Source organism: Alexandromys fortis, unplaced genomic scaffold (genome assembly GCF_014885135.2).
Source record: "Alexandromys fortis isolate MF-2015 unplaced genomic scaffold, M_Fortis_MF-2015_v1.1 scaffold_119, whole genome shotgun sequence".
NCBI lineage: Eukaryota > Metazoa > Chordata > Mammalia > Rodentia > Cricetidae > Alexandromys > Alexandromys fortis.
In genome coordinates, this window is record NW_026067991.1 from 578947 (window position 1) to 648451 (window position 69505).

Consider the following 69505-nt stretch of genomic DNA (forward strand, 5'->3'; position numbering starts at 1 on the left):
TGGCTAACACAGACAAGAATTATGAGCTAATTTAAGATGTAAGAATGAGTTAATAAGAAGTCTGCACTAATAGGCCAACCGGCTTATGATTAATGTAGACCTCCGTGTGTTTCTTTGGGACTGAATGGCTGTGGGACTGGGTGGGACAGAAACTTCAGCCAACTGTTCTAGATCACCCTGAGTGCAGGACCAAGGTGGAACATAAGGGAAGTTGGTTTAGCACAATAAAATATTTTTTCCAAAGAGCATGTCAACTGGAGACTGCCCCAAACGGTAAAGCTAAAAGAGAAGATGTAGGTGAACTTTCTCGTAGGGACCGCCAGCTCACAAATAATGACATGGAGACTTGCTATGAATAATAAATGCTTGGCCTTAGTAGCTTATGCTTGTTCCTAACTAGTTCTTATAGCTTAATCCATATTTTTTAATTTTTTTTTTCAAGACAGGGTTTCTCTGTGGCTTTGGAGCCATATTTTTTAATTTATGTGCTGGCATGTGGCTAGTTACCTCCTCTCTCATACTGTTCATGCTGCTTCCTCCTGGTCTGATTGGTGACTCTGCCTCCTTCCCAGAATTCTCTCTCTTCCCTGAAGTCCTGCCTGTAGACTACTGGCTGTTGAGCTTTTTATTACACCAATCACAGCAACACATTTTTACACAGAGTACAGGAATATCCCACAACAAGATGACACATGGTTAGCTTCTAGAAAACTTCAGTTAATCTGTTGCAAAGCCTTTTTCTAACTAAGGCCAAGGGTGAGCAAAACTTTTCATAAAGAAAGAATTATGGAGCCCTGCGGTTTAATCACACGCCTTTAATCCCAGCACTCGGGAGACAGAGGCAGGTGGATCTCTGTGAGTTCGAGACCAGCCTGGTCTACAAGAGCTAGTTCCAGGACAGGCTCCAAAGCTACATAGAAACCCTGTTTCAAAAATCTAAAAGAAAAAAAAGAAAGAAATCAAAAGATAAAGAAAGAAAAGAAAGAATTGTGAGAGACGGCTGTGTAAGCAACCCCTGCATAGAGCAACACTACAAAAGCCATTAGGTAAGAGAATTTTCACTCAGCGTGGTCAAAAGCATAGGCATGACCAGCTTGGCTCCTCAATCCTGGGAAAAGCTCCTCAAGTATTTTCAAATTCCTCAAACATCCCTCAGGTCACATCTAAATCACCAGCCAGGACCACCTACAGAAACCTTGAGCTTGGGAAGGCTGCAAAGTGTTCTGTAGAGTCTTTCCAATGCCTAACTCCTGAAAAGAAATAAGCAAACAAACAAAAAAAGAGACATAATCATTGTTGGAACTAAATTATGGTTGCAAGTCTTCCCAGTCTCTCAGGCTGGTGTCCAAGACAACAGTGGGACCCACACAAGTGCTCCAGGTCTGGAGTATGGTACTGTTTAGCCAATGCAGGCTCTTTGCCAGGGACTGTGTTCCCCAGCCTTCCTTGCGTCTAAGTGAGAAGGCAGACTGATCTCCGATACGAGAACCACTTCGTTTCCCTGATGGCGCATGTCTTCACTGAGAAGTACATCTCGTCCATGTGCTGCTCCGGCATTCAGCTGCTGAGTGAAGAGGATGCTTCAGTCCTAGCAGAGGGGCTGGTTCCAGAGATAGTGCCAGCAGAGAGGATTTTGAAGACTCTCAGTGCCAAAAAGAATGATAACTGGCTGAGGCGAAAGACTCTCCAGTTGCTCCTAGCTAATCGCTACCCATCGTGTATACAGACTGCAATGCCACACACACGCTAGAAATAAGTACTAGTACAGCAGGCCTACTCAAATCTGGATCATGGGAGATGGCCTGGGAACTCCTGCAGTTAACTGTGGCATTGTTATAGCGTGGCTATGATGTCCTCAAGGTTTGTGTGCAGCATGCTTAATTCCCTGGTGCTAAAGTCTTATGGGATGTGATGGGACCTTTAGGGGCGTGGCCTCACTGGAGGAGAAGGTCACTGGGGCTGTGTCTTGGACAATTGCAGCTGAACCCAGTCTTTTCCTTCTGTGTGTGTTAGTTTTTTTTTTTCTTTTTCTGTCACCAGCGAAGGCCATCTGGGAAGAGAGGACATTAACGGAGGAAATCCTCCATAGGATTGGCCTGTAGGTGGGTCTTCGGGGCTTTTTCTTGATTAGCGATTGATGTGCTAGTGCCTGCTCATTGCAGGTGGTACCGCCCTGGGCAGATGGTCCTGGGCTGTAGAAGAAAACAGGTTGGACAAGCCAGTGAGCAGCGCTCCTCATGGTCTCTGTTCCAGTCCTTGCCTCCAGGTTTTCTGCCTTGACTTTCTGCTTTGGCTTCCCTCAGTGACAGAGTATGATTGAGACGGGTAAGCCAAAAACAAAACAACAACAACAACAAAAAAAAAAAACCAAAATATTCCTCCCCAAGTTGCTTTTGGTCATGGCCTTTATCACAGCAGTAGAAACCAAGCGAAGACCCTGCTTTCTGCCTACTACACGCCGGGAGCTGAGCTCTGCCTTATGCGTGTGCCCCCACGAGTTTGGCTGGCCCAGACTCAACAGAGCCAAGGACTAGTGACTGAAACACCTGAAGCCATTACTCCTTTTTCTTTGAATGGCTTCCACTGGCCACTGTGCCGCAACGAAGAAACATTTAGCACAGAAGTGCGCGAATGGAAAATACATTCGTGACCGGAACGACAGTTTGAAGTTCTCTCTAACACGGGACATGGATCACTCCCATTCACACCGAGACAAGACGGTCTTCTTTAGAGAGCAGACTCAGGAACAAGGAGCACCCAGGAGTCACTGGCACAGAGAATCTCAGTGGACACTTGTGGAGACAGTGGAGGAAGCCCTGGGTGAGTTCATTCAGAAATCCCACCTTCCAGAAGAAGAGTGTGCTGGAGGAATCAGATGGTACCAAATGGAATGAGGACATGGGCCTCCCACTCCTCTCCAGGGTCAGCGAAGGGGGCAACAAGGGAGCTTTGACAAGGACTGCCTAGCGAGGCTCTGAAGCCTAATCAAGCCAACACTGAAAACCTGAAAGTCTGCACAACCGCCCCCCAAACAGACCAGATCTCCCAGCCATATCTTCCACCAGGACACTGAGTTAGCAGAAGCTTAACCACAGAGAAAATTAATTTTAAATAGTGGCCAGAGAGTTCTTTCTGTTTTTTTTTTAATTGAGTTTACTTATCTGTATGTATAGGTGCCTTGCCTGCACATATGTCTGTGTACCGTGTACACACCCCGTGTCCATGGAGACCAGAAGAGGGCATTGGATCCCTTGGGACAGGATTTACAGATAGTTGTGAGCTGTCATGTGGGTGCTGGGAATTGAACTCGGGCCCTCTGGAGAAACAGATAGTACTCTTAACTGCTGAGCGATCCCTTCCGTCCTTTCTGTTTTTCTAAATAAGATCGTGCTAATTTCTTCTCCTGCTGAGAATTTTAAAAAGATTTTTTTTTCTTTCTGGCACACTGTACAGCTCCAGCTTCTCATGATCTCACTGATCATATGAATTGGGAAATAGAACAAACTGCTCTCCTGATGAGGATAGCAGGTGCCTTCCAGGCCTGCTGTAAGCACACACAAAGCTGCTTGGGGGAACAGTTGAACACACTGGATTGCAGTTGAACCCGTAGCCATCCCTGAAGATCCGTTTTATTTGCACAAAATCACCCTCAGAATTTTACATGGGTTCAGAGCTTATTGTACACCTAAATGCCAAGCGAATTCTTTTTTAAAGGTTTTAAAAATTATATTTATTTTCTTTCTCACTTTCTGTGTATATGTGTGTGTGCATGTGTACGTGTATGCATTCGTGTGTGTGCATGTGTATGTGTGTGTGCATGTGTGTGTATGTGTGTGTGCATGTGTGTATGCGTTCGTGTGTGCATGTGTGTGTGTTGTGTGTATGTGTACTACATTGCATATTGCATGTGTGAAGGTCGGGGGGCAACTCGAGAGTGTATTCTCTCTTTCCACTCAGGAAGGAACTTGGGTCATCAGTTTTGGCAGCAAGCGCCTTTAGCTGCCAAGCCATCTGGCTGGCTCTCGGTCAATCTCTTCCACCAGGAAAACACAACACTTGTACCTTCTCTGAAGCCAGACAGAGTACTTTAAAGGTTAGCGGTGTCCCTGAAAAGACCACGTTCTGGTGCGCTCTCTGTTCTGTGATGAACACATGATCAAAAGCAGTTTGCTGGAGAGAGGCTTTGTTTGCCCTTCGGTTTACAGTTCGGCATCCAGGGAACCTGCTGGCAGGAACTAAAGCAAAACTGCTGCTTCCTGGTTTGCTGAGCCTGCTTTTCTACACAACCCAGGACCACCTACCCAGGGGGGCACCACCCACAGTGGGCTGGACCCTCCCACATCAATCATTAATCAGAAAACTGCCAGGGCTGTGGAGATGGCTCCACACGGTTAAGAGCACTGGCTGCTCTTCCAGAGGACCCAGGTTCAATCGCCAGCACCCACGTGGTGGCTCACAGCCATCTGCAACTCCAGTCCAGGGTGTGTGGAGGGGGAATCCCACACAACCTCTTCAGGCCTTTGAGAGCACTGCATGTGCATGGTACATGGATATGCCTGCAGGGCAAACACTCGTACACATAAAAATAAGTAGCTTTTTAAAAATGCCCACAGACTTGCCTACACGGCAGTCTGGTGGAGGCATTTCCTCAACTTGGCTTTTTGTTTGTTTGTTTTGTTTTGTTTTTCTCTTCTAGGTGGCACTAGCTTATTTCAATTTAAAACAAAACAAGACAAAACACAAACTAACCAGCACAGATGGATTCAAATGGAAGCTGGGTGCAAATCTGGTTCCGTCGTTAATCAGCTGCTGTGACTTTGACCCATTGTCTCACTCTTGGGGCCTCAGTCCCATGTGTTAAATGAGTAAGTAGTGCCTGTCACACAAATGCATAAGAGTGGATGGAGTAGTACACCAGTTATTGGAGTTCCTGGAGTAGAAGAGCTTGTCAATGTTAGCTATCAAGGTCATTAGGAACATTTCCTGCCTCACCCCATGATCTAATCCTAGAAGAGATGCTTCCTGTAAAGCAAGCAGCAGGAGCCCAAGATTTATTGCTGAGTCCCTGGCTCCCTGGCTGGCTAGCCTAGGCAAATGGTCATGGTTGTCCAGTTCTGATTTCCTAGGGAGTCTGTTATGGAATAATCCTTTTGTAAGCTGTGAAGATGTGTCTCTGCCAAGGCGCCTTCTAATTGGTTTAATAAGAGCTGACAACCAGTAGGAAGGCAGGAGGTATAGGTGGGGCAGCCAGACACAGGAAGGACACTGGGAGGAAGAAGGGCAGAGTCTTGGGGGTTGTGGGAGAGGTAGAAAGAAACAAGATGAATGTATCATGTTGAAAGAAGGTACAGCCACACGGCAGAGGGTAGATAAGAAATATGGGTTGATGTAAAATATAAGAGTTACCTATTAACCAGCCTGAGCTATTAGCCAAGCATTTATAATTAACAGTAAGTTTCTGAATGATTATTTGGGAGTGACTGCAGAGACAGAGAAACGCCACCTACAGGACTCATTGCTGCATCAGTTAAGGTCCTGCTGTGGAAACACAAGGAAACTGCCCTCTCTGTCCTGGAGTGGAATGAGTTCTCTACCCATGAAGGGAGGCAGGGGCGGGGGGGGGGGGGAGGAGCTCAACAGCCATTCGCTTGGGGATAGAGCAGGGAAGATTCCATGGTCAACAAACAGCAAAGCACACGTTGCTTGGGGGTCACCTCCAGACTAAATCTGCCTCCCATACAGATAGGCTGAACCTTCCAGGAACTGGTCTTCATTGCTCCACCAAACAGCTACACAGAGAGAATATCAGCCTGTTCCTGTTGGTCCACCCAGACTGGAACACAGTAAAAGCCCAAACAAAACAAGCGTGGCTCTCACAAGCAGGAGGACGATAAGGGATGCGGTTAAAGGCTTTGCCCAGTGACCCACTGGCTGTTCATTCTGTGAATTCTGCCCAGGAATTTACAAGGAATCCAAGGTCTGTGACTGGAAAACTGGGAAGAGAGCCATCAGGTCAGGTTGGCAGCGAGAAGCTGGGCAAAACAGCAGATATCTGGTAAGAACTCAGTGGGCAAGGTTTATCCACAGTTCCTCCCTCCCCTCGGAAGTGCTAAGGAAGACAATGCTGCCTTATCCCATAGCCTAATCTCCTTTCTAACATGGAACTGAACACTGAGTCCTGGAGACAAGGAGGTGGACCAATTGCCAGAGATGACATCATTGAGTAGAACAAGCCAAGCAAAGGCCCTGTGACTCCAACAATGACTTTCCCGTCCAACATCACTACATCAACACAGTCCTCAGGAAGGTCTCGGCCCCTGCAGGTCTAGTGCCTGTCTGTTCCCACAATGCTTTTCTGCAGACATTTGCCACTCTCTCCAGTCAAAGGCGGTTAAGCACTTGTCAAGATGTCCCAAGACAGATTCTTGAAGGGTGACTGCCTCACAGCCTCATTTGTGCGTCCCTGGCTGTTTGCGGGATGGTTCTGAGTTTAGGAAGCCCGGCTTTTTGAAATGGATAATCCTGAATTCAAGTCATACTTTTTAACCTGTGCAACCCTAGACAATTTACTTAATATCTCTTTGCCCCAGATCCTCCAAGTTTTAAATGAGAATGAAAACAGAAGCTGTTTCCCAACGCAGTCAGAAAGATGAATGGATCATTGGCATCCAGTGTCCGGCACAGTGCCTGGATGTGGTAGGGACAGAAAAGAGCTGTGACGGTCACGGGTACCCCCATTATTCACCAGCCCCGGATTGCCTCAGGAAAGTGTAGTTTTGTAAGTGGAGAAAAACTCTGCTCCCCTGAAGGAAGTATGGCTCCCAGAGCAGCTTTCTCCCCTGCCGTGGGCCACCTACAGTCCCCTATCCTTGATGTCATCATTAAACTGTTCCCCCATTACTCTAGAAGAGAGATTGGAGGGCCAGATGTTCCCAGAGTGGGAACATCCCAAGGCAACACAGTAAGCAAAGGAAGCTGAAGGAGGCGGCTTAGATGTCTCTTAGGGAAAGCAGCCTTAAAAGAGCTCTGGCCTCTTCCTCCCTCTTGATAAATGCCCTTCGCTTCTCCAGCCAGAGCGGCTGCCAAGATTCAGTCTTGGTTGAGGTTATATGTTTTCCCTGAACAGTGGCCTCAGTGCGGTCTTTCTAGGGATTTGTAAGCTCTGAGAATGCTCACGGCCCCGAAGTCACTGCTTCCTCCCAACTCACTCTCCTGGAGGCAAGGAGGCCTCCACCTCCTATGCGGGATAAAAACTCCTGGATTGGAGAGATGGCATCTCTGCCACTGTACAGATGCACCAGGCCACTGGGCACCCAGGGCTGAGCCTTTGCTGCTCACCCTGGTGTTCGTGGGTTCTCAGAACAGGGGAAGAAAGGACTGGTGGGAACCCACCTGCTCCAGGGGGGCGGGGCCCACTAGTAAACAGGTAGCCACAAGCCTGGCAAGGGGGTGAAGTGTGCGTCCCCAGCCATGTGATTGTGTCACTTCTGTCTCAGCAAGGCCCCAAGGTCCTATGGAGAACTGGGACTTGGCAAGTGCTGGGAGGGAGCAGAAACTCCAGGGCGCATGAACGGAGTCCGGAATGTTCTAAGAAGGAGGCCGGGACCAGAGTGCCTAGCATAAGTGCCTGAGGGAGTTTGCAGTTGCTGCATCTTTGAGGATAACTTGAGGTTCTCTGGGAAGCAGTCAGAGAAAACAGGAGATTTGGGGTTACCCTTCACTAGCTGCATGCAGGCCATCCATTGGGCTCCCCATGAATTCAAGCCCTCCAACCCCGTCTTAGCTGGAAGCCTGGTTATTGGCTACCAGTCAGGGGACAGGGGAAGAGCACATTGAAATTTTGGGGGATACACCTGTAAAGTCTGCAAGGCATGCATCACATCCTAATACTCGCCTTGCAGAATGAGGAGCCCTGACTCCCCTCCCCCAAGTATCAGGCTTTAGGTTTTAGGATAAGTGTAACTAGTGCTAACTCTGGAATAAGAAGAGCCAGCTCCAACCCACCTCCTTCCTTCCACACTAGGATACATGTAAGTGGTGTGCTTACTCGAGCCCCCCAAATGCCCTCAAGCATGCCTTTTGAGCAGACAATCATCATGTCAAATACAAAGCCTAAATGCCCATGATCTGGATGGTTCTGACTTGAATCAGGGCCTTAGTGCCTCCCTGGTGCCTGGGACTCTGAGTTCTTTGACGCTGTAGCCCTGAGGTGAGGATTTTGCCTGTCGGGGTCAGAGGACTTCTCAAATTGAAGCTGATCGGATGTGTGGATAGCCAGAGTAGATGGCATCCTCTGGTTACTGTTTGCAAGGACAATGTCTAGAAAGGACTCTCTGGTCACTTCCTTCAGCCCTTCTTGTAAGACCCTGGCAGTTATTGTTATGAGTCTTCGATGACACCTGCAGTGGCCCCGAGGGACTGAGTCTGCACATGGCACTTGAGACCTGAGTGTGGCTTGTGATGGAGACGGCTAGTGAAAAGGTCCCTGTGCCCTGTGCCCTGTGCCCTGTGCCCTGTGCCCTGTAAGCTCAGAAGGGCAATGAAGGCTTAGCTGGCTGCCCGTGTCCTGACCAGAGACTGAGGATTCAGTATAACTCAGCTTAAGGGTTTCTTGAGTTCCTACAGGAACAGTCTCTAGGCTGAGTTTAGATAAAACCGAAAGCAGATGGCCTCAAGGAGATCACAATGGAAGGCTGAGGCAGAAAACAGCAGGGGTGTAGACAGGAGGCTTTGCTGCTGTGACACATCCTTCTTTCACCTCTTCCCCAGATTAACTTTCCCGGCTCCTCCCTTGGCTTTCAGCTCAAAGACATTTCCTTGAAGGAGTTTTTGCTGCCTCGGGTGACTCAGGTAATTTCTGGTTATATACTCTCTCTGGGCTACAGGTTCCACTCCCCAGCAGCGCTTGTCCCTGATAATATGTACAGTTCTCTGTGTAGCTATTGGATTACCTCATGTCCCCTGGCTAGGCTGATTAGAGGAGGGCAGGACCATTTCCTTCTGCACACCATGCTGGGTGCCAGGCAATGCTGTGAAGACCCAGTGGAAAGTACATGGGAAGGAAGTGGATACAGGACTGGGTCACTGTCAGAGTTCTGCCAGTGCACAGCTGGCGGCCACTACAAGGACGGGACCTGGCAGAAAGGGAATGGGAGGGAAAGGCTTCCTGAAGGAGCTGGTGGGTTAGGAGAAGCTAGGAGGTGTTGGCAAGTGGAGATGCACCAGTTATTCCTAGTGGAGTAAGTACAGATGGCACTAATGGCGGGGACCAAGATACAGACCTACTGCCAGCTGCTGCAGCCTGAGAAGTTCCTTTCATCTTTTAGGGACCTCAGCTCAGGTAAAACTGGACGCTCAGTTTCAAAGCAGAAGAGAATTTCAGGACCAGCCGGTATGAAGCAAAGTTGGAGTTTATTAAAATGAGAAAGGTAGATGTGGTGGTCCAGCCTTTACTCTTGGCTCTGGGGAGGCAGAAGCAAGAGGATCTCCGTGAGCTGAAGCTCAGCCTGGTATATATCCAGGTTAGCCATGGGTACACAGTGAGACTGTCTCAAAGAAAATAAACAAACAGAAAGAAAGAAAGAAAGAAAGAAAGAAAGAAAGAAAGAAAGAAAGAAAATAGAAAGGCGCTCAGAGAGAAAGAAAAGAGTTCACATCATGGTTGTCAACTTCTCAAAGAAAACTTGTAGTTTATTAGAAGATATGTTAATACAGTAGGTTTTATTCTTTGACAGTTTCGATATAAACAATGCATCTTTGTGCATCCCTGACTCCCCTTTCCCACTCCCCTAAGAATACCCAGCATATCCCCCTTCCCTCTTTATGTCTTTTCCTTTCTTTTTAGTAGCCCCCTGAGTCCCATTAGCACTGCTAGCTGGAATGGCGACTGGCCTTGTTGGCCTAATCTTGTTCAGGTCCTGTGCAGCTTACTGTATCTGCAATGAATTCATGGGTGTAATGGCCACATTGTGTCCTACAGACAGCATTTCATAGCCCTCCTCCTCATCCTCTGGCTCTTACCTTCTTTCTGCCCATCTCCAGTGTTCCCTAAGCCTCAAGGTGGTGGGAAGGAGTTGCCCATTTAGAGATAAGCCTTCTCAGCACTTAACTGCTGACCACTACAGAGAGAAGCTTCTTGAACTAAGGTTGAGGGCAGCACTGTGTGTATAAACATAAACATTTAGAAAGCTCTCAACAGTGTGTCCATTTAGCAAAACAACAGTAATGGGCTCCTTCCTAGGGCCTGTAATTTCTTGAGTCACAGGCTTTGGGCCAGGTTAATGGTACCAGGCTTGAATTCCTTCCTAGAAAGCAGGCCTTAAATCCAACTCAGAGGCAGTGGTTACCTCCACAGCATTCACGCCACTATTGCCCCGGTTGGAAGATCTTGTCTGGCAGGTCAGTATTGTATGTAACAAGCAGTGTCGGCTGCAGGATGCCCTGATGTCTTCTCTCCCATGGCAGTTTTCTCATTCATCACTAGGAACGCTAGTCAACAGGGAGGAAGCTTTCAGGCCCGTTCCAGCTTAACTTCTCCATGTTAAAAGATTTCTAACATAGATTTAAGCACGGACGATAACAGAGAGAGGTGTCCTAGAAAAGAATAAGACAGACCCAAGTGCACTCACTGTGGGCTCCTCGACAGAGACACAACTAAGTGTGTTAGCACTAGCCATGCACACCATTTTGCTGGCTCTCGAGTTACATCTCAAAATGTTGTTCTTTTCCTTCTCTTGTTGGTAAGTGCGATGACAGGGTGGCTCTGATGCTTGCATGGGACTGTAATCTGATCAAGTAAACCCAGGAGCCACTCGGGTTGTGTGGAAGGCTGGGTCACATCTCTTTCTGTAAATAGGGTTTCTCGGGAGATTCCTGGAAAAACTGTTGGCCTAGAGCTGGTTTCTGAAGGGAGAAAGGCCTTGTGATGAGAATTCCTGGAAAGAAGTTGTCTACATTGGCAGATTAACTCATTAGGCCTTCAAATAGGTGGAGGGGTTGGAACTGTGCAGTTTCAAGCCAAATTGCAGTTTATGTGATCATCGGCCCTAATAAGCAGCCATCCCTCTCCCTGGCTGCGCCAGACCTGACGTCCTGCCATTTGCAGGCCTGATAGCCTAAGAATAGTGGAAATCTTTGCAATGCAATAATGTGGAAGAACTCTGTTGTCCGCCACACCAGGGCTAAGACTGCTATAACAGCTAATGCCCACAACCGAGGGTTCTCCACCATGCTCTGCCTACTTAACCTTTCCACAGATGATTTTAAAACCACTTTGATTTATACGTTTCTCTGTGCTGTTGCCATTAAAAACCCCATGAACTGTTTCCACGTTAGAGCATGGAACCTGTGGTCTCTCCCACCCAGCTCCGTGGTCACCTGTGGTCAACCAGCTCCATGTTCCTGGCCATGGTCACTCATACTTTTACTCCAGAACGGATTCTCTCATTACCTTTGAGTTGGGAACTGTTGTTTTTGCCTGGACAGTCTAAACAAGTGTTAACTGTGTGGACATTCTTGATTCTCACCTGGCGAGAGGCTTCAATCAGACTGTGAGGTAATGACTACTTTCCCTTCCCAGGTCCCCATAATTTTCCCTTTCTATCCCATCTCAGTGGAAGCTGCAATTCTCTGTAACACAGGTTAGGAGCAGATTGGGAAACGAGATAATGGCAGCAAGATGACTCCCAGGATTGTGACCTTGGGATGCTCCTGGGGGATTGTGACATTGGGATGCTCCGGCAAAAGGGGCTGGTCCCAGAAGGGTTACAGCAATTAGGACAAAACCAGAGCAGAACAGGGACATCCAGTTAAGGACACAGCACAGGCCCACCCCTCAGCTACATGGGAAGAGGGCTGGCACCAGAGTCCCCCCTAAGCAGCTGTGCGGCCTCCATGGCATGCAGGCTGGGCAATAGGACAATGCCCCGCTGAAGTGCCTGAGGTGTGGTTCTCACCCAGTCTGCTGCAGTGATCTCTGCCTCTCCTCCTTCATCTGGTCTCTGGAAGGTGGAGACATCCAGATGTCCCGCACGGCAGGTGTGTGTGATACAAGGTGTCCTGGACATTCTCTGCTTGGTCCTCAGGTCCTCCCTCCACCCTTCTCCGCCCTTCCCTGTGCCTTGGGAGGAGATTCTTCGGGGCTGTCAGCCTAGCTGACTCACCTTTGGCTTCCACTGGGTTTAGCTGTACGCACAATAAAAACCTTATCAGGTCTCTGTGCCCATGTTGCTGGCACCTTGGAATTTCCTGTGTGATAAGGAATGCTTTGTTATGCATAATGACTTTTTTTTTTTTTTAAAAAGTCACCAGAGTTCATGCTAATGAGATGACTCAATATTGGGCCGGTTAGCTTCCCAGAAGGACTGGTCACCAGAACAGACTGAATGAATCCTTAAAGGCCCAGAGACTTTAGCTCCACCCTAATCTCCACAGAGGGAGAGGGCTAGGGAGAGGGTTATAGAAGAGATCTGGGGAGATGGTGTGCCCATTGAAGGTGTGAAAGCCATGGAAGTTCTGTACCACCTGCACACACACACACACACACACACACACACACACACCACCTGCCAGGCAAGCCTGTTCTGGGTTCTTTCACTGGGTAGTTTCCTGCTAAGGACTACACTTCCCAGCTTCCCTTGCAGCCAGGCCAAGATGCTCTGGAAAGAAAGAAATATGGTATGGTAGTCATTTCCTCCCCTATAAGGGATCCCACCTTCTTCTGTGGGCATTTTGCATCCACACATGGGGTGTGACCAGATGCGTCTTACCCTGTACATGGTCCCGCCTACCTGAGGTCAGAGACTTCCTTCTTCCTGCCCTTTCTGTCCCTCTTTAAGCACACATGTCCCTTGTAATCTAGCCGTAAACTGCTGACCATGGGTGTCTCCTGAGCGCCATAACTCCTTCTAGTGAATTACTGAACCTATGAAGAGATTATGTGAACTCCAGGTATGTAGGAAGGCTGCCTGGACCTTGTGCCTGCCGTCTGAAGTGAGGGCACTCTTGGGACTCTGGACTAACTCTGGAACATAATATTGTGGCAGGATAGAAAGGGAAATCATGGGGACATAGCATGGGGGAGCCCCTCACCGCAAGCTAGCTAATGTTTGTTGTCAGCTAAGACTCAACAATTCTCACTTAACATATACTGTGAAGGTTCTTGGACATTGAAGCAATATTTCATTTATAAAGAAGTATTTTCAAATAAGAGTGCTAAGATAACAAAGAACCAAGATGAAGGTCTTAGTAGATATAACTTCAGGTATGGCCTCACTACTCTCCTAGACATTTTCTGGGAATCTCACAAATAAGACTGAGGCAGGAGAATTGGGAGAAGGCACGGAAGAAATGAGTCCCTGACCCAAGTATACCAGGAGAAAAGCAAGAATTCTAGCATCAACTGCTTAACACCTTGTTCCCTTCTGAGTTGTAAACCTGCAAATTCTAGGCATCTCACCAGAAACCCCCGTTATAGGAAGAAGATGGGTACTAACCCCATTGTGCAACCAAAATTCACCTCTTTGAATTGTGGTTCCTTTCAAGGCATCTCTGGAGCTCCCACACTATCAAAAGATAGAAAAAGAGTTTCTTAGAAATCTTTTGAGATATAACTTGAGAGCCAAACAAAATGGTATACAGGGCTGATGCAGAGACAGTTAATCATGCCTCTCCTTTCTCCGGAGCTACACGTGGTATGCCTGACTCTCTCCCACTCTCTTAGGGGGCACAGACCTACCCTCAGAAGTCTATGTTGTTTTTTTCTGAGCACTTTTCTCAGAAGGGAACAAGGTGTTTAATTCTTAAGATTTTTTTGACATTTAAACAATTTGTGTGTGTGTGTGCTCACACACACGTGTAATGCTTTGTAAGTGTGTGTGTGCATGTGTGTACTGTGTGCATGCACAAGCGTGTGTATGTATGTGTGTGTGCCACAGCATGCATGTGGAGGTGAGAGGACAGGAGAGCTTGGTTGTGAGTGGGGGCAGCGCTCACACTGATGAATCAGCCGCCGTGGAGTGACCACACACGTGCCGAGTCCCACCCAGGGCAATCATCCTGGCAAGCCGGCTGTTTGCCACCTGACGGCTCTGGGAACAACATATTGACTAGACCTTTTTTCTGAAAAACAAGGAAGCTACAGTGGGGGAGGGAACCAGCTATTCAAGGTGACTTCTGTTGGGGAAATGGGGTCCCCTTATTTGACTCCTGTCTCCCTCCCATTTCATCAGAAAAGGCACTTAGCAAACTCTCGTTAAATTGTGTTTACATTATCTAAGGTCTCAGGTCAATTAATTTTAAGCTTTTGTGCTCATTTCTCTCTGAAGAATACCTGCCTCGTTTTATTTTTCTCATTTTACTGTGTTATTTTGAGAGTAACCAGGGAACAAATTTCCAGCCCCGGGAGGACATCTTATCTTACGGTTTTGCTATTTTTTTTTTTCTCATTTAAAGAGTTCTGTTTGCTGCCTTCTGTCCCTTTCCCTATACTCTACCTTGAATTTCACTCCAGCCAAGCAAGATGACATTGGTCCCCGTTTGCAGGAGAGATAGGAATGGGTTGAGCTCCATGATTCACCAGTGGGTAGTCCAGGGTTGTCAGATGTGGGGTAGCACAGGGTGGGGTGGTAGAGGAAGGAAGGCAGAAATGAAGAGTCAGGTAGAACAGAGTACAGCAGCCTTCTCAGAGTGGTCCCTACTCCCCACACATCTTCCCCCTTGCCAGAGAGACACTGCTACTGAAGGGCTCCTGGGAGGCCCCAGATGGACCTGGGCTGTGTGGAGGGAGGAGGCTCTGAGGCCCAAGGACTGGCAGCTTCGGGAACTCAAAATGAAACTAGGAGATAAACGAAGGAGATATGATGATCTGAACATACAGAAGACCTACTCCGGTGTGTACCCAGAGGTCTCTCCTATACGCCCCTCTTTCTCCTCTGCTCCCTGCTCCCTTCCCTCCCTCTAACCTATCCTGCCTCCCTCCCCCCTTTATGGAATTTCTCCTATTGATTTTCTCATGTCTTCTGGTTTTCTAGACTCGCTGTCGTCCATCACCTATGATATTATTTCTTTTTATTTCTTCTTTTAAACACTGCCTGGCCCATTAGTTCCAGCCACTTATTGGCTAGCTCTTACATATTAATCTAACCCATTTCTAATAATCTGTGTAGCCCACGAGCTGGCTTACCAGGAAAGATCTTAACCTGCGTCTGCCTCCGGTGGGAGTAGCTATGATATTATTTCTAACCCATCTGAAGCCTTTCTTCATCTCCTTCTCTCTTCATATCCATCTCTGTGTGTCTGCAATGGAGGACACCAAATGGATGACAGGTGACTCTGCCTTGCAGCTGAGGCCTTCTGTCGAGTTCCTTTTTAGCCCCAGAGGCCACTTACAATAGCAATTGTATCATATGTATTTGTTTGGTCTCCCAGCCTGTTCCAAGTGTTTAATTTTTCATGATGAATTTGTTTTGTCTCCTCTGCTTTCCCATGAGCATGGCAGGGAGTCCATTCTCCTCGGCAGCATCTCTCCCCAGGCCTTCCTGCCAGGCCCCACCACCAGGGGTGCTCAGGAAACAGGTTGAAGCAGTGATGTCGCCTCTCAGCCACCCCACAGGCTTCGAACTTTCTCTGCCCAGTAGAAATCATTGAATTCGGGAGAGCAACACAGAAGAGGACATGGTGGCTAGAGCAGACGTTGTTCCTCAATGGCCAACCCCAATGAAAATATTCTAAATGAAGAGTACATATTTAGCTCAAGGAAGTCACTCGGTGCTTCTCCCTCAATGCTACCAGGATCTTCCCTCCCCCATGGCAATATTGGCCTGGCCTGTGGGCTAAGAAGATCTTTCTCACTATTCTTCAAGTATTTGCACATTCGCCCAAATGCAGAGTAACAGGGCAAGTAGTTCCAAAGCTACAGAGAAACCCTGTCTTGAAAACCAAAGGAAAAAGAGAAAAGAGAAAAGAGAAAAGAAAGGCTCTTACCATCAGAAAAGCCCTAGCAAGGAGAAAGCATGCCTTAAAATCTTACAGCTTCCTTCTGATCTTTCTTCCTTAACCTGCCAACTAAATGCCCAAACCATAAGGAGTCCAGCGCTTTATCCAGTTCTGCATGCACCCAATGGGAGGAGCCTGGGCCCTTGAGTGACAGCGTGGAACATAGCTCTTGCTTCTTCTTCCATCTTGACCCCTGAGCCAATCAGTCGCACACTATGACATGAGGAAGAAGGACAGTTGATTTTGTATTCACTGAGTTTTGACAGCTGTCTGTTTCAGCATTTCCCTTCCTTGAGTAATACAAGAATTTTTTTCTTTCTTTGAGTAAAAAAGTTCCTTTAAAACAGTGGTTTTCAACCTTCCTAATACTGCGACCCCTTAATAAATATACAGTTCCTCATGTTGTGGTGATAACCCCCCAAATAATTTCATTGTAATTCATAACTGTAACGTTTCCACTGTTATGAACTGTAACATAAATATCTGATATTCGGGCTATCTGATATACAACTCCTATAAAAGGGTCTTTCAACCCCCCAGAAGGGTCGTGATCCACAGGTTGAGAACCTCTGCTGTAACACAATGACCATATGAAGCTGGATAGAGAGGAGCAGCGACAAGCTGTGTGACCACGATGTGTGCTATGCTTGGGTACTAGACCCCAGCGCTGCCTGGGATAACCTGTGATAAACTGTGTGACCAGGGTCTGTGCTATGCTTGGGTACCAGATCCCAGTGCTGCCTGGGATAACCTGGAAGTCATCCATGCCTAGGGGAAGAGGATGCAAGCCGGAAACAAGAATGCTAGTCCCGGTACTGCCTGTGCACTGCATGCAGCAAGAGGCCAAAAGAAAACCTTGAATGCCATGAAGAATGAATGGTCAGTCTGTGAGAAGGAAACAGAACAGAATCAGGAACAGAGGGCCTCTCTTAGGACATACTTCCCCTTTGGTCTCAGTTTTTACTCCTCCATAAAAAAGGAAGCCCTGTGTAAGTAAGGATTTACGAGCTATTGGAATAATCTCCAAATTGCAGAGGCTCATAACAATGAAGGTTTCTTTCCAAGACACTATTTTTTTTTAGAAAGAGAGAGAGAGAAATAGAGAAATTATGTGCAATAAGACCCAATGAATCTTTCTTCTCAGATAAGCTTAGTGAGTTAGTCCTGAGACAAAACAACCATTTCAGGGACTATACCCTGCCTACAAAGCCAGGGAGTCTCAAGGCAGCCACTGCTAGGTTGAGAAAGAATGACATCAGCAAGCTGACCCAGAAGAGCATTCTATGTGTAGTTACTACATGGAAATGGTTAGAATAAAAGCTATTGGAAGCCCAAGTTTTTGAAGGAATCACATTGCCAAAGAAGCCAGGAGCCTGTGTTTATATCTGTGGATCATCCAACATACCCAATGATCCTAAATGTTCAGCTGGATGCAGGGGCTTGGGAGCTATGCTTAGCCTCACTGGCGAGGGAAGGGGCAAGAGGAAGGAAACTCGGGGGCGGACTGTTGGGGCCTGTGGACCCCCAGATCCTGAATTTCCTGTGACCCCTGCCTGCTGGAGAAAACAGCTTGTTTTCCTGTGTTTGCAGCTGTTCTGAGCACGAGACCCGGATGGGAGGGGAGTGGTTTCTGGTGACTTGCAGCTGAAGGATCCGGAGAGCTAGGGTGTGGCCATTGGTCAGGGAAGGCACTATATAAACTGCCCTGGAACACAATAAAGTTGGCATTCTTGATTCGAGGGGGCATTCTTGGCATTCTTGTTTCAAGGATGACTCCTCTCTCTCTCTCTCTCTCTCTCTCTCTCTCTCTCTCTCTCTCTCTCTCTCTCTCTCTCTGTGTATGTGTGTGTGTTTCAATCTCTAGCCCCTTGCCTGACTCATGAGTCGTACTGTAGTGCAGGCATAGCGCATGAGGCGTTGCGTTACAGTGGACTACAGCACCAACAGCTAATCTCACCTACTCTGAGTTCCCACTGCAAATACTGTATTAGTTAGTGCAGGCTGCTGAAACAAAACATTACAGCCTGGGTGTGCTAAATCATAGATATTTGTTTCCTTAGTTTAGGAGGTCAAAAGTCTAAGGTGGAAAGGGTCACAAAAAGTTTGGTTTGTTTTAAGGTATTGGTTTGTAGATTGCCACTGTGGAAATCAGGTATGCCTTGATCTTGGCAACTCCACAGTGTGTAGAACAGTGGCCTTCAGCCTATGCCGTGCCCTGGGGTGACTCCATTTTACAAGGGGCAGCTGGCTCCTTTTTGAGTATAAATCCAGAGGCTGGGTGATTGTGTGTCATTGTGCATGCAGTTGCTACCACTTGTCCAGCACCAGCCATGAACCACAAACACCCAGGATTCTGACAAATAGCTTGTTCTTGAAAGTAAGAAGATCGCACACAGAAACTTCTCCAGCATACTGGACTCATGTCAGCACGAGTGTAATTAAAACCATGGTGCATGGGTTTAATTAAAACCACAGCATCAAAATCATGCCCAAGAACTTACCAAATACACCGTACCGATGGAAGGTAGGACACCCCCACCTGGACCCCATGAACAGGGGGTTCTTAATACCTGGTCCCACTGCCCTGTCATCTACCTGCTTCAGTGTACATCAAGGCATTGACGGGTGGAGAACTGTCAAGTGTCCCTCGGGTATCGGCTCAGTTGCATCTCACTGCTTGACAGTGCCCATCTGAACTGCTGTTTCTTCATCCATATGTTCTTGGGTTTGGTCTTGCCCCTCCCTTCCACAGTCCTCCAGTCCTATACCTTGATCTTATGACCTCCATAGTCTTGTACTTCTGTGGTTTGACTTAATCCTGCAGTTGGCCTTAATCCTGCAATCCCGTTGCTTGGTTCTGAGTCCCCAACAGCTCTCTAAGAGGGCTGGCTCCTCAGTATCTCTCTTGTCTAATCCCCTGCCTCTATACCAACTCTCTGCCTGTCTCCACATTCGTGAACTCTCTGAATCATGATGCCTTCTTCAACCCTCTTGTAACTATTTTGTAATGGTTACAAAGAGAATTCTAATGATTGTGAGATGCATAATGTGTGATATAAGAATTAATTTTACTATTTAAGATTAGGATAAAAGAGCCTATGATTGCCCATGGCCAGTTCTCAAGGGGAACCAGAACTACTTGGCAAATTGCAGCCAATGACACCAACATGACTCATGAATTTACTGTTACTCGATAAATTGTGACAGTGTGAAATGACACAAAACGCATCCATCTGTGTTTCTGATATAGAGTGTTCATGACAGCTGTCTTCATATTATGCTCAAATGACTGTTCCTCTCTGTGTATAAGGCCCTAGCATCTCTTGGCTGTTCAAATCTATTCTTGTTAGGGTACCAGTCATACTGGATTAGGGCCTGCCCCAACAATCCCATTCAAATTTAATCAGCTGTTCTGATGCCTTGAGTCCACATACGGTCACATTCTGAGGTTCTGGAGTCAATGGTGTCAGAGTGTGGGTTGTGATAGGCAGTGGAGGGTGGCATACAATTTATCATATAATAGGAATACCTCAGCCCCCTCACACCTAGGCAGCCAGGAAACTAGTTCAGTGGATCGTGAATGGTTGTAGCATTTTCAAGCTGGCCCCTAAGACCCCATGATCCCTTTCATAGTCTTCACGAGACCCTAGGAAAAGGAGAAGCCATATGATAGCAGGAGCCCATGGATGTGCCTGGAAGAGTCCTCCAAGTCCTACCTGTCCCGCTGTGACTAAGAAACTGTCACTATGTTAAGCACCTAAAACCTCTGGTCTTGCTTACAGCAGTTAGCACATCCCCAAGAGATCATTCATCTTGAGGAGCCCGCATGAGGCAAAACAAGGAATGATTGCATCAACACCTGGTACGTGCTTAATAAGTTATGGCTGGAGTCATATGGCTGAGATAAGCTTTCCCAACAGAGTGAGAAAACTGTTCCTCGTGGTGTCTAGCTGCACACTCCAGGCCGCAGTGAGAGAGCACAGTGAGCCGGTTCCCATCTTGCTGGCTGTGGAAGGACAGATCAGATTCCGCACATGGTCCTCAGTGCCATCCCACCACTGCTGCTTGCCAAGAGGAAAACGTCTGCGGACTTCTAGAACTGTGTAATACATATGCAGGGATCCATTCTGGGGACCCAGGGGATTTGCTGAATGTCATTGGTTTGATTTCAGTGGTTGGTTCTGGGCAGAGTCGTCCTCTGGATTGAGGCCACTCCCTCGATTTTGGCAGCAGAGGTCAGGGGTAAACAACTCTCAGATAAGTCTAGTCATATTTGTTCCTACAAATGGAAACTATTTTAGGATGCAGAAGACAGTAAATACACATACCCAGGGTCCCCAACCACCCACTGAAAGGAAAACAAAAATTAAACCCTTCACCTTTATGAAGGACATAGTGAGGAGCCATACTGAAGAAAAGCTTTCATGCTGACCCAGGACCTCGCACAGCCTAGTCACGTGGGCTGCAGAGTCTGGAGGCCAGGCATAAACTGCCTGACCATTAGGCAGCGACCTACAGGTTGGTCAATTATTTTAGCTTTCTTTTACCTTTTTTTTAAAATGTGTTTGTGTGAGTGTGTATGTGTGCGCACACATGTGCACACACGCACACGCATGTGCATGTGCACATATAGCAGAGTACATATGTAGAGGTCAGAGGACAACTTGTAGGAGTCAGTTCTCTCCTTTCATCGGATGGGTCCCAGGGACAGACTCAGGAGCCAGGTTCGGTGACAAGTGCCTTGACCTACTGAGCCAATGTGCTGACTCTATTTCCGTTTTCTGAGCACCACTTCTTGATCTGTAAGTAGGAGTGGTCACAGTAGCCACGTCACCTCCCTGAAAGGTTTGTACGAGATTACACAAAATAACGGACAGGACATGGTCAGCAGAGAGCTAGCACCTAGCAACCGTTCAGTTCACGTTAACCATTAGCACCTCTGTCTGCTAGCATGGCCTCCAGCTCCCGCCCTCCCTGGCACCTCAGTTGCGGGTGAACTGGTTTACAGTACCCTGCGACTGACTCCAGGGTCAACTCTGCAGCCCACACGTCATCAACAACTGGCCTGCTGATCCCAGCCCGAGAGCACTTCATGTTTTCTGTCTGGACTCCAGTCAGTTTCCACCCTGCAGATTTCCTCTTCTCCCTGGACTTTCATTTTCAATGCACTGTTGTTTTGTTTGTTTAGAAAACGTTTAGTATGTGTGCAATCAATTTTACATATCTGGCATAATCATTATCGTAAGCCATCTCTTAACCTCCCTGTGCACTGTTCACTGCTTTTGTATTGGCTCTATGTATAATTCATCAATGCATTTTTGTGCTGCTAGTTTTCAATAGTCTCTGTATTAGCCCTTGGGGGAATAGAGAAGAAACGATGCTGTTTTACATAATATGCAAACTATATGTAAATAGATGCACTACAGCAAAGGGAAAGCTACCTGAGCTGCCCCTGATTCTTCCGTATTATGGCAAGAGCTCAGCCTGACTCCCAACATTTGTAGATGCTAGAAGTGTCATGGTCCAGCATGGGAGATTTAGGGGTGCTCCACGCAGGCCCGGGGCATGTGAGATGACTCCCACCTCCACCCCACTTCCCGCTGTCATCACTAATACTTCTGGTTTTGACAGTAGCCTAGAATCCATGTCCAAGCGGCCTTTGGAGAGAGCCTCAGGTCAGGCCCTGTAGCGCGGGTCTCCCCCACCTTCTTACAATCACAGCAACTTTGGGAAGAGGTTGAGGACCCCTGAGCAAGACTTGCTGCGAGCACGTGGAGGGTAGGCAGCACCCGGATGTGGCCGATGAGTGTTAAAGCCACTTCAGAAATCTAGACAGAGTCTGGGGAAGGAGTAATAATGGTCCCCATTAGGTTTTCTTTTGTCCTTATTTTTTTTTTCAAATTTTGTCTCCCCCACCCCATTTTTACCGATGTATTGGGGCCTTAGGAATCTTGGGTCTCATCTGGGTTCAACTTCCGGAGCTCATGTAACAGTTCATATACAGTCTGTAACTCCGGTGCCAGGGATCCCCCCTTCTGGCTTCCAAGGGCACTCACTGCGTGCATAGGGTGCACAGACATACCTGCAGGCAAAACTTTATACATGTAGCATACAAATACAAGCTAGAAAAAGGATCTTGGTTCTCCATCTTTGGCCTTGTTGTCCTGCTCAACTGACAAACACAAAAAGCGAAGGGGAGTCCTGTAGACTCGAGGCCTAGCTTCAGATAGGGAGTAAAAGGGAGGGAGGAAAAGAGAGTCCTTTGGAGAGGACGAAGAATGGGAGGCACTGTCTTCTCCAGGGGCTGCAGAAATCTGTTCTCTCCCTCCACCGTGTAGGTCCTGGGGATTGGCAGGACATGAGGATTGGAGGCAAGTGTCTTGACTCACTGAGACATCTCTAGCCCAGGTCAGTGATCGTTTTCTATGAGTAGACTTCCTGCGGTGTTTTATTCATTTCAGTGTGCTTAAACTCAGTGAGTGGGGCAGGAATGAAGGAATGAGGGTCTTTGGGCAGAGCCCCATTAGTCCAGATTTTCGTGTTTCTCTTTTGTGATCTGGGCATCTGTTGCAGTGGATGTCTCTGCAGTTTTATTTGAAGATCTTCTTATGGCGCAGCCTGTTTTTTGAAGACTCAATCCGAGGGCATTCCACCAAGAGAAAATAAACTTGTTTTGGAATTGGCCTTTACCTCCCCTCCTGTGGTCAGGGAGCTGCGTGGCTGGCACCATATCCAGCTTACTTCTTATCAGGGGATCACCACCCTTGGTTGGTCTTAGGTATCTCTTCTCTCCCTGTGTGGCTTCCCAAAGCCTTTCCTAGGAAGAGACTACTTTTCTCATCCCAGCTCTCCGCCACTGACTCACCTGGAAGCTGCTTTTACCCACTATCTTATTTGGACACAGAACAAATGACCTTAAACAATTGCACTCCAGAAAAGTCCAACCCCAGCATGGATGACGACCTCCTCCGAACCACACAGATGAGGACTTCTCACCATACACTCTTGAGTTTAGCTCAAAGAAGCCTATGGACCAGGGAGCCTCAACAAGCTGGAAAAAGCTTAACTGATAATTGACATCATCCTGCATTAGATGAGCCATGGCGCAGGGCACAGGAGGTTATGACAAACCTGGGATCTCGTAGGCTTTGTTTACTCGTGATTGAGTCCCAGGCTTTGCCCTGCGTACTGTACCGTATCATGGCCTCAGATTCTCCCAGAAACCCATTTCTGATGTGCAATCAAGGTCTGGAGAGGTCAGCTACTTGCCAAAGTTAAAATGTGGCAGAACGTGGATTTGGTCTTGGTTATTCTAATGCAAAGGCATTGACATTTTTCTTTTAGTCACAATTCACTTGCAAGGGCTCAGCATCATGCTCCATACAAGTAATAAAGATGAATCCAGAGATAGGATAAGACTAAAGTACAGCTTTAGACAAAGGCCCTCATGTTAATTGGGGGGGGGTGTGACTATAGATGACCCAGGGCTGGTCTCCAGGCTAGTCCCAAACTCTGTCATCAGGAGGGAACAAGGTTAAGTCTTCAGAGGGACCAACAGAATGAATGACTAGGAAGGAAGAGGCAAGAAAGAAGCGACAGCCGCTAGGTTAAGCAAACAAAACCCACACCTCTAGTGGTGGGCCATCCCATCCTCAGCCAAAGTACTTGATACTAAGCTTAGATTCTACCTCAGTAAGCCACAGAATTCACCCCACAGGGCAAATAGGGGTATTAAATACAATGGAAAAGCAAAAGCCATCATCAGTGTGAGTGTGTGTGTGTGTGTGTGTGTGTGTGTGTATGTGTGTGTATGCTTGCATGTGTGTGTTATTTTGTTTTTTAGATATTATAGAAATAACTATTAACCATTAGGAAGACAAAAATAATGAAGAGTTAGGTCAGCAGGAAAGAAAACAAGCCAGTCTCAATGCCTAATATCTAATAGCCCCTGAGCTTCTTATCCCTTGCCTTGCAGGGCAATGGGGAAAACACATTCATGCATTTGTTCGTTCTTAATCCTAACTTGGTGAACTGTATGTTAGCTATTAGGTTAGTTCTTGGGATGGGAGCACCCAGTGATCGGCCAAAATCTCTACCTCCAGGAACCTCCCAAGCTTACAGAGACTGTAAAGCATAAACACCCCCTCATTACTACCTGTGCAAGGACACTAGGTACAACCCAGACAAGGAGCAGATCACGGGACATGGATGTTAGATCACTGCCTACTGCCATTGATGAGAGGAGTCATGGGTGGTCACCTCTAGAAGACAAGTCCCCAATTTCATTTACTTAGTCACGCATAGTAAACATGTGGCTATTGGTAAACCGATAGAATTAAACAATGCTATGAGGTTCAATTATGCTTCTTAGATTTTTTTGTTTTGGTTTGGTTTGGTTTGGTTTGTTTGTTTTTTGTCAAATTGGCATGAGCTAGGATCATCTGGGAAGAAGGAATTTCATTTGGGAAGAAGGAATTTCAATAGAGAAAATGACTTCATCAGATTGGCCTGTAGGTGAGTCTGTTTTATTATATGTAATTTTTCTGTGTTAAAGTTAAAACCTTCCTTTTATTTAAACAGAAAAGGAAAGTGATGTGGAATTCCCCTCTGTATGCTCTGAATACCATTGGTTAATAAAGAAACTGTCTTGGCCTGTGATAGGGCAGAAGAGTAGAGCTAGGCAGGGAAAACTAAACTGAATGCTGGGAGAAGGAAGGTGAAGTCAGAAGAAGCTATGGAGCAGCCACCAGGAACAAACATGCCGAAACTTTGCTGGTAAGCCACAGCCACATGGTGATACACAGATTAATGGAGATGGGTTAGTTTAGGATATAAGAGTTAGATAGAAATATGCTTAAGTTATTGGCCAAATAGTATTGCAAATAATATAGTTTCTGTGTGGTTATTTTGGGAGTCTGGGTAGCTGGGAACACACAAGCAAACTCCTACAATAGGTTATATTTCTCAGTGCCACCAAACCACTTCTGATTCACAGGAAGGAATAGCAGGTTAAAGACACTCAGTCACTACCAGCGGCATCTGACCAATGATTGTTGAAATAGGAGCGGCAGGGCTGCGTCCCCAGCACCCCGGCTGCCTACTAGCTTATGCCCCGAAATAACAACACACAAATAGTATTCATTTAAACACTGCTTGGCCCATTATATCTAGCCTCTTCTCAGCTAACTCTCGCACCTGGACTAGCCCATTTCTAATAAGGTGTGTAAGCACCCCAAGGTGCACTTACCGGGAAGATTCTAGTCTACGTCCATCCTGGGTCAGAGCTTCATCGCGTGTGTCTCTGAGAGGAGCTATGGAGTCTGTCTGAGGAGTCTTACCTCACTTCCTCTTCCTCCCAGCATTCTGTTCTGTTTACTCCTCCCACCTATGTTTTAACCTATGAGCCCAAGCAGTTTCTTTATTACTTAACCAATGAACTTCCTCCAGCAAATGATGTCACTTTAAAGAACCGATCTTGACTTGTGAGTTGACAAGCTACAGCAGTATATTTGTATGAGTTGGGTCCCTTAAGTCTCTGTGGGCCTGCCCTTGAGGACAGTGACTAAGCTCAGAGCTCCTGACAAAGCAGTGAGCTCGCCCTTGGGTCCTGGCATCACAGGCCTTGCTGTTTGCCACAAAGAGTTCTGTTAGGACATAGAGCTCTGGTGACCATGTTCACCAGGGTTCACGTGTTGAGAAGGCGCTCCTGATGTTACAATGTTACAGTGTTGTGAGGCAGACCTTTAAAGGTAACAAGACACTTGCCCTTCCTGAGGGGAATAGTGCCATTATCCCTGAGGGGGAGTGGGTTTACTGTTGTTGCTCGAATAGTTTTGTTTTGGCAAGGGCTCACTCTATAGCCCAAACTAGCTGTGTTCTCTGGGTGATCCTCTTGCTTAAGTCTCCCAAGTGCAGGGATAGTAGAGCTCTGAGCACCCACACTGTGAAGAATAGGTTTGTTATGAGATGTCAGCCCCTTCTTGCTCTCTGGCTCTCCCAACTCTAATTCTCTTGACCTCTTATCTTCCACCTTCTGCCACAAGATGACACATCAAGAAGGCACCAGAGGCACCAACCTCATAGTCTTGTTCTTTCCAGCCCCCAGCAGCATGAAAAGCATTTCTCTGTGAAGTGTAAATTACTCAACTTCAGGTAGCATAAAATGGGCTAAGACTCCTGGCCACTCAGAGTCGACTGCTTTAAAAGAAAAACAAAATTCATCTCTTCCAGTGTGGTGTTTGCTGAGGCTAAGGGTGTGGAGTGCAGGTTTCCGGTTATGCAGCAGGTCATGTCCTTGCATAGAGAGTGGCGTGATTTTGTGGAAGCTGCCTTTATAAATGGCTCATGGTCGTTGCCCTGGGAGGGCAGTGTCTGCCTGAATGTCTGGGCTGGAGAATCCATCAGAGATGTGGCATGACGCCTGCGGCTGAGAATGTGCATAGCTGGAAGAGATTTAGCATCTGAACTGGTAGACAAAGCAGAGCTCACCCTCACTAGTGTGAGTGGCATCATCCTCTCTGGAGAAGACCAGACAGAACAAACGGAAGCATGAGAGCAAACTAACTCCCTCCTCGTGAGCTGAGACACCCATCCCCTTCTCACATCCCACACCAGTGCTTCAGGGTCTCCAGATTTGCAGTCCAGGATTTGCACGGGCAGCTCGGCCTCTCCTGTGGCCCTGTAGCTTCACACTGGAAGTCACACCATCAGCTCCCCTGGGACCTAGGTCTTCAGATTCGGCATTCTCGGGACTCCTGCTTGCAGACGGCATTTCATGCGACTTTATGGATGATGTAATCTATAAGCCCATTACCACATTGAATCCCCTTTGTACATCTCCACATGTCCCAGGGATTGACTAGATGTGAAGATACTGCATCCTTTCAGCTTTCTCCACATCTGGAGCAGCTGTAGCTGCCCTCTGTCTTATCTCCCACCCTTTAGATTTGTTAAAACAATTCTCCAAATTCTATTTTCATTTGGGGCATAGGAATAGGCTAAAAACTGGTCTTGCAAAAGATATTCGTATCCTTACTTATGGACTCTGTGAATATCAGCTCGTATGGCAAGGGGCAAAGGATTCCTACAAGAGTGATTAAGGTGGTGGTCCTCAACCTTCCTAATGCTGTGACCCTTTAGTACCTCATGCTGTGGTGACCCCAACCATAACATTATTTTCATTGCTACTTTATAACTGAAATATTGCTACTGTTATGGAATCATAATATAAATATCTGATATGAAAGATATCTGATATGGAACCCCCATGGGGGGGTCTCAACCCACAGGCTGAGAACCAGTGGATTATGATAAGGATTTTTGAGATGAAAGAGTATCCTCAATGCATTCACAGTTTTCCTTGTAAGAGAGAAGCGAATGGGGATTTCTTACTGGAACATAGAGAAGAGGATGGTATGACGTGGCTAAGGGAAAGATTGGAAAGATAAGAGCAATGTGGCCATGATTCAACAAACACTGGCACAGAATGGTGGCGCATGCCTATAGCCACAGCACTTGGAGGTGGAGGCAGGAAGACCAGTGTTCAAGGACAGTCTTGACAACCTAGTGAGTTAGAGGTCACTAAATACACACCATATAAATGCATGAATAAAGCAAAGCAAAACAAGCAAATGAAAAACAAGCCTGGAAGGGAGTTTAGACAGAAGTAGCTCTAGAGAGAGCATGGCCCTGCCGGTGCCTTCATTTTGGCAGATGATACCAATTTTAATCTTCTGTCTTCCAGAATGCAATAAAGATAGTTTCAGAAGAAAAAGCCTCTAAAGACTGTACAGTGTGGGACCTGGTGGGACAGGAAACCTCAGTCAACAGGGGTGGGCCTTGAGTATCAGATGCTCAAGACAGGTCCAGTGACTCATCAGTTCTCTTCCTGCTGCCTGCAGATCAAGATGTAGAACCCTCAGCTCCTCCTCCAGTGCCATGTCTGCTGCACGCTGCCATGGTTTCCCACCATGACTCTAATGGACTAAACCTCTGAGCTGTGAACAAGCCCTAACTACACGTTTTCCTTTATAAGAGTTGCCATGGTATCTTCTCACAGCGATAGAAACCCTAAGACACCCTCCGTGATCCCATTCGGAGCTTGGCGGAACATAGTGAAGTCTGTCTGTTCTACAAAGAAGAAGCCAATACAAAGCTCTCTTTAAGTCTTTTTAAGTAGTTCATATCTCAAGAAAACAATAGGTAATCTACCTTCCACATATGCTAAGCAGCAGGCATGGAGATAGTTCATCTGACAGCTTCCCTTCCTCCATGATCCGGGTACTTTGGAGGTCACCATCTACCATCGGTCACAGTCAGCATACACACTGTCCTCTTGGTTCCTCTCTGCTCTCCTCCACGTACTAACTCATGGCAACGCCCTTTCCAAAGCCAAGAGAGTTTGGCTCACAAAAGTGCCGATCCTGTAGTAATCGCTCAGAGATCCCCAAGGGCTCGTTCACATGTGTGAACCCCAGACCTCTTCACTCTTAGCCTTGGTCTTATGTGCATGTACACACAGGAGCACCCCTGGGATATTTTTAAATATCTGTTGGGAAGGTTAGAGAGCTGTCCTGTTGGCAGGGTAAGCTCACCCAGCACTAAGCAAGAATGTTATTGGGAGCATGAATCTATTTGGGAAGGAAAGGGTGCTACCTTAGTTAAGATTTCTGTGAAGAAACACTATGACCATGGCAACTCTTCTAAAGGAAAACATTTAATCGGGGCTGATTTACATTTTGGAAGTTTAGTTTATTATCATCATGGTGGGAAGCATGGTGGCACACAGGCAGACATGGTGTTGGAGAGGTAGCTAAAAGTTCCACGTCTGGATCCACAGGCAACAGCAAGAGGAGACAGGCTAGCCTGGGTTGAGCTTTGGAGACCTCAAAACCTCAAAGTCCTCAATGAAAGTGATACACTTTCCCCAACAAGGGCACGCCTCCCAGTAGCCCCAGTCCCTGAGAGCCTATGGGGCCGTTTTCATTCAAGTGACCACAGGTGTTTTGTCCAGTGACAGACTGTGATTCACCAGGTCTGAAGGCGTCAGAGAGTCTGCACTTCTAATAAGCTCCCTGGTGAGTCTAAAGCTGCTAGTCCAGGGTCCACATTTTGACTGAAAAGAGATAAGAATGACCTCCCTATCCCAGGGGAGCCTGCGGGGACTGCAGGGGTAAAGCTGGAGAGGGAGGGTGTACTGGGATGCTGTCTAATGGGGAAAGATCTCAGAAAGCCTGTGTTTTCTCATGATCTCACTACCTCTAATCAACCCACTTAAAAAATGGGCACTGGAGGTATTTTTTTCAGCCTAATGCATTGGCGGGAGGGAGTAGAATATTCCTTTCATACAATAAAAATCCCCCCGAACCAACTTCAGACACACAGAGCAATCTTTTGAAAGCCAAGGACTGGCAAGAATGCTGCTCAGTCCCCTAGGAATTCACACTCTCCTGAAATGTGGGCCCAAAGCAGAAAACCAAAAGAAAGACTGTAAAAAAGGAAGAGGGGATGCAGTGGTCATAAGCTGCAAGTTGTATTGACCTGAAAAATTTTAGAAGGGATAAAAAAATCTGGATGGAGTAGCGGAAAGTATAACGGGAAAAAAAAATGCAATAACTTTCACTCAGACATATCCAGTTATCAGCTAGGAAACACAGGCAGGGAGGTATCCCTTCAGCTACAACAGCAAAAATAAAGCAAAAGGGGAAATTAGCTTGGAAATTAATGTGCACTCGTAAAGGGGCAAGGTTCCTAGCAGGGCGTGAACAGTCCTCGCCGTCTGACCCTGTGTCAGGGTGTGGCACAAACCCGCTCACTGGTATCACAGTGCTTGTGGCTTGAGGGCTGTGGGTGTCGTGTTTAGGTCACTGGACTCTGTCCCTTCTGATGTCAGCATCTTTGGGGTCTTCTCGTCCTGGGTCCTGGATATGATTCACCGTCCTCCCATCTGGAGCACCAGGTACCATGTGTCCTGGAGAGGAAGATGGGGAAGGAGGCTGTAGAGTCTCCCCGCCATCGCCACCTTCACAGACCCTCCCATTTCCTGATGACACCACCACTGTCACTTGGGCCTGTAGCCCCAGCCCAGCACCCTGTGCTTTTTCCATGGAAAGACAGTCCATTATATGGTGACCATGGATGTCTGCTTGCATCAAGATAGTTCAGGTTTGCCTGGAGCTTGCTGTCCTCCTACCTCAGCCTCCCAGTGCTGGGATTGATCGGACCTAAGTGCCACCACCCAGTCCTCCTGCTTGAACATTTCCTTTGCCTTCTTTTTCAGGAGGCACCCCTTTCCTGCGCACCCCCAGCTAGAGTCTCACCTGCCCCCAGCTGCCTCCCTGTGCAGCTGTGCCTGGCTAGCACAGGTGGAGTGTGCAGCTGCTTCCTGGTCTGATTCCACAGCTGTCAGCTGAGCCCGGGTGCTTCTTGTCTGCTTGCATTTATGTCTTGAAAGAATTCAATATGTTGTCTCGAATGTTATCAGATAGCCATCAATCCATGGACCCAAGTGGAAAACTTCTGGTATCGACTGCATATATTACAGCACAAATCCATTTTCAGGAGAAGTGAGGACGGAGAAGGAAAAGTCACAAGGCCAGAGGAAGTGGGAATCCAGTTGTTTAGAACACAGTGGGACAATGGTTTTACCCTGTAAAGATTTATTTCTTGTACTTGTTTAATAAAATGCTGATTGGGCAGTAGCCAGGCAGGAAGTATGCGGGAAGTGGGGGAGGCAGGAAGTAGAGGTGGGGCAATGAGAACAGGAGAATTCTGGGAAGAGGAAAGATTCAGTTTGTAGTTGTCACCCAGACACAGAAGCAAGATGAGAATGCCTCACTGATAAAGGTACCAAGCCACATGACTAACACAGACAAGAATTATGGGTTAAGATGTAGAAATAGCCTGAGCTAATAGGTCAACCAGTTTATAATTCATGTAGACTTCTGTGTGTTTCTTTGGGGCTGAACTACTGCGGGACCAGGCAGGACAGAAATCTCAGTCAACAGAATACACGGGTTCTTTTTCCCTTTTAAGGGGTGGGGGAATAAGTAAGCCGAGAATTGTTTAGCCCTCTTAAATGACTTTTTTTAAAAATATGTCTGGGTGTTTAGCCTGCCTGCATGTCTGTGCACCATGTGAATGCAGTGCCCAGGGAAACCAGAAGAGATTGTCGGAACCCTAGGACTAGAGTCACAGACAGCTGCTAACCTCCATGTGGGTGCTGGGGATCAAATCCAAATTCTCTGGAAGAGCAGCCTGTGTTAACTGCTGAGTCATCTTGGGTCCTTAAATGACATCTTTTAAGAGAGCAAACCTCCTTCACTGAACAAGTTGTCAGTAGGTATTAAGACTCTTAGAGCTAGAGCTGGCTCAGAGGTTAAGAGCACCGGCTACTTCTGCAGAGGACCTGGGTTTGATTCTCAGCATCCACACAGCAGTTCACATCTGCCTGTAACTCCAGTTCCAGGGATCCAATGCCCTGGAGGCATTGGGTACACATGCATGCAGGCAGGCAAACACGCACACACATAAAATAAATATAAATCAATCTCCTCTTTTTAAAAGGAGTCTTGGAAGCATGCCAACTGTTATGATCTGCTGCTGGCTTGTCCTGCCACTTGGGTACCCTGTCCCTTTAAGAGACAAGCCCCACCCACTCCCCCCTTCAGCCAAGGCAAACAGATCTGCTTCATCCCACCAGCTTGTTCTCTCTCTCTCTCTCTCTCTCTCTCTCTCTCTCTCTCTCTCTCTCACACACACACACACACACACACACACACACGCTTGCTCTCTTTTGCTCTCTCTGGCTCCCTCCCTCTCTCCCTGTCTTCCCCCTCCCTCTCTCTCTCCCTCTTCTTCTTCTCCTCTCCTTCCATAACCCACTAAATAAACTCTATACCCAAACTCTCTCTGCATGGCCTGTCTCTCCTACCTGCCGCTGCCCCCCTCAAGACTCCCACCGTTTTAGAGAATAACACCAACTCTTCACCCTAATTGCCGCAGCACTGAATTATTCCAAGGAACAATCATAACATCTTGGATAAGCTCCCTGCACAAAGGTGTTCATCAAATCCCATAATGACCAAAATGAAGAGACAACTGAAATGCCCAGACAGCATCAACAAGTGTTCTGGGAGCTTGCCAGGCACCCACATACTGTAAATCACAAAAAATCGTATTTTACCAAAGTGAATAAAACCAAGAGATACTTACATTACACAGATGCTGGATAGAGGAAATAGGCATTTTTATAAAAATTATAGTAAATATTCTTTAAGTTTTATCTGGAGAAAAATAAGGAATGTGTCAGAATAATAACATTGAGTCAGGCGTATTTTTTTTCCTCCTTCTTACTTTTCTGCAATAAGCAAGTATTTCTCCTGTATAAAGAAATAGCTTTATGAAGTTATAGTCCACACCCTATATAATTCTTCCCTTTAAAGTGAGCAATTCAATTATTTTTGGCAGATCCACAGCTCTATGCAAACTTTGCCAGGGCCAGAATTAGGACATTTTTATTGTCTCAGAAATAAATTCTATATATTTTAGCTATCACTCTCAGATCTGCAGCTCCTCCCAGCCTAAGAAACCATTAATCTGCTGTCTATCTGTAAATGTGTGTATCTAGGCTATCATATAGAAAGTGATCCTATATGTTGCCTTTGTGTTTATTTTACAGTTCTCGAGGGTCGTCCCAGCGGCAGCATATATCAGTACTGCATTCCTTTTGAAGTCAAATAATATTCCAAGTGTGGGTATACCATATTTTATTTTCCCCTCATCAGTTGATGGAAATCTGGGTTGTTTTCACCTTTGGCCATTGTGAAGAATGCTGCCATAAACATTCATATACAGGTTCTTAGCCAAAATAACAAATATGATCACATCTCCTGAATACACGCCTAGGAATTGAATCACCAGGTCATACAATAACTCTATTTTCTTGAAATTCAAATTGTTTTCCAAAACAACTTTGCCATTTTACATTCCTCCCGGCCATATATGAAGATTCTAATTTCCCCACAGCCTTGCCAACCCTTGACACTACCCGTTGTCTTATGATAGGCATCTGAGTGAATAAGGAATCATGTCTGACTGTGGTTTGCGGTTCCCTGAGGTTTAGCGATTCTGAGCCTTTCCCCAGTGATGCTGGGCCATTCGGGTGTCTTCTTTAAAGAAATGTCTGCGTAGAGCCTGGACTACTCATTGTATTTTATTTTTTAAATTGCACGATTGAAGTGGAGCTGCGTTTCTTGTCGCTTTGATGCTGTTTTCCCACTGGACGCTTTGGTTGATGTTCCTTTTATCCCTTCCCAGATCAGCCCAGCCAGATTTCTCACATCCTCAAGGAAAAAGAAATAATTAGCACAAAATCCAAATGTCGCTAGGCACGGCAGTATATGTTATCCCAGCACTAGGCAGGAAGATCAGGAGTTCAAGATCAGCGTCAGCTACAAAAGGAGGGCTATAGGGCGCCCATCTCAAACAAAACCACCACCACCACCAAAATAGTGTTCTCTGGTGGGGGCTAAACATAGTGGACATTTGCCTATTTTGTGGTGGTTGTCACTGCCATTGTTTTGGTGACCCAACATCTGGGACCCGCCAGAAATGTGAATGGCAGAACATTCCAGTGATGGAAGAATCTGGGCTGGCGATACTGTCAAGGGACTGCAGTCAGGGCAGCAGACACAGCAGTCATGACTTCTGGAGCCCCAAATGGTGGTGACAGCATTGGCTGTTTCCCAGCAGGTGTGACCAGGCATCCTCAACAGCATGGCCCAGGTAGCACCGAAGCTGGGAAATGGAGACTGCTCCCTTCCTATTTCTGACCATTTCCTCAGCCCACTTCTCCAGCCTGCCAGGTAGCTGGTAAGATTCCCAGTGCCCGTTCCTCTGGGACTCAATGAACCTATGTGCTGTCCACTGTTGTAATCAAGAAGCCTGACTCATGACGGATTGTTCTTTCTTTTCCTGAGAATGCCTTGCTGCTGTCTGGTATGTAAGAGCAACATTTAGACTTTAATGAGGTGGAAATAACCTGAGAAAAGGTTGTGTACGAGAAACCTAAACAGATGCACAGTCTTGCCTAACCCCTAACAAACTGGTTGTAACAACCTCTGCTTGTAAACACTCCCTGCAGGCACCAAGCTGGTGGCAAAGGTCCCTGGCTATACAGGGAAGCATCGTAAATGGAAACAAGATTTGCTACAGAGCCATGCCTGCGTCTTGAATCCAAAATACGGCCCTTTAGCACCAGGAAATAACTACTCCATGCCCCAGTGGATCCAATGCTGGTACTGACTGGGTATCCTCTCCTGTCCCTTCCACCCACACTGGCTCCCAGGCTCCCACTCCTCAGCAATTAAACCAGCTTCTTGTCTTCCCCACAAGCCCAGTCTTAGCAGATGCAGCTGTCACTCACACACGACCATCGCGGTCTGACTTTTCCTGGTACCCATATGAACTTGTCTTGTTGAGATGTTTACAGTCTTTGCTGAAATGCTTCAGCATCACTTTTTACCCAGAGAAACATGACCCTCACTTCAGAGTCCTCTACAGATAGACAAGTATCACCCGTGGGTGGGCTGATGTCAGTCAGGGTGACTGATGCTTCCCATGCTCACAGAGGAGAACCATGGCAGCTGAAACAGGGCGGGAGGCCGGCATAGCCTAAAGGGGACCATTCAGGCATAAGTTACACCTCCACGTCTAAGCAGCACAAAGTCCTCTCTCATCATCTAGGACTCTGACTCAGGAGCACCGGCCCTCCCCAACTCTATCCCAAGGGTGAGTTCAGGTCACCCAGCAAACGCCAGTTTACAGAGGGCTGAGAGACCGATTCAGCCAGAGCCAATATACAGAGCCCAAATAGCCGAGCAAACACTGAACTCGTCTGGTTTACTTTCCGGCATATTCAACAGGAATATTCAGCTTCACTAATGTCAGTGTCTGGTTTGGGTAACTGATGATAAGAGGGGGTGTATTTCCACAGGAGCAGTCAAATAGAGGCTGCTATCGTGGAGTTTTTCAGTTGATGTTGATATTTTGGGTGAGAATGTTCAGGGAAATGCTACCCTTTTGCAAGTATGTTGGAGTTTAAATGTGGACAACAAAAGGAGCCCCGTTGTCTGTCCCTCCAGTATTGTTGGGTTTTCTGTCCTGCCCAATTCCCATAGTCACTAAGTCCCAAAGAAATCACACAGAGGTCTACATTTACTATAAACTGATTGGCCCATTAGCTCAGGCTTCTTATTAACTCTTATAGCTTACATTAGCCCATTATTCTTGTCTATGTTAGCCACGTGGCTCGGTACCTTATTCAGTGAGGCAGTCATATCTTGCTTCTTCTGCATCTGGGACAGGACTGCACAAACAGTTTTCCTCTTTCCAGAATTCTCCTGTTCTTGTCGACCCACCTATACTTCCTGCCTGGCTATTGGCCAATCAGCGTTTATTTAAAATATAATTGACAGAATACAGACCATTGTCCCACACCACTCTCCAGGACCACTAAGAATCACCAATCACACCCACCTCAAATAAGCTTCCTGCCTCTCTCCAGTGGATATGCCTCTTGGGCAACAAACCCTTCAGCTCGGTCAAGATAGATCCTGGCCACAGGTGTACTGACCAAAGCAGCCAGCTCTGGCAAGAGGTTGGCAGTCTCCATCGAACAGTGAGACATTCTGAAGATGCTGGACCACGGTTGAGCCCTGTCTTTCACCTTAAGGGACAAGTTGAAACACAGCAGCTGGCCAGTGTCCTCCCTTGCTATCTTCCACTGTCAACACCAGGAACAGGCGACATTTGCTTCCCTTCCATGGAGGACGATCCTGGCAAGCCAGTCCTGCAGGCTGTGAGCCTGGAGGCTCTAGGGGCGGTGCTCTGTCTACAGAGAATTGACACGGTACTAAAGCTGAGTAAAAGGAGACTCCCACGAATGTGGAAATGTCACAGTGGATCAACTAATATGCACAGTCAATACATTTTTTTAATTGCCTCCCCTTTTCTTCTCCTGTACTGGTTAGTTTTTGTCAAGTGGAAAAAACCTAGGCATAGCTTAAAATAGGGAATCTCAGTTGAGGAATTGCCTCTATCAGAGTGACTGTGGACTACTCTGTGGTCAGCTCCGCCTAGCTTGTTATAGCAGCCCACATCCATGAGTGAAAGGACCTGGGTACCACTGGGCATCCCCTCCCCTGCCCCAACTTCTCTCAGGAGCACCAGAGTCTGGGATTTTCCAATCTTCAGGAGCACCAGCACTTCCAACCTTCAGAGTCTGGAAGCTGCGATTCCTAAATTCTGGCTTTGCTGAAGGGACAAGGAGCCCTCCAACTCTGCGGGTCAGATGTTCAGTGATGCCAGCTGAGCCTTCTCCATCCTCGCATCTTAGCTTCCTGCCTTCCTCCATGCCTCTTCCTGATGGATCAGGCACACAGAAATGGTCAGCATTGCTGACCCCTGACCTCCTCCAGCTGCACAGCTGATCTGAGACTTCCAGAAAAGAAGGCCTAGAGAGAAGACTTGACAGTGGGACTGGAGAGACCCGGTGCCATCACCTCACCCTAGGTCACACTGTGAGCCCACTCTGTGTCCTTGGCTACTCACTCCCCCTTTCCGAGCCTCCGTTTCCATCTCCTCCCCAGGTCCACAAACAAGCTTCTGTCCCTCTCATCATGGGCCCAGAAGCAACAGAACAAAGACGAATGGTGCACTCTTTGAATCCATGAGTTAAGTAAATAATTCCTCCTTAAGTTGTTTCTCTAAGATATTGGGCCCCAGCAATGTCAACATGAACTGACACAAATAACTATACTTGACATTTTAAAGGGATTAAGTGAAGACTATGTTGACAGGGGAAAAAAAAAGATAAAGCCCTTGCTATGCGTGCGTGAGGACTGAAGTTAAGGTACCCAGAATGCTCTAAGAGCCAGGAAGACAGAGCCACCAGTGAGAAGTCAGGCAGGTGTAGCAGCCCACCTGCAACACCAGGGCTTAGGAGGCGGAGACGGGATCCCTGGGGTAAGCTATCTATCTGGACCGCTCAAACCACGGCTCTGGGTTCAGCAAGGGAGCCCACCATAGTAGAGAATGATCGGGAAGATGCACAGTGCTGACCTCTGACCTCCGAATGCACATACACACAAGTACAATCATACTTGCCCACACAGAGCATCCCCCCAAGGAACACGCACACAGACACACACATACATACACATACATATACACACACACTAAAGAGGAAATTACAGACGTGAACAATATGGTAATACATTCTTCAAAATTAATGATCAGATCAGACAAATACTCCACAACTGAAACAGAAATTTCTGAGTAGGCTGAAGATGCAGCAGGCTTTCTTTCTGGGTCTCCAACCAGCTCCCAAATCAAGACATGGATTCATTCATTATGAATGCTCGACCTTGTCTTAGCTTGTTTCTAACTAGCTTTTATAACTTAATTTATCCTGTTTCTCTTCATCTATGCTTTTTACCTTTCTCTCATTATGTATATCCTACTCTGTATCTGGCTGACTGGCAGCTGCCTGGCTGACTGACCGGCCCCAGGCATCTCCTTCTCTTTATCCTTCATTCATTCTCTCCTCTCATTCTCTCTTGAACCGAGATTCCTCCTTTTATTGATTCTCACTGCCCACCTATGCAGCCTCTGCCTAGCTATTGGCTGTTCAGCTTTTTATTAGACCAATCAGGTGTCTTAGGCAGGTAAAGTAACACATCTTTACATCATTAAACAAATGCAGCATAAACAAATGTAACACATCTCTGCCTATCTGAAGTAATATTCCACAACAGCTAGGGAAATTACAAAGCTACAAGGAGGTAGAAAACATGAGATAAAGGTATACAGAGTTGAAACAAGAGAGGAGGATGGAGAATCAAGAGGAGAGCAGGAACCATTGAAGGAACCCATGAAGCCAACATTGCCTGAGGAGCTCCCAGAGCAGAGAACCAGAAAGAGGTGGAATTTACAAAGATGGTGCCAGAGGATTTTTTCCCAGATTAGGAGAAACAAAGGACCCTGCACTGAATAAACACAACAGTCCATCCAAACAAAGGAATGAGCGGTCAAAGCCAGTTTCTGTAAGCGTGGATCAACGGATCACCGTCTTTGAAAGTGACCTCAAGATGAAAGGCAGAGTTTCCACCTCCAGCGTGGACCCTGAGTCCAGGGTTTACACCTGTATACACTAAGGAAGATGCCATATGGGGGATTGTGATGCCACCCATTTCTCTCTCTGTTTGTCCAGTATCAAAGGGCAGGCGTCCCTGTAAACAAGCACTCATCTGTCTTATCATGACCCTTTGATGAAACAATGAACTAGAACACAAGGTACCAGGGTGAGGTGAAGTACGTGTCCTTGGAGATATACAGAGACAGCTGAAGACCCAGAGACACCCCTGTGAAAGCACTAGAGCTTAGACAATTGATGTGTAGACCAGATGCTCCGGGAAGAACAACTATGGGGGAGATTAGGTGCACTTGTCTTCTAGGGCTGGTATAGAACGACAACACAGTGACTTAAACTATAGAGATCTGTCCTCACTGCTTGGGAGGTCAGATGTCCAAGCCAAGACATCATCAGGATTGGTTTGCTATGAGATATCTCGCTGTGTTCTCAAACACAAGCACATACGTGTGCCTGCTTTCCTCTTTCAAGGACACAAGTCCCCTGATAAGGGCTGTGAACTAGTGTTCCTGAATGAGTCTTCACCTTCCACTGAACCTTCTGCAGGGCCGATGGGCAGATTAGCACATTTATGGCTGTAGAGAGGTTGGGATGTGGCGGGTTCTGAGTCTAATTACAGTTTATCTTGGGCTGTCTTGATCCCCTCTAAAAGCCATTCCTTGCCCACATCTGTGTCTAACATCTGTGTGACTGGTAGGTAAACACAGTGGGAGCGTATTACCAGAGCCCAAGCTTCCCCCAACCAAAGTTTAAGAACCTGTAGCAGAGGTCTCTCCGCTCTGCTGTAACCGCCTACCTCATGCTTCCACCAACGTACCTGAAAACTGCCTTATGACTGACTCTACTCTGTTACAATAAGAACATCAGACAGTTGCCGTGCTGGAACATGGGATTTGGGATAAGCAACAGTCTCATATTTGGCTCTGGAGTACTCTATTCCCTTGGGGTGAAAGTCATGTTTTTGTGTCCACAGGCCCACCCTGGAAAGCTTTATAACTAAATTTTTTCTCTGCAGGTCTTATCTAGAAATTATACCCTGGTAGAGCGGGGACTTAGCCACAAGTGAGTAAAGAGATATGTAAGGTCTAATTAAGTATTGATTAATTAGCATCTGTGTGGTGGTTTAAAAACAGAGAAATTAAAGCACAGGCAATCTCTAACACCGTGGCTCGATTTAATGATTTCTCTTCAGCTTTACAAGGGTACAGAATCCTTATGAGTTCTGTAAAAAGCACACCCAGACTCTGAGATTTCCTCTGCATCAGGGCTTCTTAAATTCTTCTCATTCGTGACCCCTGAGAAACTGTATGACCCTAGGTAAATGAGTATTTAAAATAAGTATAAAAATCAAACATTTCCTGAAAATAAATCACAAAGAATCTACTTTATATCAGGCAGTGGTGGTGCACACCTTTAATTCCAGCACTCAGGAGGCAGAGGCAGGTGTATCTCTGAGTTTGAGGCCAGCCTTCTCCACCGAGTGAGTTCTAGGACAGCCAGGGCTACACATAGAAACAATGTCTCAAAAAAGGAGAAGGAGAAAGAGGAGGATGAGGAGTAGGAGGAGGAAGAGGAAGAGGAGAAGGAAGACGAAGAAGGAGGAGGAGGAGGAAGACGAAGAAGGAGGAGGAGGAAGAGGAGGAGGAAGAGGAGGAGGAAGAGGAAAAGAAAAGAAAAAGAATCTACTTTATGACATACATGTAATTTTACCATTTACATTCTAGTTAGATGGATATGATTGTTTTTACACAAGGAGTTAAATCGTGACTGGATATTTAACACTGACATAGATCTTCAACATTGCTCAGAGTTGATTGGCATTTGATTTTAAAATTGTCAGTGTTAATTGTGATTCTTTATATAAATACATAGTGCAAAATGACAGATGTTTAGGACCATCTCAGAAGTCATTGGCAATCCTGTCTATTCCCAAACCAAATTCATTAGACAAGCTTTTATTAACTACAAGCTATCAACTCAAAGAGCAGCTTCTGAAGTTAAACATTCTAAAAACAATCCAATGCACAAGTATCAAATCTACTAATTTGATACTTGCATGCTGGTGGATGGTGGTGGGAAAACATTTAAAAATTTTTTGTTTTTGTTTTCTGTAAGTTAGCCATTGTATTTCTTTTGTTGTTGTTGTTTTGGATTTTCTTTTTTTCTTGATTTTTGGTTTTGTTTTGTTTTCGAGGCAGGGTTTCTCTGTGTTACAGCTGTAGCAGCTATTCCTGGAACTAGCTCTTGTAGACCAGGCTGGCCTCGAACTCACAGAGATCTGCCTGCCTCTGCCTCTCCCTCCCGAGTGCCAGTATTAAAGCTGTGCACTTCACCGCCCCACGTAACCATTATTTTTTTATGAGAGCAAAATACTTTCTATGCATGGTTAAAAACCCAGCAGTTCAAATCTGAGCTCAGGTGTTTCAGGCAGCATATATAAATGTCATAGGGGTCTTGTAGATTTGACTGAATTCAAAGTCTTGAGACAAGGGTGATTCCAGGTTACCTGATGAGCGGGCTGAGGTGGGGTGCCATTTCTCTGGGGTCCTCACTGGAGGGAGGACAAGGGAGACTTGGCTGCACTCAGATAAGGATATATAAAGATAATAGAAAGATAAATTGGGAAAGAAGGGAAGACGCTGGCCTAGAAGACTGAAGAGATGAGCTCATATTCCAGTTTGCTTTTATTTCTATAATAAACACCATGACCAAAAGCAACCTGGGGAGGGTTTATTTGGCTTAGACTTCCGTGTCATGGTTCATCATTGAGGGAAGCCAGAGCAGGAGCTCAAGGCCAGAACCAGGAACTGAAACAGAAGCCATGGAAGAACACTGTTTACTAGCTTGCTCTCCAAAGTGTGCTCAGCCTGATTTCTTATGCAACCCAAGACCAGCTGTGGTACCACTCCCAGCAGGCTGGGCCCTCCCACTTCAGTCTCTAATCAAGAAGATGCCCCCATAGACTTGCTTACAGGGAATCTGATGAAGGCAGTTCTTTTATCTTCTCCCATGAATCTAGCTTGTGTCAAGATGACCAAAAACAAAAAAACAAAAACCAACAACCAGCAACAAGGAGTGTCAACAGCCACAGACAATGGGAAGAGACAAGGAACAAAGTGACAGCGGCCCTGCTAACACCTCCATTTTGCACTCTTGGGCTCTGGAACATTGAGAGGAAGTTTCTGCTGTTTGATGCCACCTTTGTGATCGCTTATTAGGTTAGCCACAGGAAACCAATATGACCTCCTGCTGGTAATGCTCACATTACATCCGACGACTGAACAACTCTGTTTCCCTGGATGGTTGATCTAAGAGTAAGAGACAGATTTCAGACACAGGCAAGCAGACAGCAGACCTATCTCTTCCATAAGCTGTGACTCCATCTTTTCAGGCAGATGGGACAGCTGGATAGCCTCAAGCAAGGACAAAAAGAAGTTTGTCCCACCTTTGCTGTGTGTCAGAATGCTAGGACAAAGCATTCTGAGCTCAGATACCTTCACATAGCCAGTATCCCACCACTTCCACGGAAAGGAGGGGAACTAAGACCAGAGGATGGCAGCTGGATAAGATGGTACAGGATGGGGAGGGGCTGGGTCTCACCGCCTTGAGAGCCTCAGGGAAAGGACACCCTCCCCAGCCCACCAGGTCCTGTTGCGAAAGTCACCGGGAACCTGTCCACAATAGTGACTCATTTCCAGAACAATGTGGAAAGAAATGAAAAGAAAGGAAGGAAGAAAACGTCCCCAATCACTCTTCACCCAAGATTTGCTGCCCTCAGTGGGGGAAAAGGAAGTCAATCCTGAGGAAGCAGGTGGCTGGGAGAAGACCAAGTGGGCCTAAGAACACCTGCCAGTCCTCAGGACCAATAGCCAACTCTTCACTGATCCCTTCTCCGGTGGGCAGAGAGGACCTTGTGTTTGGATCTGCTCTGCTCACCTCGGGGATCTGGCCCATCTGTTTGCCGCTCACACCATTGCCTGAACACACTGAGCCATGACTCCCCAGTGGTCCAGGTTGTATCACCACATGAGCCCTCCTAACAGCTGCTCATCCTCACTGTGGGTCTCAGATGACGGCCTCCCACTTATTCTCTGGGTACCCCCAGACATGGCCAACTTGGAAGGACTGAGCTCAACCAGGAAAGGGGAGTCATCACACACACAAATCTGTACTGTGGGTAGACTGATACTCAGGGAAGGAGTTCAGAACCACCGCTTACCGCTACTCTAACCTGAACATCACCCTAATCCCGTTCCTCATGAGGTACACAAACTCTTACCCTACTGGGCACTTGCTGCCCTGAAGGGACCACAGGCTAGAAAGCTTGCCTAAAGAGCCTCTTCAAAGATGTCCTTGCTCTGGAATTCATTGCACACCTGGTCTCCGGTCTCCTTCAGGTAAACACAGAGGCTCCACTGTCCTCTTCTCTATTCTGTTGCTCCCTGTCTCCACACCTCGGCACCCAGCATCAGCCTCAGCTGGCCACCATCTCTGCCCAGCCAATCCCCATTGTCCTGGGTCATCAGTTTTTGTTTGCCTGTTTGGGTGCGAGAGTGTGTGTGTGTTTTATTTTCCCAAGTTAAACTGGTCTCTCTGCCTTCAAAGAAAAATAGTGATTAGCGATGCATGACGCTGAGCTATCACCCCTGCAAGTAGCGGGTGGGGGGGCGGTGTTGAGGAGAGGACTGGGCAAGATGAAGAATCCCAAGAGACTCATCCTGTTTCTTGTACACAGATCAAGGGACCAAGAAGGCATTCTGGGGAAACAGACACTGAATGACCCAATGACCTTCCCAGTGCCACCACAGTGCCTTCTAGGGTAGAGCACGGTTCTGTTGGTGACTCACTCAGAAAATAGGTAAGGGCAGGAAGGGACTTTAAGCCTATTAACTGAGTCTGGGTCGAGCCTATTCTGGACTGTCCAAACTAAGGTTCAATACTCGCTTCCTGGCCCCAGTATAGGACCACAGGGAGAGCCTGGACTCGCAGCCCTGGGGAATACAAGACAGGAACTTCAGTAGAAAGGCTGCAGAGTTACCAACGGAGATGTCTGCCTCCCTGCTCCCTTCTGCCACTACACACTAGTGTGCTGCCCGGGGAGGGTACTAGGCTCTGGTAAGGAAGGTAAGTTAGGCACGTCCCGAAATCAGGACTGTCCCATGAGCTACCGCTCTGGAGGCTACACATCCCAGAAAACTGTGGGAAGGAATGGAGATAGTTCCAACCGTCCCTTCCACATCCCCGTGGGTGATGCTAGAATTCTGAATCCATAGCTCCACTGTGCTAGTGGTCTGGGTTAGTGCCTGCCACACGGGGCGCGAGAGGGAGGCTGCCAGGCAGGAGGTGGGAGCCAGGACCTGTTTCTTCCTGTTTGTTCGCTGTCTCCTTCCTGCAGGCTTCCTGTTTCTGGGGGCGCCATCCCGGCAATTATTTATTTTTACCCCAGCCGGCCTCAGGCTGATTGAACTTGCAGCAGCCAAGCAAGCCCCTTTGCAGCTTCGGCTGCATCCCCCACCACCACCCCTGGGCCCTTAGAAATGCCAGCAGCAACATCTGGCTAGTGTCCTCTGCTCATAGGTCTGAGCCAGAGGACTGACCAGGCCAGAGCCGGTGCTGACTGATCAGAGCCCCTTTCTCAGGTCTGAGTCCCAGCTCTGAGGGCCCTGCTCTGTCTTTCTGATTCCGGATTCCCTCAACCATAGCTGCTGCCTGTCTCCTATCAGCCTTTGGGCTCTCCCTGGCACTTATGAAATTCGGTTCTGGTGACTGGGCAGTGACAAGCTATCATGGTACCCGGTGTGTACTTATTGTTTTGAGCTCTCAGGAGCCCTCCTATCCCCTCTTTGATAACGGAACCCCCTCACTGGCAAACCTGCTCCCCGACATACCTTTGATACTTAATACTCAGGGAGAGTAACGTTTGCCCTACTGTGGCCTGGGCATGATGTTGATCTCAGAGGCAGTTGTGTGGCTTCAGGTAGCTGTGTGATGCCTTCCCCTGGGACCTATAAATGCTGTGGTTCTTTCCTTCCGGGTCACCCACTTCGGGGAGGCGGGGTAATGACACTGGCTGCAGGAGGGCCTCTCTCTGCTCCCTCATCCTACCTACATTCCAACTAGAAAGCAATGAAAAGCGCTCATGATTGGGCACTGGAGAAAGGGGATGGGGACTGACAGGCCAGTCACCCCTAAAGGCTACGCCATCTGTTCGTCCTAATTTGGGGAGCCGTAAGTCATCCCTCTGTATTTAAGCAAGTGTGAACTGCGTGTGGATTGTGTGTCTGCCTCTTTCCCCCTAAAAGAATCCTGACTAACAGGGCTGCCGCAGCAATCCACAGACCAAGGTTGTCTGGAATCAAGGTGAGTCAGGATTTATCTAGTCAAACTCCTCCCCAGGTACAGCCGCTCCCTTCAGCACCTCCAGTACACGGCGGCCATATCGTAAGCACCCTGGACATGAGCACCAAGTCCCATGACTTCCACAGGCCTAGATGCAGCAACAGCCAAAGATGGGCTCCGGGCTGACCCTCAAACCAGTTGGGAACTTTGGGGTAATCCCATTAGCCTCTTCGAGCTTTTGCTTCATTGGTTGACACACACATACACAAAGGAAAGCATAGTTCTCTGGCCAGCTACTATCCACAGCTGCCTTCTCCAGTCCCCTCACCTTCAGGCTCAGGCCTACCCTGGCCCCTAATCAGTGCCTAGGCAGGCACCCTCCTGAGCATGCAGGAAGTGTGAAGGAGGGGGTGTGTGAGGCTGGAGATTTCCTGGAGAGACACCAGCCATCATCTTAAGGCCAGCTGAATCAGAGAATCATCTACAGAAATGCTAAGTCACCCGGGCTCTGCAAACCTTCTCCCTGACTACAGAAGAGAAGGGAGACCAGGATAGATCTTCAGTGGCTTGTGAGGTGGAGATTTCCAGTCCTAATTGAAAAGTTGTTTACTGCCCAATAAACCTCTCTGTCGCAATAATCCAAATCAGACCAAATCAAACTGAAGTAGAAAAAGCCCAAGTTTAATGGAGACTAACACTCCCAGGTGGCCATCCAGCCACCCAGGGATGGAGACAGGAAGGAAGACTGAAAAACCACGGGCAGAGAGCTGGGGGTTAGTTTAAATACCCTGTGGGAGTGGTCTTGATCCTCTCTGGGGAGGGGTCGCCTTTTGACTGGCTTTCTCGGAGGTGGAGTCTGGAAACTCCCAGGGGTGGGGCCTAGTGAGAGGTGTTTAGGAAATCCAAGATCAAATTGATTTAAAACCCTGAGTCTGAGCTTTTATTTTTTTCTGTTTTCTGTTTGTTTATGCTTTGAGAGTTTCACATAGTATATTTTTATCATATTTTCCCCATCCCTCAGCTCCTCCCTGAGTTACTCTTTTGTCTTCTGAATTGAGACTGGTTCCTTCTGCCCATGCGTATGCCAAGGGCCCTCACTGGAATTCTGTTTGGATTGTAAGTTTCCCAGCAGGTGAGCTAAAGAACCCCCTTACTTCAGAAATGACCCGATTCGTGTATTTCATGCTGTAGCGATGAAAAATGAACTGAATGAAAACAAAAAGACTACAGAGCGTCCAGATGTTGTTGCCTGCTTACTGCCAGCCTATCCTAGAGATGAGAAAACTGGGAGCCAGAAAAGGCAGGAATGGAGTCAGCGGCAGCCGGGGCCAGACCTCCAGCACGCATACCGTACCACAAGTGTCGGTGCTTCGGAACAAACACGATACCACTCTCTTCTAGACGTGTGCTCTCGGGAACGGTTTGCAACCTCTCTGAGTTTCTTCCTCTATCAAAGTGGATACAGTAGCAGCTTCCTTGTGGAGCTGAGGAGATGAAGTACGTTATCAGTTGTAAAGTACTGGGAACAGTGCCCAACTGAGTCATTGTGAACTCTGTGTAGGTCGCCTGTTCTGAGAAACCACCCACACCGTCCTTAAGTTAGACAGTTCATCATCCTTGTAAGAGTCTGGCACTTGCATTTATTTGATTGTTTTGTTTTGTTTGAGCCAGGGTTTCTCAGTGTAGCCCTGACTGTCCTAGGAACTCACTCCACAGACTCAACTGGCCTTGAACTCAGAGATCTGCCTGCCTCTGCATCCCTCATGCTTGGTATTAAAGGCATGCACCAGCAGTGGGGACTTGTCACCAGTGAACAGAGCTCAGGATCACTGGGTCAGAGCCCCTGAATACTGGCGACCAGTACAGGAAAGGGTACAGAGGGTCTTGTGGTTCTAACCATGGTGACGACCAGGATTCCTCTCCCCTTGGGTCACTGAGGAGTGAGCATGACAGACCAGAACAGAGGGCCCAGAAGAGTCTGCAGCCCAGCTCACAGAACAATGATTGGAATGGCAATCGATTGGAACAGCCTGAGAGGGAGCTACAGAAAACTGAGGAGCTCTCCATGGGGGATAGGGACAAGCATGTTGGTCAAACTAGTGGTGTCTGCCCAGAAGCCTCCTGTGGAGAAATGGCTTTAAAGCTCTTTTATTAATTCTCTCTCTCTCTCTCTCTCTCTCTCTCTCTCTCTCTCTCTCTCTCTCTCTCTCTCTCTCTTACCCAGCCCCCATCCCTAACACCTTTTCTCCCTTATTGCTTAAATGAAACATCACAGGGCCTCCAATATACATCCTTTAACTTAAAAGTCTTACCCAGTCTCTGGAATTGTTGTTTATTTTCTGGAAAGAACATCCAAAAGTTCTAGCCTGACTTACCAACTGATGATTAACCAAATTCCTCCCTCTCTTTCCTTAGAGGCACTTGATGTAGAACTTGGGAAATCTAAGACCATCACTTTAATTAAGCTTTTGCAAGCTAACTAATATTTGTTCCCTTAATTTTTATTTTATGTCTATGGATAATAGGCCAAAGCAAATTTTTTCATATTCAAAACATGATTGAGGATGTGTAATTCCCAGAGTGAGGAAAAATACAAAAGGGACCTGGTAAGGTACCCTGGAGGCAGGAGAAACCTGTGACATCCAGTTCACCTGACTGCTCCCAGGCTTCTGCTAGGATGCTCCCTCCGGCCCCTGTGAACTAGCCTAGAGGTTTCCTCCTCATCCCCACACTTCTGAACCTCAATCCTAACGACTCAGGCGTTCCCCACCCCAGCTCCCACCTAGCCAGCCCCATGCTTTTCTCAGCAAGCCAAGACCTTTGGTTCTGGTCTCGCAGCTAAGACAAAAGCGTTCATACTTTCAGAGGGTGCTTATTCCCTTTGGGCTGAAGCCAACCCAGAGAGAATTGCCAAGTACAGAGGAGAAGAATGGAATCCATTTTTCACATTCTCCTAGGTTCCATGAACTTCAGGGTAATGAGACAGATGTGAAATAAATACAGACCTCTTTTTAAGTCCTACGTCTTCTTAATTGCCTCAGTTGGAAGAGTCATTAATTTATGATTAATGGCCTAGCTTCTGTACAAAATTGAATTACCCCGAGGCGTGCTGCAACCTGGTGCCCGGACACCGTGGAGTGGTTCTTGATGTTAATCGTTCTAGGCTGGCCCCACTTTACACAGCAGATGATGCTGCAGACAGAAGGACCATCCTAGAGGCCAAACCTGGCACACAGTCAAAGGGAAATGAGAGAGCAGGTTAAACAGCTGAGTTTGCATCCCAGCAGCCACTGGGTAAAGCCAGAGTGGCAGCCCAGACCAGTGAGAGCCAGGCAGGAACCTGATGCTTTACAGCACCTTCCCTGCCACCAGAACCCTGCAAAAGTTAGACTGATGTGACACGACAGGACACCCATGTGCCCAGGTGCAGCAGGGCTGCTCGAGCGAGTCCCATAGCTGACTTTGAATTTTATAATGCTGTACAATTTTTCTGCAATGGTCTTCTGTTATTTGAAAGTTTTTCTTTTTTTTTCTTTTTTATGTTATCTTAAAGGATCTCATATACAGCATCTCCTACCCTAGTACATGAAGGCAGGCAGGCTGTGTACACGTGATCTATTCAAGCCTCTTTCTTGTTTCAGTGTCATTCTGCAGCTTGATCCCAGGGTCTCACACATGTATAGCATATCTCTGCCACCCAGGCACACCTATAGCACACCTACAGCACACCTACAGACACGCCTACAGCACACCTACAGACATGCCTACAGCACACCTACAACCACACCTACAGACATGCCTACAGCACACCTACAGCATACCTACAGACATGCCTACAGCACACCTACAGACATGCCTACAGCACAACCTACAGACACACCTACAGCACACCTACAGACATGCCTACATATACCTACAGCCACACCTACAGCACACGTACAGACACGCCTATAGCATACGTACAGCACAACTATAGACATATATGCCTACAGCACACCTACAGACACACCTACAGCATACCTACAGACACGCCTACAGCACACCTACAGACACACCTACAGCACACCTACATACATGCCTACAGCACACCTATAGCACACCTACAGCACAACCTACAGACACGCCTACAGCACACCTACAGACACGCCTACAGCACACCTACAGACACGCCTACAGCACACCTACAGACATGCCTACAGCACACCTACAACCACTCCTACAGTAAACCTACAGACATGCCTACAGCACAACCTACAGACATGCCTACAGCAACCTACAGAACACCTATAGCATACCTACTGCACACCTACAGATATGCCTACGCATACCTACAGACATGCCTGCACACACCTACAGACACACCTATGTACACCTACAGCACACCTACAGAAACACCTACAAGAACACCTACCTACAGGCACTCCTACAGCACACCTACAGACATGCCTATGCACACTTACAGACATGCATGCCTACACACACCTACAGGCATGTCTACACACACAGGCACGCCTACAGCACACCTACAGACACACCTACAGCACACCTACAGACATGCTTCCCTCATTTTGAGCATGAAAACTGTCAGGCCTACGTTAGGCAGAAATCACAGAAGCCCAAGGTCACACCACATCCTCTGTCGCTCTCTGGCAAGCCTCTGCCCTAGGCACAACCCTCTGGGACTCCCCAACCCAGCCTGCCATGGTGGCCAACCAGAGAGCCAACAGCCTGCCTTGTCAAAGCCAGTGATGGCGCTGAGTCCACTTGGACAAGGTAGAGGCTGGAAGAAATCCAGGAATGCATCCATCAAAAGGCAAAAGAAAGAAACGCTTTACCTAATGTGGGTAGAACCGGTGCACTCAGTGGTTGCAGAGGCCCTGGTTTTCTGCCTTTGGGATGGCAAAGTCTGTCTCTAGGAGACAAACCCAGGCCTTGCAATTTCCCCACTGTCACCTTGATCTGAGGTGGTTGGTCAGCCTTTGGAATGTAAATCTAAATGTAATCAGAGAGCCAGCAAAAGGATTAGTAGGTGTCTGGGGAAGGGTGCAGGGGTGGCAGGGGCCTGGCAATGTGCCCGTGGATCTGAAGGGTCACACTGAAGCTCTAAAATTCTATGCGGAAGGTGGTGCCACCCAGCAAAGTTACTAAAACCACTGAATTATCTTTAAATAGCTGGATTTTATGATCTGTGAAACTGACCTTAATAAATCTAGTAATAAAAACAAAATGAAGACTCAGCAAGGAACCCTCACTCAGGTTCAAGCAACCTCTTTGACCTTCCAAGCTGAGCCACTGCAGGGACCCGAGGCTCCCTCCACAGGCTTCTTGAGGGTGTTCTCTTTACTTCTCAACTTAACCTGCCTCTAGGGCAAAATCTTGAGGGAAAACAACGTACAGGAAGGAAAGGTTTACTTGGGCCTCCTGTTTCAAGAGTTCTAGTCCAAGTCTGTTGGCTCCGCTGCCTTTGGGCCTCTAACACTTGTCCATTGCGGCAGGAGCACATGTCAGCCCATGGGCAGTGGGAGGCAATGCGAGGAAAGGTGGAGTGAGGGCTCCCATATCCCCTTTCAGGGCTCACCTCCTATGCCTAACTTCTTCCCACTAGGACCCACCTCCAAAGGTTCAGCCATCTTTCAACTGCACCACAGACTAGAGACTAAGCCTTTGACATGCCGTTTATGGCAGCACTTATGTGCGGACGCCGCTCCAGCCAGCAGAAGAGATGACCGCAACAGGATTCTTCTCAGAAAACACTTTATTGGAGCACTTACACTTGAGGTTGTAGAGAGGCAAAAGACCCCGTCCCCGTGGAAGCAGAAGAATATATACGGTGCCAGACAAAGCCCTGACGTGTCATCAACCCAATGTCTCAGGCCAGAATGGAGTGATTGTGCTAAATTATTATTGGTCAGATCGGATGGCCAGATCGAAAGACTCCCCGCACTGGGGGGAGCACTGGGGGGAGCTTGCGCGCATGCGCACAAGTTGTCTGTCAAGCTTGACGTGGAACAGCAAACGGCGCCCAGGCTCCGTGCCCACGACTTGACAGCGCCATGGCGCGCTATGTCTCTGCGCGTTACACTTATGTCTTCCAGCAAGATCAGGCCTAAACATACCTGTACTGGCACAAGACACACCAAGACCAAATTCTAAGCACAAAGGAGTTTTATTTGCCCCCAGAAGGACAAAGGGCAGGGAATAAGAGACAAAGAAAGAAGATAGAGAATGAGGGAGAAGGGGAAAGAAACAAGGGGGTGGGTGGAGATGTTTGCCCTACAGGACAAAGGACTGCCTCTGTATAGAGAGAAGATAGACAAGACTCATAGGCAAATGGAGGTTTATAAGAGGAAAAAGGAACCACGCATATACATGATATGGGAGGTCCTTCTGTCTATGTGTTGCTTTTATTGGTTAATGAATAAATCTGTTTCGGCCAATGGCTTAGCAGAATAGGGCAAGGCAGGTGTTCCCAGCAGATAGAGGAAGTGAGAGTAAGCAGAGTCAGAGAGAAGCCAGGTAGCCCCACCAGAGATAGACGCTGGATGGAACTTTACCCGGTAAGCCACAGTGACGTGGCAATACACAGATTAATAGAAATGGCTTAATTCAAGATATAAGCGTTACCTAGCAAAATGCTTAAGCTATTGGCCAAACAGTATTACAAATAACATAGTTTCTGAGGGATTATTTTGTGGTCTAAGAGGCCAGGAACAAATGAATAGGCTCCACCAACACATACAAACTCCATCCCATGTTAGAATAAGGTGTTTAACTTTAATTTGGCATGTTAATTAGGTGAGCCAAAGGGAGATTTGATTGCTGGACTTTGATGCTTTGATAGTTGGTGGTCAGCCTCAGGGGGAAGACCTGTGTGTCCAACTGCCTCAGGTCCTTGTCCCCAGCATCACACGGGCTTATGAAAACTTGCCTGGCCTGAATGGCTGGAAGGCTGCAGACTCACTGTAGACTGCATTACTAGAACCTCCGGCTGTGAAAGATGATTGGTCCCCAAGCCCTCTGTAACCTCACAGACATATCTCCCTCATATCCCTAAGCCAATCATTCCAGCTATTGTGGAAAACACAGTGTTTTGTGACACCCCCCCCCCCCGCTCAAAGACAAAAAATAAAAACAAAAGTGTTGTGTAGAACAGTAAAAAACTGGAAACCTGCAAGACCAATAGGGGCATCACCACAGGATGAATGGCTATGCAGCTAATAAAGAGGAAGTTGCTGGAAACAATTTAATGGATAGAATACTAGAACATTGTATTGAGCCACAAAAGCACAACGTAAAATTCAATCATGCATACAATCCATATATATATATCTGTCAGGAAGTGCATATATAATATCCTTCTCTGTGTGTCATTACAGTAGACTGGAAAGAGAACCACAGTGTCTACAGGGACTCTCGATTTCTGCCTTTATGTTCTTCTGTACTTTTTAATTTTTTTGCAAAGAACATGCATTATTGTTTTGCTTTACACTTATTTGTGCATGTGTACATTCAGTGGCTGTCAATATTCACGAGTGCCAAGGCACATGTGTGGAGGTCAGGACCATGTAGGTCCCAGGGATTGAACTCCTGATTGACTTGACTACAAGCACCTTTACCACTCAGCTGTCTCACCAGCCCATATTATAGTTCCTTAAAATTTTACTCTAAGATTCTAGAAACACATCAAAAGCCATGCCACTATCTCTAAAATAATGAAAAAAACTGTAGCTTATTTCGATTTTATTTTTTAAAGCATAAAGCAACAGATTCGGTTTATACCAGTATGTTTTTTTTCCAGTTCTTTCCACCCACTGTCTCTAGAGAAAAGGGCTTTCTAGATCAAATGTGTGTCTAGTCCAAGTTTCTAGATCAAATGTGTGTCTAGTCCACATTTCTAGATCAAATATATATCTAGTCCGCGTTTTCACACTCCTGTTCCATTAGTTACATAGGATTGGTATTTTAAGTTATTTTTAAGCTCGTCAGTTTTTGCATGACCTTTGTTCAGGGAGGAAATGAACAAATGTCTATTCACCCCAGATAAGGCACTGTTAGGATGTGCATATGTCCACAAATGACATCTTGGCTCAGCTCAAGCTGGACTATAGAAGGAGTGTTAAAAAAGAAAAAAAGAAAAAGTCTACAGCCAGCCTTTTTCAGGAACACATGGAATGGAATCCTGCCTACCAGAAAGTAACATATACCTTTCTGTTGATGTATCAAAGCCCACGCTGGCCTCCAGGCTCCCTCAGTGCCTATTCACAAGTACCCACCATATATCTCAAAGCCCACATGAGCATCCTGGCCCTTCTTATCCCCTCCTCTCCCCTGAACTTCATGCCTGTTACAGTTCACAGGTTTCTTCCCTCTTATAATCTGTGTGATTTCCCCACGCCCCCTTCCCTATCTGTGGCCATGTCCAATCTGCTTCCTTTCCTCTCTGCTCTGGATTCTCTCAGATGCTTCTAGATGTTTTCTCTGTCTTATCCACCATAAAAACCTTCTCTTCAATCACATTTTGATGAGTGGTTTCTTTACTGCATCCTCACATACAGGTATCAACTGACAGACCAAAGAAAACCAACTAGTTTGATGGAGGACACAGAGGTGGTGGCTTCTCCAAAGAGCACACTCTAGCATGGATGACAACTGACAAAAGCTACATCCCTGGAGTACGCTACCCACCTTGTAGGCAGCTCCACAGAAGAGTGATACTTGCTCTACCGCAATTGCTTGCCATTTATAACCTTGGGAAAAGGCTGTATAAATCTTGTAACTTGTAAATGTCCCTAGCCTTGTGTCATTAGCTTCCTAAGTCTTAAAAAACTTCCTCCATCCGGGAGTGTTTCACACAAAGAAAACAGCTAAAGAACACCATAAAGAAACATCATACAGAAAGAGGTAGGTGTAAGACCGAAACTGAAAGAAAATATACCTCACAGGTTAATGGGAAGACCATAACTGAAACTATACTTCAGAGGGTATATGACCTGTGACCGTAACTGAAACTACACCTTGCAGGTTAAGAGTTCTGCTTACAGCCAAAACGGTTCCTGTCTGTTCCTAGCTAGGAGAGAAGTCCATTTGTCCTGTGGGAAGTCCCTCCTAGTTAAGGTTTCTATTTGTAACCAAGAATAGATTCCTGGTCTCTGTAAATGCTTGTAGTCTGCATTTATTTGATGTGTATTCTTGCCTTTGTTCCTCCCCTTTATCGTGTACCCTTTTAACAATAGGTAACCACCACCTTACCTACCCTTGGAGAGGCCAGAGGGGCTGCTCTAAAGCCCCACATACACACACTAAGGGGGAGACTGCCAGCTGGCCAGCCTCAGGTGCAGCTTGCTTTAATTCAGACAGTCGTGGATTTAGTCCTGTCTTCCTCGAGAATTTCGAGACTTGCAGTAGTAGCCCCCAGCAAGATTTAGAGCTTTGTTGGGTGATTGGGGATTAGATGGCACCAAATGAAGACTGTAGCAACCAGGAACACATATGGAAACCTCAGCAGCTAAAACAAACTCAAACTCTTGTGTGTGAAACTTCCCTATTCTATCCTTGTGTGTAAGGAGGCCGGCCCAGAAGCTTAGACCCAAAATAACCACACAGAAACTGTATTATTTAAATCACTGCTTGACCCATTAGCTCTACCTTCTTATTGGCTAGCTCTTACATTTTAATTTAACCCATTTCTAGTAATCTGTGTATCACCAAGTGTCTGTGGCTTACTGGGTAAAGTTCGGTGTCAATCTCCAGCAGGGCTACATGGCTTTCCTGTGACTCCACCTTCTTCCTCCCAGCATTCAGTTTAGTTTTCCCCCGCCTACTTCTATTTCCTGTGCAGGACCAAGACAGTTTCTTTATTAACCAATGGAATTCACAGCAGACAGAGGGGAATACCACATCATCCTTGTGATGTTGGAAAGCCTGTTTTTCTTCAGCCACCATAGCAGAAAGGAAAGCAGAGCCATTGACCTCATTGGAAGTTTTTTAAAAAAAAAAAAAAAAGGTGGTGTGTGTGTGTGTGTGTGTGTGTGTGTGTGTGTGTGTACAGGGGCCAGAAGAGGGCATCAGATTCCCTGGAACTGGAGTTACAAGTAGCTGTGAGCTGCCTGACATGGTCCTGGGAACTGAGTCCAGATCCTCTGAAAGCGTAGCGAGCACTCTTAACCACTGAGCCGTCTCTTGAGCCCCTGGGAATTTTTTTGGCAGGCTGAATTTGATTGGAAACTCTTACTGATTTCCTTCCCACCAAAGGCAATTGAGACCATCCTAATAGCACCAGGGCACTGTCGGGCCATCTGCTTTGTGCCAGGATGGGTAGAGATTTTTTCTGATTTGTGTTTCAATATTTTTTAATTTGCCATCAATAGCAAATGTTTTCATATACATTTTTGACCCCTCAAATTTCTTTCTATTTCATTTGCTTTGTAATAGTTAAAAAAAAAAACCCACGGGTTTAAAACTTGCATGCACACTGCAAACTCTGTTTGCCTGTTCATTGTGTTTATGAAGTGCCTCAGGCCCCACAGTTTGTCCTGCTGCCTAGCTGCTCCCTGCTCAGTGTAGGCTCTGAGCTCAAACCCCATGCTCTCTTCCCATAAGAGCTTGAGGCCACAGGCCTGATAGTAGTCCACACAAGGGGAACCAATGACAGGGACAGAGTTCTTCCCCAGCTCCACCCCAGCCCAGCTCAGCTCAGCCCATGGTTACCAGTCTGATCCAAAGGAAATAGATGCTTAACAACATCTAGGAGTTGGAGAGATGGTTCATTGTTAAGAGCACTGTCTGTTCTTCCTCAGGACCTAGGTTCAGTTCCCAGCAACCACATGGTGGCTCACAATCATCTATAGTGAGATCTGATGTCCTCTTCTGGCGTAAAGTTGTCATGCAGATAGAGCACTTATACGCATAAAATAAATAAAAATCTTTTTTAAATGATGTCTAGGACTACCTCGCTCAGTTGTTTTCTCTTTCACTAAAATGTGTTTGGCGAGACACATGGACTCACCAGGCACCGAACTCATCAGTGACTGAGAATAATGGTGACAGCCCCATTCTACAGCCTTCCTGGAGCTCACACTTTCCTGGAGGACACAAACATCGAGTGAGTAATCCCATACCTTAGTGTAAAGCTGGAGGCTTTCCCAAGAGGTGATGATTCAGCCGAGAGCCGGAGGAAGCAAAGGAGTGTCCTCAGGATCCCCAGAGCCTCACCAGACAGACCTTCACACTCAGTTCTGAGTACACGGTGAGAGCCAAGAGCAACCAAGCTGCCTGACCCCAACCTGGGCCCGCTCGGTAGCCAAGGGGCTGGGCTGGACACACAAGTCCAGCAGAGGCTCATGTGGTTTTATGTCCACATCAACAACAGCACAAACAGCTACATTAAAGTGTCAAAAAGGCATAAAACCCAAGAGTCAGAGGCCTCAGAGGTAGAGAGGCCAGAGCACCCCATCAAAAGGCTGGTTGCCAGTCTTGTAGGCAGCGGGCAGTCTGATTTGTTTTAATAGCTCGCTGAGAAAGGGAGAGCAGATTCGCTTCTCTCTGCCAATGTTACTCCCCCGCATCTCCAGCTGGGGTTTTCTTCCCTGGGGAGTGTACGATAATGTTGTTTACAGTTTCCAGATGAGGCTTAGGGACCCCAGCTATCAGTAGAGGAGAGAAGAGTGTGCACGCGTGTACACACACACACACACACACACACACACACACACACACACACAGCCTTTCCACTTCAACCCTGAAGGTCTTTGAAACCTGCTCCACAGCGCCTCATCTGGATAAAAATGTAGAGGGTGTGTTTCCCCACCCCCACCCAACTCCCACCCTGACTCTTCCTTCATCAATGTAGACAGAGCACCTCAGGGTCTAAACTGCACATCACTATGATCTTACAAAAACAGACTACCAAAACTGGAGACAAATGCCTAACTGTGGGGCCTGTGATCATATCAGAGCACTTGCTGGCCTCTGTAGCTCTTCTCAGCTCTTCTCACACTGCCCCCTAACCAAACCTCTCCCAATTCATGGGCTTCTCATTCCTATATAACCCTGCCATTTCAACCATGTGCTCTCTTGGCTACCTCTCTATTGCTTCTCTCTCTCTTCCTCTTTCTGTCCTCCCCCCCCCCCCCCCCCCCCCCCCCCCCCCCGTCAATTTTGGTCTACTAGTTTCTCTCCCTGCTCTAGATTCTTCCAGATGCTTCTGGCTGTCCTCTGTCACATCTACAATAAACACTTTCCCCTCAACCATACCTTGGGGCTGTCGTATCCTCACTTTTTACATTTTTAATGCACACATTCTCTCTCCCTGGGCTCCAGATAGAGGTTTTGCCAGTTCAGTTGACTGGAGATGAGGAGACTCTCTTAGGGGAAGCCAGATTGGCAGGGCTATTTCAGAGGCTGCTTAGAGACAGTTGGAAAATCCTTCTGTAAGGTAGTTCCGATTCTTACTCAAACACTGGGGTTGCTAAGGCACCTGACACTTACATTCCTCTTGATGTCTTTATTGAGCTCTCTGTGGAACTCAACAGCGTTTTCTTTAAAATGTCTTTCAGTGATGAGCAGTGGTGGTACACGCCTTTAATCCCAGCACTCAGAGGGAGAGGCAGGTGGATCTCTGTGAGTTCGAGGCCAGCCTGGTCTACAGAGAGAGTTCCAGGACAGGCTCCAAAGCTACAGAAAAACCCTGTCTCTCAAAATCAAAATCAAACAAACAAACAAACAAATAAATAAATAAAAATAAAACATCTTCCAATTTAATCACGTCTTGGTTCCTTTTCTTTTGCTGTGATAAAACACAACCAAGGCAACTTTAAAAGAAAGTGTTTAATTTGGAGCTCACAGTTCTGGAGGGTTAGAGTCCATGACTATCACCATGGGTATCACTAGCATGGCAGCAGACGGGCAGGACTGGAGCTGGAGCTTAGAGTTCATATTTTGGTCCACAAGCAGGAGGCTTAGAGAAAGAGAGTGGGCCTGGCATGGGCTTGTGAAACCTCAAAGCCCACCCCCAGTGACACACCTACTCCAATAAGGTCCCACCTCCTAGTCCTTCCCAAGCAGTTCCATCAAATGCAAGCATTCAAATATATGAGCCTCTGGGGGCCATTCTCATTCAAACCGCCACGAATACCAATGACTTTTAATTCTTGTTTCGCTGTGTCTGACACTCCATGTTAGTGTGAGTCCTAGCAGCTTAGATGAGGTTTTAAAAACTTCAGTGGGGGAAACGAACAGGGAACAAGCAGCAAGTTGAGAGACTAAAATGAAATTAGAATGAGTTGAATGGCAAAGCATTGTGCACTCTGGGGGGTAGAGACACTTTTGGGGGGCTGTAAGCTTCGAGTTCTGGAAGTGAAGTGGAATCAGTTTCAAGACTGAGCCGCCAGATGTTTAGGCAAAGGTTCCTGGTTCAAAGGCCTGAGGAAGGTTTTCAGCTTTCAAAAAAGAATTCCCCGGAATGTCTGCTAAGAGGCACATTGACCTCTTGCGACGGCCCCTGGGACCTGCCAACAATAGAACATCAAAGCACACTTGGGTGAAGTCAACCTGACTTAGACCAAGAACCACAGCTTGAATCTGAGGGTCTCTGGTGGACTCCGAGAGTTTAGAGGGCCGCAGCAGAGTCCCTAGGACAGGACACATTCCTGGGTCACATCACTACTCCTCTGCCCTGGTACTGCCACACCTCCACCCTCCTCCTAATCACACAAACCAAAGCTGGTCTGGATGGAAGTGACCTTTCTTGTCTTCTAACTGTCCCCAGATAGCAAGGCTCCTCTGCAGGCTGGCAGTTCAAGGATCTGTAGGATCCACCCACCATCCTCACTAGCAGACCCAGATTCCCCAGCCAGGCCATTGGTTCACTCCTAGGCAGGCACACCCCCTGTTCATGGGTGTGCCTTCCACTCTCCTCTCAAGCTTCTCTTCTGATATCTTTCCCATCCTCTAAGACCTGACCCAAAGACCCCTTAAGCTAATCCTCCTCTATTTCCCCCAGAGGTTATACACTCCTCAGATATCATATAGGCCAGTGTCATAATCTGAACACAGATCTTCTCACTGAATCCTATTGGGCCCTCACTGACACTGTAGAGTTAAAGCACTGACAAGCTTTCTACCCAGAAGAACTGGAATTTTCTGGGCTTAGGGCCATCTTCTTAGCTTTGGCTGAGGGCATCTTACGGGCAAAGGTTTTTGTCCACAAACTCACCTGCCTTGGGTCTCAGAACTCCCCCTCCCCATCCCCATTGTTCCAGAAGTTTAGCGACTGTCTACAGAACACACCTGCAATGCAAAAGGCACTCTCAGGGGAGGAGGGACCCTCTGAGGGTCAGCAGGTGTCCAGTTCACTGACTGGAAGAGCCAGGGAGGGGCAGGGACGTCTAATCCCTTTGTCATTACAGAACTATGCTGGCTGGTGGCCAAGGGCGGCCAGAGGAGGTCGTCTCCAGGTGGATAAGCTTCTGAAACACTGTGTGCTTATTGGCATGACATGGGCACCTGTTTATCTAACCAAAGCATTCTGATCACAGTGTCCGTGAGGGCTTGTTGACATATTTGAAATTCTGCACGCATGTCACTCCAGCCCAGCTTTCCATCTGCCAACTATGCCTTGTATTAATTAAAAATGGCTGAGGAGGTAAACCCAGTTAATCCTCTGGGGGCAAAGGTGGAGCTTCTTTTTCAGAGAAATTCTGTTTCATCTTGAAAGCGTGATGCTTGCTCTTTAGAGTTTTGCATGGGCATCTTCAGGGCATACTCAGTGTCCAGCACCCGGTATTAGAGCAGCTTTGTTCCTGAGCACTTTTGAGGACCAGAGGGTGTGTGCGGGTATATGAAATTGGGCAGCTGTTCATGCATACACCTGGGGCATCCATGGGTATGAGTATATGAGCTTTTGTGCTTGTTTGCCATGGTGGGCGTGTCACCTTTAGCATGGACACTTGGAGAACCAAGTTCTCTTTGCATTCTGTCATGCTGGAAGCAGCGGGGAAGCTGAACTGCTCAGAATCAATCACTTGGGATTTAAGGAGAGAAAGGGAGGGGAGAGGCTAGCTTTGTGTTTACTGTGAACTCCTAGTGATGGTTAATTACTTAGGCTTTGTAATTTCCCTCCTGGAGTGTTTGGCAGGCTGGGAATATTTAGTCTTCATAATTACTACTTCCTCGTGAAGAGCTCTGGGAAGTCTTCCCCGGTGTGCGGTTTGTCTCCTGAAAGGCAGTGTGGTGCCTTGAAAGACAGGACGCCAGTAGCACAAAGCCATGGAGGAGGTCTCTATGGAATGCCTCGGCCTGGAACTTTTTCGACTGGTGCAGCACAGGGCTTCATGGGAGGGATTTAGCAAAGTGAGGCTTAGATTCTGGGGTCTGGCTGCTGACTGACATGTGACCTTGTAAAATTACTCATCCACCTGTCACTCTCACTTTCCTCTTGGGACCTGCTTCTTCATTTGTGAGACGACCAACTGGAACTCTGTCATGTCTTGGACACCCTGTCTCCCAGGCTCTAGGATCCCAATATGATTGCTTTGGGTATGGACCATGAAGCTGGAATGGATCTCAACTCTGAGCTGAACCTCCATGCTTCCCAGGAGCAAATGACTTGTTCATGGCACACTAAGGCAGAGCAGACAGAACCTGCATTTGGGGGTGAAACCAGAGCCATCTTTTCCTCCAGAGTGGCTCTCTGTGAGGCATCAAGGAGTCTGTCCATTTTCCCTGGGTTCCCAGAAGAGCATCCTTTCTTCTCTGAGCTCCTACCCAACCTCCCAGCACCACACATCAGAGCATCCCAATTCATACGCATCCATACTCGTCAGAGCATCCCAATGCATACTCCCATAGCCCTCAGAGCATCACAATGCACACACCCATACCCCTCAGAGCATCCCAATGCACTCACCCATACCCCTCAGAGCATCCGGAATGCAAACAGGCTAGAGACTTCTCTGCAGCAGAGGCAGCCTCAGCACCTGGGAACTAATTGAAAGGGCTAATAGCCAGGCTCCATTCCAGACTTGTCACCCTAATTCCAGGGGACTCATTTGCCTATGAAGCCAAAGGGCTTCTTTATAAGGGACACGTGGTCTGTCCTATAACTGCTCTATTCATCGGTCTGTCTCCCCAGTCAGACTGTCAGTTCTGTATAGGTAGAACCCACGCAGTTCATTCATTGTTTGCATCCTCAGGTGTGGGGCAAAAGAGGGACTTCATCAGCACAAGATGATGAGTCTCTGAGCCTGTGTTTCTTGGAAGCAATGACCTGGACGACAGTCTGAAGGGGAGGCCCTAGAATTGGTGGATATAAAGTCATTATGGATTTGAGAAATCATTCTCCTCTCCCCCAACAAAGACCAGTCTAGTTGGAAAGGAAGAGTATGACACGAAAACTAATATGAAGGAAGAGGTAGGAAGAAATGTAAGTGGCAGAAATTCTACTCAATAATTGCAAGATGGTTAAATTAGGGAATCTGGGGATATGTTTGTGGACCATCTCATCTCTTCCAATCTCACAATTTTAGACAAACCTTGGGGCTCAGGAAGAGAGCAAGGTGCTTAACAACAATCTGGGCACTAGGGCCAAAGCCCAGCTCCTCTGTGCATTTGTTGTGCAATCCTGGTTAAGTTCTGGAATATCTCGTGCAACGGATTCCTTATCTCTAAAATGAGGATCCTAAAAGTATCTTTGATGTGGGATTCCCCACTGTATGCTGTGAATATGTTTTATTACCAGTGGTTAATAAAGAAGCTATTTGGCCTAAGGCAGAGCAGAATATAACAAGGTGGGAATTCCAAGCAGAGATAGAGGAGGAAAGAAGGCAGCGTCAGAAAGACACCATGTAGCTGCCAAAGGAGACAAATGTTGGAAACTTGCCAGTAGGCCACAGTCTCATAGTGATAGATAGATTAAAAGAAATGGGTTAATTTAAGACGTAAGAGTTAGCTAATAGGAAGCCTGAGCTAATAGGCCAAACAGTGCTGTAATTGATTTATGATTACATATATTCTTCAAGGGTTCCTGTTGGAATTAGATAATGTTGTACTGGCATAGCACCAGCCATGGGGAGCAGGGGAGGTTCCATCAATGTGAAGTCATCCTGAGTGGAAGATTTCACCAGCTTGCACAAGATGCACTGAGCTCTGTCTACAAGCTCTGAACTTAGGCTCACACCAGCCTTCAACTTTCCCTCGCATGGTCCCTCCAGGTTCACTAAAAACCTCTTTCCTCTCTGAGGCCCTCAGTTTCTATTTCCCAGCACAGAGGTCCCCAGTGTCCTCAGGAAAGTGGCATGGCTTTGCTCAGACTGTAAAACCCAGTGGATAGTTCCAGGTTGCCTTCTAAACACCGTATCTGCAAAAGGCAGATGTGTGGAGCTTGCCTATATTGCTGGACTACATAGAGCCCATCCACACTAGCCTGGGGAGAAGGCAGTGCCCTCATTGTTCCTTTGGCCACTTCCCATCTTCTACAGCAGGGCCACCCACCTACATCTGAACAGGCGGTACACACTGAAGTCTGTTTGAGTGGAACCTCTCAGAATTTCACAGTGCATAACTTAAACAGATGTATGCAGGCTTCCTGTCCCCAAACCCCACAGCAACCCATGCCCCGTTCCTTATGAATAATTTAAGGACCTCAGGAACAGCTGGGCTAGCAGCAGGCACAGGTAGTTCAAATTAGCACAGATCTGCTCTCTCAAAACAGTCTCTTTAATTTAAAATATTATTCTAGGAAAAAAGATAATGATCTCCCCACAGCCATCTAGGGGAGCAAAAAGCTGAGATTGAGAACATACTAGGAAAAGCTCTAGAATGTTCATTCAGTATATCCCTTTCTTGATCCTGCCTCCAGGACCCAGACCTTGTTCCACGGTGAGCCTTCCTGATGGCTCAGGCATGCCATAACCCATTTTTACTAAGGGACAGATGGATGTTGTAGTGTCAGAAACTCCTAACATGGGTCAAGCATAGGGGCAATGACCTCTGAGATGCTGGGTGGGGAGAGAAAGCACCCTACCCCAGAGCTCCTGCAGCCCTTCACTCCAGATACGCCAGCACAGGGACCCAAGCATCACCAGCCTCCCCCAGCTGGTCCTCTCCCCTTTCTTTTCCCTGTCTAATGAGGAACTTTCCATACTTGATTTTAAGTCACAGTTGAGAAGTAGTGGCCGTTTATTCCTAACAACATTACTGAAAAGTAATGGTAATTACATAAGGAACTACAGAAAAATCACATCGGAGTCAATGAAGAGAGGAACGATTTTTAGTACATTTCCCCAATGAATATGTGATTATGGGCTATAAAAGGTCCATTTTCCACTTGCAGGATGACCACTTTTTGTCCTTGTGAGAGGAGGGGAAATCTGCGTTCATTTATGCAGATCAGGTAGCCCGAGATACTTGAAATAAGTTACCGTCTTTTTCCAAAATCACATTAAGGCTGTTCTTGGGTGACCCCACACATGTACATAAAGCCGACTGGCCATTCTCACCTCACCTCCCATCCTCCTGCCACGCTGTCTACCGCAACTCTTCCCACCAATCCCTTCTCACACTGGCGTCCATTTGTTTTGTTTGGTGACCAGTTGAGTCTGATTACAGCCCTCTTTGTGACCATGGGTGTGGCACAGTTCACTGGAGCCTGGTGGGATCCTCAGTGTGTATACACATCAGTGTGTATATAATTGATGACAGTGACCCCCTCTCTCCCAAATCTACCAGAGCAAATAGTTCAGCAGGGAGGGGTATGACCACTCTAAGCCCCTCCCACCTTCATGACTGACTGTTGACAAGGCCAGTCCTGTATGGACCCAGTGCAGGTACCACAGGTGTGAATTCTTGGTCACAATGATTGTGCTCAGAGAACAATTCACAGCCTTCACCCCATCTTCTACCTCTAACAAACTTCCTGCCACTTCTTCCGTGGTGTCCACTTGGTACTAGAATAGGTGATGTAAATATCCTTACAGCCAAGCCCTCCTTCTTTCTCAGTATCTTGGGCAACCATAAGTTTCTGCATTTAGCATCATTTATGCAAAGAAGCTTCACTGCCATGACTAAGAGAGAGCTGCTCCCTTTGACCATCCCAAATGAAGAGGCCCCACTGTCTAGGTAGAAGTTCTGCCTCAGCATTCCCCCCAACACACACACCTCCCTCTCCAAACCTGGCCCCTCAGAAAGCCCACCAAGGGGTGGCCCCTCCCCCTGAGATGTTCAAGGCCACACCTACAGGATATTTAAGACCCAAACCCTAGACCTGTCATGTGATTTCTCCTGCCTTTCAGAGAGTCATCTGGGAATTGTTTTGTTCTGTTTATTAAAACCCGGCCTTATTAATTCAGCTAATTTTGGCTTATTGCATTGGCAGAGACCACCCTCCTCAACAGGGGATTCAAAAATACTTATCACCCACTCCCTCTAGAAGGGGAAGAGTCCACATGTATGGCTGGACCAATAGCATTCAGTGCAGCTCAGAGGGAAGCTTGTATCTTGCAGGCCTAGGCTTCCTCCTCTGTGGAGCCTTCCTGATGACCCAGGCGAGACACCATTCATTTTCTTATGGGCAAAGAGCTTCCAGTGTAGTAGAAACAGCCGCATTTGTGCATTCCTCTGGGGACACTGGTGATATACTGGCCCCATTGCAATGACACAAGGCCAGTGGTTGAAGTCTGTCCTGTGAGCACCAGCCCCCGGGCAAGCATTGGCTACTAATCCCAGCCAGCCATGCATGTCCAGCCAAGTGTCAGCACTGTCTAGACAAAAGCAGGGTAGAGCTGGCAGCATGCCGCTGGTGTCAGCATGGAGTCAGATTCCTGCTGGCTCCAGGCATGGCAAGGGCCTTTATAGCTTCTGAGGCAAGAGGCAGCCTCCCTATCCGGCCAACTGTGGACCACTTCTCTCAAACATGCGAAACATGCCTGCGGTCATGCCTGCGGTGTCCTGGACGGACCATGGCAACGGAAAACAAAAACTGAAGTGAGCATTCACTCTGTCCACCCTCCTCCTGCTGCCAAGCTGACCTTTGGGTCTCTCCTGGTGAAAAGCACTTCAATGATGAAAAATGTTGGCTCCTTGGCTGTCCCCTCTGTCTTAGTCAGTGTTCTGTTGCTATGAAGAGACACCGTGACCACAGCAATTCTTATAAAAGAGAGCATCTAATGGGGGCTTGCTTACAGTTTCAGAGATGTAGTCCAATGTCATCATGGTTGCACAAGGAGATAATGGTGCTGGAGGAGCTGAGAATTCTACATCCAGATTCACAGGCAGCGGGAAGAGCAAGTCACTGGGCCTGGCTTCGGCCCTTGAAACCTCAGTGACATATGTATGCCCAGTGACATACTTCTTCCAAGGTCACATCTGCTCCAACAAGGCCACACCTCTTAGTCCTTTCAAATAGAGGCACTCCCTGTGATCAAGCATTCAAATCCAAGAGCCTCTGAGGCCGTTCTTATTCAAACCACCACACATTTTATACATCACACACGACCTGTGTGGCTGGTTCTAGATTTTACCCAGAAAAACAAAGAAGCAGGAAGAGTGAATGTGAGTTAGGGAAAGAGAAGTAAAGATGGGGATGTGAGTGCTGTTTTTAAGACTCCTTGCAGTTGAAGGGCACAGTGGTATGGACGTACAGGGGTCCGCAGCAGTCAGGACAGGACTGGGGCAGAGGCAGAGCCAGACGTGCAGGATCTAGTCGCTGACTCTGACTGGGGTGCAAGGCAGTTCATCAGACATCATTATCATAGAACCATCTGTTAACTGCCTGTCTCCCCCTCTAACCCACGAGCCTCCAGAGCGCTGCCTCCGTGTGGTGTGCAGCTATGTCCCGCGAACTTTCTGAGGCACACACTCAAAGCACAACTAGCATTTTTTTTCAAGGAAAGAAGAAAGGCAGCCAGGCAGGGTATTTTTGATCCTTCAGGCATGAATGAGATCTTTCTCCAAGTTCAGACTTCTAACAACCTCCATGGAGGTTATGCTTTGGTTCTACACACACACACGCACACACACACACACACACACACACACACACACACACACACACACGTTGTTCCATCATGTTTTAAGTATCATACAACTCTCTCTGATTCCAGATTGTGGTTTTGCCAATTTCAAAGATATGACCATCAAAAGCCAGCAGGCCTTTCAAGACCAGGCACTGTGATGGGAAGGATTGCATGGCTATGACAGGGTGGCTTCCTTTCTGCTTGCTGGGTGATCAGCTCTTACAGTCCAAGCAGGACCCCCTTTCTGCATCACAGCTGGGGCTAAGCTTGCAGACAGTAATGGTGCAGGTGAGCAGAGGTGGCCCCGCACACTGTCCCCTCAGACACAGTGCTGCTGGGAGTGGAAGGATAGGGCAGTGAGGCACCGAAGGTGATGACCACAAAGACACTACTAGCAGCTGGCAAGAGCCCAGGAATCTCCCTCCTAGAAACAGAAACCCTTCTTGTCGAATAAGGGTGTGAGATAATTGGTTTGTTTCCATTTTGATCAAAATATCTGCTAATGAAAGTGGCAGCTACCATGGCATCAGCCCTGGCCCGAGCTGTCTGTCCCATCACCAGGGAGGAAGGCAGCCCCTCTCACAGCGGCACAGCCCACCTGAGGGAGCCCATACTTTTCATTAGGGTAGAGTTGACCCTGGCTTGCCCATTGTCTCATCATAACAAGAACGTGAAGAACACATTCTGATTATTCCCAAAGCCTTTCTGCTGGATGCTTCCCCCTCAGCACCATGGTCAAGGAGACCCTCACTAAAGATGGCCCATCCACTTGACAGGGACCCGGGGAACTAACTCTGCCTCGTCTCTGTAGAAAAAGATCAATGCAGAACTTGCCACAAGCCCCGCCATGCTTGTCTCACTGTCTTCTAGTTCCTCACACGTTTTAAAAGCCTGTGGGGCACTGTGATCCCATGTAAAGAAGCTTGTTAGTTGGCAGGTGAAACAAAGATGTACTAGATGTTAAACTAAGCCTTTCCATCAAAGTCTAATGAAAGATGTCTTAGTTAGGGTTTCCATTGCTGTGATGAAACCATGACCATGACCAAAAAGCAACTTGGGGAGGAAAGGGTTGAATGGGCTTACACTTCCACAGTGTAGTTCATCATTGAAGGAAGCCAGGACAGGAACTCAAGCAGGACAGGAACCTGGAGGCAGGAGCTGATGCAGAGGCCATGGAAGGATGCTGCTCACTAACTTGCTTCCTCTGGTTTGTTAGGCCTGCTTTCTTTAGAACCCAGGACCACCAGCCCATGGAAAGTTCCACCCACAATGGACTAGGCCCTCCCGCATCAATCCTTAATTAAGAAAATATCTTACAGCCAGATATTATGGAGGTATTTTCACAAGTGAGGGTCCCTCCTCTCAGGTGACTCTACCTTACTCATAGGTTTATCTGGACTCTGATACTGGGTTTCTCAGTCGACTCAGTAAAACAGATCAAGCCAAATGAAAAAAATCAGGTTTAGTGGTTCAGAGCTGGGGGTGGGGGGGCACTTAAATTCCCAGTAGATGGTCATGAGCTTTGGGGGAGGAACCTGGACTTTTGGCAGTCTTTCTGAGAGGGGTGGGGTTTGGAATGGGGAGGAGTGGAGCCTAGGTGGAGTTTTCCAGCCAAACCCTTGTGTCAAGTTGACCTAAAACCAGCCAGTACAGCAGGTAGCAAGCACTGCATTCCTTTGCCAGGACGACCATAACAAGTGACGAATGACTTTAAAGCAATAGACGTTTATTTACTATTCTGGCCATGTTCCCTTAAGACTGCAAGACAATTCCTTGTGTCTTCTGACACCCACAAGCATCCCTTGGCTTGTGACTGTGCTGCTACATCTTTTCCTCTTTCTTCAAAAGACCAGGCTCTCTTCAACGACATCATCTCAATTAGACTTTAAAAGGTTCTTTATACAAATAAGGGCACCTTCCCAGCTCCAGGAGCTAGAACGTGGACATACATTTTAAGAACCACCACTCTGTACACACACCCCAAACTCACAGACCAACCACAGACTCCCAACTGTGCAGACTGGCAGCAGCCCAGAGCATAACTGTTTTCCACAAATTGTGTTTCACAAACACCAGATTATTGAATCTTCGCTCAGATCTGGGAGGAAAGTGTGATTATCCTGTTTCAAACAAGAGGGAACCAAGAGCCAGAGGGTTGAGCCCTGCAACCAGGCTTCTAGGAACTAGGGGTGCGACCCAAGTTCAGGCCCAACGGCAGGAGAGCACAGGGTCTCTTCTGGGGAGAGGGATGTTTTATCTGTAAGACAGCTTTCACTTTGCGTTCTCAGAACCTCCATGTGTGCGTCTTCTCTCATCATCTTCTGCTACTGCAAGTGCCTGCCTGGAAGGCACTGGGCTGTACCTGGAAGTTTCTCTCCCACCCACCAGTTCCCAAACAACCACTCTAAGGTTTAACATTAATTGCAAACTGTTTGGCCTATTAGCTCAGGCTTATTATTAACCAGCCCTTACAACTCAAATGAACCCATTTCTCTTAACCTATATTTTACCACAATGCTCATGGCTTATTACCTCATATCTTGCTTCCCCAGCAGCTGCTGGTCTCTCTCTAACTCTGCCTTCCCTATCCCCTGCCCCATCTCTCTGCTTGGATTTCCCACCTAGCTATATTCTGACTGGCTATTGACCAAATCAGCTTCTTTATTAAACAATGGTAATAAGACATATTCCCAGCATACAGAAGGACATCCCACATCACTGGACTGGCCCATTGTCCATTAATATCTGGCTGTATTTCTCCTTCTTGCCTGAACTAAAACAGGTACAAAGCCTCCAAATAGCAGTCCACTTGGAGCAACCGCTCAGGAAAGGCAAGCAAGTAATAGTCTGCCAGCCATACCGTGTGTATCAGATGGTCAAGCATCTTCACTGGACAGACTGACCAACTGATGGCAGCAGGCAGTGCCTGCCCTGAGTTGCTCCATACTGCACAGCACAGCACACTTCAGACTTTGTCTTGCCTTAAGTGACTCCATACTGCCAGACAACAGCTTGCCCACTTTAGTTCAATGCCAAAGCAGAGTAATTCTGTATCTTGTTTGTACACCTGTCTGGAACAAACCCTGAGACAAGGGCTGGAAAAATAACTTAGTTGTACAAATGAAAACTGACCACCCGTGAATTTACCAAATTAAATCAGAAATGCATGGGCAGCTGGCTTCACCGAAACAATATCAGAGATGAGGTTGCAGAGATGGCTCAGTCCATGAGGTACCTGATGCACAAGACCTCATTTTGGAGCCCCAGAATCTACATTAAAAAGTTGGGCATGGTGCCAGATGACAGCCCACAGCCCTGAGAGGTTGGGACAGAAACAGGTAGAAACCTGAAGCCCACTAGCCAGCCACCTAGCCAAATTGAACTTTGAGTTAAACAAAATAAAAGTGAAGAATAATCAAGGAATGATACCCAACAGCAACCTCAGGTCCTCCATACATGTGCACAGTGTGAGTACCCTTTACATACCTCCACTAACAAGTACATATCACACACACACACACACACAGCTCAAAAATAATTTTTAGGTAAAAACAAAATTTGGGGATGGAGAGATGACTCAGAGGTTAAGAGCCTTTATTGGTCTCTGGGAGGACTGGAATTTGAACCCCAGCTCCTATATCAGATGGCTCAGAAAGGTCTCCAACTTCAGCTCCACAGGATCCAAAGTCCTCTTCTGGCCTCCTTGGGTAAACACACACTAGTAAAATAACTCTTTTGCTAAAAGAATAGGTCAAGCTGGGGACGGTGATGCAGGGCTTTAATCCCAGCACTCGGGAGGCAGAGGCAGGTAGATCTCCATGTGTTCAATGCCAGCCTGGTCTACAGAGAGAGTTCCAGGACAGTCAGGCATGTTACAAAGAGAAACCAAAAAGAATGGAGAGAGAGAAAGAGAGAGAGAGAGAGAGAGAGAGAGAGAGAGAGAGAGAGAGAGAGA

The 69505-nt window shown here is 47.2% G+C and overlaps 2 long non-coding RNA genes across 9 annotated transcripts; both read right to left on the minus strand.

Annotated features, from left to right (window-relative positions):
- Positions 1 to 9418: 9418 nt before the first annotated feature.
- On the minus strand, positions 9419 to 27663 carry LOC126512233 (uncharacterized). Of its 5 annotated transcripts, XR_007594961.1 has the most exons (5): positions 26596 to 27663; positions 14493 to 20272; positions 13517 to 13562; positions 12162 to 12246; positions 9419 to 10593 (listed from the first exon to the last, which is right to left on the minus strand). It is a non-coding gene; the product is annotated as an uncharacterized lncRNA (long non-coding RNA). The 5 variants fall into 5 exon arrangements; XR_007594958.1 differs by having other exon boundaries at positions 9419 to 12246; XR_007594960.1 differs by having other exon boundaries at positions 12162 to 13562.
- A 1027-nt stretch (positions 27664 to 28690) lies between these two features.
- LOC126512232 (uncharacterized) lies at positions 28691 to 56041 on the minus strand. Of its 4 annotated transcripts, XR_007594956.1 has the most exons (5): positions 55660 to 56041; positions 45897 to 46026; positions 32206 to 32276; positions 30312 to 30520; positions 28691 to 29962 (listed from the first exon to the last, which is right to left on the minus strand). It is a non-coding gene; the product is annotated as an uncharacterized lncRNA (long non-coding RNA). The 4 variants fall into 4 exon arrangements; XR_007594953.1 differs by lacking the exon at positions 32206 to 32276; XR_007594955.1 differs by lacking the exon at positions 32206 to 32276 and having other exon boundaries at positions 45892 to 46026.
- Between the last annotated feature and the right edge of the window lie 13464 nt (positions 56042 to 69505).